This window comes from Musa acuminata, chromosome BXJ2-5 (genome assembly GCF_036884655.1).
Source record: "Musa acuminata AAA Group cultivar baxijiao chromosome BXJ2-5, Cavendish_Baxijiao_AAA, whole genome shotgun sequence".
Classification (NCBI taxonomy): domain Eukaryota; kingdom Viridiplantae; phylum Streptophyta; class Magnoliopsida; order Zingiberales; family Musaceae; genus Musa; species Musa acuminata.
Genome location: NC_088342.1, coordinates 21543593 through 21615681, shown reverse-complemented (window position 1 = coordinate 21615681; position 72089 = coordinate 21543593). Strand labels below are relative to the sequence as shown.

General features: G+C 38.7%; 1 protein-coding gene across 2 annotated transcripts; it reads right to left on the bottom strand.

Moving 5' to 3' along the window:
• Positions 1 to 16196: 16196 nt before the first annotated feature.
• LOC103974899 (uncharacterized) lies at positions 16197 to 35626 on the bottom strand. 2 transcript variants are annotated; one of them, XM_065109042.1, is made up of 11 exons: positions 35141 to 35626; positions 34913 to 35046; positions 34650 to 34832; positions 34408 to 34507; positions 34294 to 34324; positions 33853 to 33895; positions 24337 to 24489; positions 20546 to 22697; positions 18070 to 19450; positions 16855 to 16938; positions 16197 to 16691 (listed from the first exon to the last, which is right to left on the bottom strand). In XM_065109042.1, exons 2-11 carry the CDS (start codon positions 34972 to 34974, stop codon positions 16633 to 16635), a joined length of 4248 nt encoding a protein of 1415 aa, XP_064965114.1. In that variant the 5' UTR covers positions 34975 to 35046; positions 35141 to 35626; the 3' UTR covers positions 16197 to 16632. The 2 variants fall into 2 exon arrangements, with proteins under 2 accessions (XP_064965114.1, XP_064965113.1); XM_065109041.1 differs by having other exon boundaries at positions 35235 to 35626.
• Positions 35627 to 72089: the final 36463 nt, after the last annotated feature.

Here is a 72089-nt window from a genome sequence, read left to right as displayed (position 1 = left end):
ACTTAGGAGTGTCAATAAGGGAAAATATGTAGATTTAAATGAACTAAGAGACTTAGAGACAATCCAATGGTTTGCAAACTTAGATCTACTTCCTATTTTGCAAATTAACGAACCCATCTATCCAAGACTTGTTAGATTGTTTTACAACAACATACAAATAGATGAAGAAGAAAGAATGTCTACTTATCTTTTAGGACAACACATCTCAATTACAGATAAATTCATTTGCGACATGATAGGCATTCCCATGAAAAGTAGAGGACTTTACTTTAGAGGATCATGGGATGATGAAACTGTTGGAACAACATATGTTGAAGCCTTAGGAACAATTTTTGCCAATCCCAACTTAGCATTTGTTCCTAAAAGTTGTGAACATCTACTGTCTCTAAACACTAAGGTACTTCATCATATCCTAACCAGCATCATTCTCCCTAAACAATTCCATCATGATGAAGTAAGCCAATTAGAATTAGGAACTATGTATTTAATCATGAAAGGACATGACATCTGTCTTGGTTATCTTATCCAACAAAACATGTTAGAACTATCTAAGAAAGACATGATGCTCCCATATGGTAGTATAATCACTAGAATAATGAAAGCCTACGATATTCTAATACCACCGGAAGAAGAAGTAATAAAAGTAGATAGATTTAGCATAATAAATAAAAATCTACTTCACCGGTTAAGATGTTTTTATAGAAACGGTAACTGGGTTAGAATACCAAAAAGAACCGATCCCCCTCAACCTGAACCAGAACCGGAAACACCAGTCTTTAGGGGTACCCAATCTCCTCCGATCTGTCCCTTTGAGGAAACACATCCATTTGAGCAAACTCATACATCATCTGTCGAAGATATTGGGATTCGGATGGACCAATTCGAACAAAGACAAGAACGGCTTGAATATCGACAAGATCAAATCCTATTTGAGCTGCAGCAAATTCATCGACAATTTGACTCTTTGTTTAGCCACTTTAATTTTCCACCTCATGAATGAGCTTGTATGAACACAATCATCTGTTGTTATTGTAAACTCCTTATGTTATTCACCATGATGAGCTTTGCCTTGATCCTTGATATGGTTACCTGATATATTTTGAACATATGCAGAGTTGTAAACATCAATCGTTGTTTATCTCGGATTTAACATTGAAACTAAATGTTTTGAAAACCTTGTGCCTTGATTTCCATGATAAATACAGTTTGAAAAAGTGATATACCAATGCAGTTGATAAGTCATTGCCATTAATACTAAACATCAACTAGCTGACATTTTGATTTCATAAGAAGAGAATTAGGAATGTTGATGTGTCCGAATAGATAAATTAGTTAAAACTATTTTTCGGACTTTATTGAATGATCAAATCACTTGATAGCCATTACATAACATGTGTTGAAATGTTTTGTCTTCATGATTGTATTTGAAAATCTATAGCATAGTCTTGTCCGGATGCATGAAAGAGTTCATCTCATTTTCGGATTCGCTTAACAGTTAGAATGCTAAAAATCAAATTTTCTCATACACTCTTATGAAAAATATTTTTTCTGAAATGGATTTGATGAAATGATTCCTGCTTATGAATTCCATCTTGAAATATGGATGATAGTATTTTTACTTGCAAAAAGCTGTTTCAAACACATATCTTGACTCAAAGTGAACTCACAAATAGTTGGAATCACAAATGGCTTTCCTCCTTCATGCACAAAGGATTATAACAAGAGAAAAGGAAGAAGTATTCAAAGCAATCTACGTATCATGCCTTCCTTTATATGCTTGATAACTTGCTTATATTGTTCTCCTGGTATCACATCTATTAAGCTTTTTGTTGATGACAAAGGGGGAGAAATATATGAATTGATGCTATAAACACTGATGCTATGATTATGCCATGCTTGCATCACCAAGTGATATATGAACAGATGCCATGCATTAAATTGCATTTTGCCTTGAGTTGATATCTTACCATGTGAAGAAATGCAACACTTGCTAAAATATTTGAAATGAGTACATCATGTAATGATATCAAAATCTTACTTCACAGCTTTACATGTTGATATCTTACAATATGATGAATTGCTACAATTACCATCATTCAAAATTGTTATGAAAATGAATGTCACGCCTTGACATCATCTTCAGAGAGATACATCATGATGGGAATCATGATGGGAGTATTGATAAGTTCAAATGATTTAACTTAACAATATATCGCTTGAATTCTTAGGTCTTGAATTCAAGAATGACTTATCTCAAGTATGGCATATAGACAGGGGGAGTTAAGGTTAACTCCATTATCAATTGATTGTCATCATCAAAAAGGGGGAGATTGTTGAATCTCGGATTTTGATGATGAAGTCAATTGTCATTTGTTATCTAATCTATATGTTGAGATAAGTGTGCAAGATTAACTACGATGAAAGTGAGAAATACAGCAGGAGTTGCGCCGGAGTCAAGACATTGATCATGTTAGGAGTTCGAGAGTTCGACGGAAGCTCGGACAGTTGTCGGAGGTTCTACAGGAACAAATCCGAGAAGTCCATAAGCTTGCCAAAGAAGTTCGTCGGAACTCGCCAAGTGAATCGTCGCAAGTCCAGGAGTTTGCCGGAAGTCCGTAGGAGCATCACCGAGGGTTCATCGGATGATCGACGGAAGTTCGCCGGAAGCTCGCCGGAAGAAGCGATTGACGCACCGGAGCAAGCTACAGTAAATGTCTTAGGAAAAATTGTAGTTAGCACATTGATTAAGATGGAAATGGGAGGTGATCCCATTAACTTAATCTTGGGGCAATTGGGCCCTTGAAAAACCCAAATCGGGCCGAATGGATCAACCCATTCGGACCCTGATTTCTGCCAAGCGGTTGAACCGCCCAAGGCAGGAGGTTGCACCACCTGGGCTCAGTCTCTGAGTGAGACTGGGAGGTGCAACTGCCCCAGCCAGGTGGTGGCACCGCCTGGGGCTCAGTCTCCGAGCGAGACTGGGCGGTGCAACCTCCCCTGACAGGAGGTGGCATCACTTGAGCTCAGTCTTCGAGCCCTGCTAGGCGGTGCAATCGCCTCAGTCAGGAGGTGCAACCGCCTAAGCTCGGTCTTCGAGCTCTGTCAGGAGGTGCAACCGCCCCTGATAGGAGGTAGCATTGCCCAGAGGCTCAGTCTTCGAGCTCTGCCAGGCGGTGCAACCGCTCCAGTCAGGAGGTGCAACCGCCTGATCCCAGAATTCCGGGAATTGACAGTTTGGAGCTCCAAATTTGAACTGGGTTGGGGCCTATAAATACCCCACCCATTCAGCACTGAAAGGTAGAAACTTAACACCAAAATCTTGATTCTTTTCTGTGATTCTTAGAGCTCAAAATTGTTGTAAAGGCCAAAAGTTCTTCTCCCTATGTTCTTCCAAGTTCTAAGTTGTAAAGAGAGGAGAGAAAATTTCTGTAAGGGTTGTCTCCTAAGACCGTCAAAAGGAGTGAAACTGTAAAAGGGTGGTTGGCCTTCGCCTATTGAAGGAAGGCCTCTAGTTGACGTCGGTGACCTCGTCGGTGGAGGAAGCCAAAAGTGGAGTAGGTCAAGATTGACCGAACCACTCTAAATCTCGGTTTGCATTTACTTTGAGCATATTATCTTTACTGCAAACCTCCTTTGAAGCTTACTACTTTCTGCGCATATACGATCGGGTTTCAAGCCTTTCACTTTCCAAATCAGTGTTTAGACGTAAATCTGCTTTTTCGTACGATCATCATATTTCATATTGCGTTTGCATTTTTAGCTCTACCATAACTGCAAACTGCCTTTATACTCTTACTTAAACTGCATCTTGCCTAATCAAGTGATTTATGAATCAGCATTTAGACGTAAATCAGTTTCTTCGTACGAACGTCGTATTTCAGTTTGCGCCTATATTCTGGTTATCATCATAGCTGCAAACTGCCTTCATAGATTGACTTTAACATCATCTTGCTTAGAATCAGCTTTCACACAGAAATCGTTTTTATCGTTCGAACACAGTTTCATTTTAATCGCAGAAAGTTTTCCGCTACACTAATTCACCCCCCCCTCTTAGTGCTCTTGATCCTAACAGTTTATTTATATCTTTGCTCTATCACTTAATGATTTTTGATACATGGAATTAATTGACAAATGCATCTCTTACGGGTTTATCTCTTATGAATTTTTAATGAGAAATCGATTTGATGTGATCATTCATGAAATTTTTTTATTAGAATTTCTTTTATCCTTCATATGATGATTATTTCACATGAATTCTTTTTTAATGAAGAAAGAATTTTTATGAGTTTTTTAGTATGAGGTGAACACTTACAAGAGTGAGGATTTGATTTCACATGAATATCTTGATCCTTGTGAAAATTAAAGCATGATTTAATGAAACTCTTTTATTATTTTTGACTTGATTTAAATCATTTCACAAAGTTGGTTCTCAATGGATTTTCCTCCTTACTTTCCTTCTTCATGTGAAGTTTTGATGAAAAATAAAAAGGGAGAAGTTGACGGAAGCCATCTCTTTAAATGTGAGAACTTTTGAATGATATCATGTCATGAATGCTTGAAATATGATTGATATACAAATTGAAATGTGGCATGAATTTTTACCACACTTGCATTTTTGAATCGTTCTCCTTTTTGTTGATGACAATGGGGGAGAAATAATACCAAAATATGAAAAATTGATGACAAATGTATGCAATGTATTTCATCATATATACTTGAAATGTTTGCTTGATAAATTTTCTTTATTATGATAAGATATCTAGGGCTTAACTTGCTATTTTATAATTGATATCTTACTATACAATGATGAATTGCTATCTTTGTCATCTTTCATGTTTGAAATATCATACTTGAAAATGGATGTCATGCCTTGACATTATTTTGAGAATGTTAGATTATGATAGTAATCATGATGTGCATGTTGATAAGTTTAAATTAATCTAACTTATCAGTTTGATACTTGAATTCAAAGTCTTTGAATTCAAGAGTGTCTTTTCTCAAGTATGGCATATAGATATAGGGAGTTAAGGTTAACTCCGTTATCAATTGATTGTTATCATCAAAAAGGAGGAGATTGTTAAATCTCGGATTTTGATGATAAAGTCAATTATAATTTGTTTGATCTAATCTATATATTGAGAAAAGTATGTAGGATTAACTACGATAGCAGTAAGACATAAAGCAAGTGTTGTGCCGGAGTCAAGATCAAGATCACGTTGGGAGTTCGAGAGTTCATCGGAAGTTCGTCGGAAGTTCTGCCGGAACCAACCGAGAAGTCCAGGAGCTTGCCAAAGAAGCTCGTAGGAACTTGCTAAGAAGATCATCGTAAAGTCTAGGAGCTTGTCGGGAGTCCGCTGGAGCATTGCCGAGAGTTCATTGGATGTTCGACGGAAGTACACCGGAAGCTCGTCGGAAGAGCGATTGACGCACCGAAATAAAAAGTGCAGTAAACATGTATTAATTATCATAGTTAGAGCATAAATTAAGTTAGAATTAGGAGGTAATCCTAGTAACTTAATTAGGTACCAATTGGGCCCTTAACAAGGCTGAATTGGGCCAAATTGAGCACCCAATTCAGCCCCTGAATTATGAGCCGATGGTGGCACCGCTTGGAAAGCAGTGCCCTAGAAAATATAGGCGGTGGTATCGCTGGCAGTTATTGCTGCCAGCGGTGGTACTGCCAGAGTTCGGTCTCCGAGCTCTGTCAGGCGATGGTACCACCCAGTGTTAGGTGTTAGGTAGTGGTACCGCCCAGTAATGGCGGTGGTATCGCTAGGACCCCGAAAATCGGGGATTAGACACTTTTTTGCTCCATTTTTGAAGTCATTGGGGCCTATAAAAATCTCATCCTTTTTTGCATAAAAGGGCATGAAAGTATTGAGTTAATCTTGAGTTATTAGGGTGTAAAAGTGTTATAAACAAGTGCTAGAGTACTCCTCCTCCCTTTCTATGTTTTGAGATCATTCAAGAGAGGTGTGAGACTTGTAAGGGTTCTCTCCTAAACCCATGAAAAAGAGAAAGTACTATAAAAGAGGTGGTTGGTCTTCACCTATTGAAGGAAGGCCTTTAGTGGACGCCGAAGTCCTCGTCGGAGGAGGAATCCGAAAGTGGATGTAGGTCACGTTGACCGAACCACTCTAAATCCTGGTTTGCTTTTCATTTGAGCAATTTATATTACTAAAAATCTCCTTAATCCTCTCTTGCACTTTTACGAAAGCTTTCAAGTTCATAATTTCTCCAAAACGGATTGAATCGAAACCATTTTCATCCGAATCAATTTTAATCAAAACGAAAGTCTTTCGAATTTGAAAAGTTTTCCACTACACTAATTCACCCCTCCCTCTTAGTGCCACTCTTGATCCTAACAGTTATGAATTCTGAGATAGATTCCATATACTCCGATTAGGTTTGGAACATAGTTGATGCACCCGAGGATATTGTACATATTGATTATAAGTGGATCTTCAAGAAGAAAATCAAAGTAGATGGAAAGGTAGTGACCTATAATGCAAGGCTAATAATGGCTAAGGGGTATCATCAAAGGCAAGGTATTAACTATGACGAAATCTTGTCACCCATAGCCATGCTAAAATCCATTCGAATTTTATTGGCTATTGCAACACACTATGATTATGAGATCTAGCAGATGGACATGAAAACTGCATTCCTCAATGACAACCTTGAGGATGGGGTGTGTATGATATAGCCTAAGGGATTCATATCCAAGGATAGTCCAGATAAGATGTGTAAGTTGCTAGGTCTATTTATAGACTAAAGCAAACTTCCCGAAATTGGAACATAAGATTTGATAAAACACTAAGATCTAATGACTTCATTATGAACAAAGATGAGCCTTATGTACAAGAAGGTAAGTAGAAGCGCTATTACTTTCTTGGTGTTATATATGGATGATATCCTAATCATTGAGAATAATGTAGGAATGCTATCCACAGTAAAGACTTGGTTATCTAGACAATTCTCTATGAAGGACTTAGGGGAAGCATCCTATATCTTGGGGATTCAGATCTATAGAGATGGATTCAAGAGGATACTTAGCTTGTTCTAGTCTAGGTACACAAACACCATTGTCAAAAGGTTTGGCATGAAAAATTTCAAGAGAGGTCTCATACTGATAAGACATGGGATATCGCTTTCTAGGAGTATATTACCAAAGACTCTTGAAGAAAGGACGAACATAGATAGGATACCCTATGCCTCAGCAATAGGGTCTATCATGTATGCTATGCTCTTTACCAGGCCTGATATAGTGCATGCTTTGAGTGTTACAAGCAGGTATCAAGCGGATCCAGGCTTGAAGCACTAAAAAGCAGTAAAGTGTATCCTTTAGTACTTGAGAAGGACTAAGGATCTTTTACTGGTATATGGAGGTAATAGCCTTAGGGTTGAAGGCTACAATGACTCGAGTGCTACTTAGTATACACTTTACTACTTTCCAGTACTTCAAGCATAGATTCGCTTGATACTTGCATTTTCTCAAAATGCAAGAGAATAAAGAGTAGGAAATCTTGATTCATAAAAGATTTCAAGTTATAAATCTTGAGAAATCAAGATCATGATTTAAATAAAACCCATTAAATTCAAACCATCAAAATCAATTTCATGGTTCAGAAAATTCATAACATAAATAGATTCATGATTTTAAATGTAATAATATATTCTCCTTTTTATGTGTTACATTTGAAGTGATTGATTTCATAATCATGTTAACGGTTTTTTTCGTATGAAAACCATACATCATAGTTTAAAATCAAAAGAGCAAATATCATCATGAAAATCATCAAGATCAATAAACCATAAATTACCCAAAACTCATCATTACTTCAAATTATCATGCATAATTTTAAAAAATAAATTTATTAGGCATGATATCATCAAACATGATTTCATAAGGCATTTTTAATCAAAATTATTTTTTTATCATAAACATGCTATTTTCATGATTATTTTCAAAATTACTAGAATGAGAAGCTTGATTCCTAATTTTTTATATTTTTATTATTAAACATGTAATTTTTAAGAAAATTAATTCTAAACTAAATTAAAAATAACTCATGAAAAATATTATATAATTTCGAAATAAATTAAGGGCATTTTGATTACCACATCATCGAAAGCCGTTAAGGCATAGTTTGCCACCTTACCTTTGTTGATTTTCTCCTTATCTTCGAAGGAGCTCAATTTATCCAAAGTCACATTCTTCTTCTTGCGTTCATAGCAAGTAGTTGCGTTCTTTTTGTTCTTTAATTTTTATTTCATGAACTTTTTAAATTTTTTAGTGAGGAGTTCAAGTTTACCATCACTTGACCTTATGCTCGAGTGGTCTTCAATTGTTCTAAGTCCAAAATCTTTCATGTTCTTTGGAAGGTTGTTCTTGAGTTCCCTTTTTATCACATTGTTCATTTCGTAGGTCATTAAAGACCCAATTAGTTCTTCGAGTAGAAGGTTGTTTAGGTTTTTTGCCTCTTGTATGGCCGTTATTTTAGAATCCCAAGTTTTAGAAAGCGATCGTAAAATCTTGTTTACAAGTTCAAAATCCAAAAAACTTCTACCAAGTGCTTTTAAACCATTGACGACATCCGTAAAACGGGTGTATATGTCAACAACGGTTTCACTTGGTTTCATATGAAATAATTCAAAATCATGTATTACAAGATTAATCTTTGAAACTTTTAATCTACTAGTGCCTTCGTGTGTGGTTTCAAGATCACCGGAATATTATTGAGAGATTGTCGAAAGATCACCGGAAGCTCGTCGGAAGAAACTAGACTTATCTTGCTTAGATTATGTCTTAGGAATCATAGTTAGCACATAATTGGAGTTGGGATTGGGAAGCAATCCCATGAACTCTGTTAGGGGCCAACTGGGCCCTAAGTTGGGCTGGTTTGGGCCAGATTCAATGCCCAACCATGGTGCTGAAACCCTAGCGGTGGTACCGCCCCTATTCGGTAGTGGTACCGCCCAGTACCAAATCCTACGACGGTAGTACCACCTAGGAACGGTGATGGTACCGCTAGTACCTAGAAAACCTATGATGAGACATTTTTAGGCTCCAAGTTTGAACCATCTTGAAGCCTATAAATACCCCTCTCATCCCTAGTTAACTTACACAAGCACAAAGTATTTAAAAGTGAGAAAACGCTGTTGCAATCACTAGAGAAACCCCCTCCTATAGTCTAAGTTTAGAATTCTGTTTAGGAGGAGTGTATGCTTGTAAAGGTTGACTCATATACTTGTGAAAATGAGAAGAAGGGTGTAAGAAGGAGGTTGATCTTTGCCTATTAAAAGAAGATCGATAGAGGATGCCGGTGGCCTCGACGGAAGAGGAATCGGTGTAATGGATGTAGGTCACGACGATCGAACCACTCTAAAATCTGGTTTGACTTTATTTTGAGTAATTTATCTTTATTGCAAACCGCTTTAATAGCTTACTACTTTCAATATATTTATGAAATGGTTTTTCGTCGGAAATGGATTTAATCGTAATGAAGTTTAGAACCAACGTATTAAACCGCTGCACTAATTCACTCCCCCCTCTTAATGCTGACTCTTGATCCTAACAATTGGTATCAGAGCCTCGGTTTCTCATTTAGTTTGACACCCAATAAGAAATAACTTTTTTCAGCTTTCAAGAGGGTCACTCTCTCATTCGTCATCTCTTTTTCAATGGGATGGACTACACTTATTAGAAAACTTGAAATAGAGTTTTCTTACTTTTGATGCACCCGAGGGTATTGTACCCATTGGTTGCAAGTGGATCTTCAAGAAGAAAATCGGAGTATATGGAAATGTAGAGACCTATAAAGCAAGGCTAGTGGCTAAGGAATATCGTCAAAGGCAAGGTGTTGACTATGACAAAACCTTCTCACTCGTAGTGATGCTAAAATTCATCCAAATTTTATTGGCTTTTGCAGCACACTATGATTATAAGATCTGCTAGATGGATGTGAAAACTGCGTTCCTCAATGGCAACCTCGACGAGGAGGTGTATATGATACAGCCTGAGGGGTTCGTGCCCAAGGACTGCTCAGATAAGGTATGTAGGTTGCTTAGGTCCATTTATGGACTAAAGCAAGCTTCCCGAAATTTGAATATAAGATTTGATGAGATAATCAGATCTTATGACTTCATTAAGAATGAAAATGAGCCTTGCGTATACAGGAAGGTATTGTTAGGATCGGAGCGGCACTAAGAGGGGGGGTGAATTAGTGCAGCGGATTAAAACTTCGGTTTTAATAAAAAAATCTTTCGTATGTTAAGAACAAAACTTGAGAAATTTAACTTGAAGGCGTGTTCTTAAAGTTGCGCAGCAAGAGTAATAAGGAACTAAAGCAGTAAGAAGATTTGCAGTAATGTAAATGACAATAATAAAAAGCAAACCAGAGATTACGCCGATTTTTAGAGTGGTTCGGTCAAATGACCTACTCCACTTGCGAGGCCCCTCTTCGATGAGGCTCCCACCTTCCACTAGCAAGTCTCTTGAAAGTGAAGGGTGAATACCCCTCTTACAACTTTTACAAGCGGTTCACTCTCTTACAGATTTTCAACAAGAAAGAAGGAGGTGAACACTAGCAAATTGAAAACAAGACAAGCTAACACTTTTCTAAGGCTTTTCTCTCAAACACTTGCTGCTCAAAAAAATTGTTCTCTCAGCTGAGATTTGAGGGGTATTTATAGGCCTCAAGAGGATTCAAATTTGGGCTTCAAAATTTGAATTCTCTTTGGGTTCCCGCTGTTGGAGGTGCCACCGCCCAGCCAAGCGGTGCCACCGCCCAGGGCTCGGGTGCTGGGCGGTGCCACCGCCCAGCCAGGAGGTGTCACCGCCCAGCTCTCGGGTGGTGGGCGGTGCCACCGCCTACAGTGTTTTCAGCCCGACTACAGTGTTTTCAGCCACTAGTTGGGCTTCAATCTTGGCTCTCTAGTTCGCTGGTTTAGCTTAATTTTTAGCCTAAACCAACTCTGACTTTGGGCCCAGTTGGCCCCTAACCAGGATATAGGATTATCTCTTAATCCTAATCCTAATTACAAGTGGACTACATAACCAAAACACATCCTAAGCAAATTTTCAACCGCGAACGTCGAGTCTTGTTCTGGCGAGCTTTCCGACGAACTTTCTGCTGACGGGCTTCTAGCAAGCTCCCGAACTTGTGATGACTTTAATGAGTAGCCGAGCCTTCTCGGTGATCTCCGTGAACCTCCGACGATCTCTTCGGCGAACTTCCGAAAATTCCGACAGGTTCCCGATTTCTTCTCGGTTGGTTCTGGCAGCATCTCCGACGATTCTTCGGACTCTTAAACGTCCATCGAACTTGACTCCGGTATTCTCGCTTTGTGTTTTTTGGTTATCGTAGTTAATCCTGCACACACAAGCAAACACTCTACTCCGATCTAGACAATTATTATAACGCAAATTGACATTCTGTTGCCCGGCACGTCATTGGTTGGCGCTTCATCCGATTCTTCGGTGCATCGTCCTCTCTTGCAGCTTGTTGCCCAATCGGCGGTTGACCTCCGCAACCCCGATATCCTTGGCGCAATTTCGCTCTCCTTGGCCCGATGCCCGACGCCCGAAGCCTTTTGCCATCCAATATCCTGACGTGATCTCCTCCGACGCAACGTCAATTCCTCCTGCGTTAATTGTCTAATCCTGATCGAGTAGACCTGTATCACTCAAAATGTAGTCAAACATTTAAACACAATCAATTAGTTTCATCATCAAAATCCGAGATTCAACAGGTATATGGGAGTGCTATCACTTTCTTAGTGTTATATGTGGATGACATCCTAATCATTATAAATGATATAGGAATGTTATCCATAGTAAAGGCTTAGTTATCTAAACACTTTTCCATAAAGGACTTAGGGGAAGCATCCTATATCTAGGGATTCGGATCTATAGAGATAGATCTAAGAGGATGCTTGGCTTGTCTTAATCCAAGTACATAGACACCATTGTCAAAAGATTTGGCATGGAAAATTCTAAGAGAAGTCTCATACCGACGAGACATGTGATATCGCTTTTTAGGAATATGTCCCAAAAGACTCCTGAAGAAAATGCAAACATAGATAGGATACCCTATGCCTTACTGATAGGGTCTATCAAATATGTCATGCTATATATCAGGCCAGATATAGCGCATGCTTTGAGTGCCACGAGCAGGTATTAAGCAGATCCAGGCTTGGAGTATTAGAAAGCAGTAAAGTGTATCCTTAAGTACTTACGAAGCACTAAGGATCTTTTACTGGTATATGAAAGTAGTAGCCTCAAGGTTGAAGGCTACACGAACTCAAGTTTTTAGTCTGATATCGATGATAGAAAGTCAAATTCGGGGTATGTGTACACCCTGAATGGAGGAGCAGTATGTTAGAAGAGTTCAAAGTAAGATACTATAGCTGACTCGACCATAGAGGTGGAGTACATTGCTATAGTAGAAGCAGCAAAGGAGGGAGTCTTGATGAAGAAGTTCATCATAGATTTTGGGAGTCGTGCCGGACAACAAGGAGTCAATTCCCTTATATTACAACTGCTAGTCATAGGTGCCCAGCAAGCCAATCACGTGAGTGATGGCACGTGTGACTTGATACAGAATCTTTTTGCTTATTATATTTTGGTGTATATCACTTTATAACTATTGTATATGTGCATATATATATTGTGATGTCCTTGGATTTGTGCAATGGGAATCGGATCGTGATGAGATCACGATAATGAGATCGATTCACCTTTAAACACATATCCTAAATAATCCCGGTCATAGGTTACTCGAGAGGGACATCGTGATAACCGGACAGACTGGTGTGTTGTATACCCGTCCATATAATGGATGCAGCTGGTCTCATAGCTGCTCGTGTAGGGACACTAAGGATATAGTACAGGTGCTCATTGGAGAATGAGTTCACTGATTGATCCGCTTACGAAATGCTGGATGGTTGATGATGCCTTATTGTCAGACAGCGATTCGGTAGTCCTAGTGGTATATCTGGTCCTTAGACTTGAGACACCAAGGATGTCCTGTATGAGTGCTCCACTCTTTGATACCAGACTTATAGGTTTGGCTATCCCAGATCTAGTACAGTTGGTCATTGGGAGTGGTAGTCGACCTTACGAGGGCTATTGAGTGTCGATAGAGGATAATCCACTCTCGGCGTCATGAGAGGAATATCCCATGTGTTCTTGCTCAGACAAATCCCTAGCCAGGGTCATTCGGGTTGAGAGAGAAAGAGTTCTCCGGGAGAATCCTATTACAGCGAGACTCGAGTAGAAACCGTATGGGTCTGACAGCACCATGCTCGATATACGATCTCTGGGATATTAGATGGATGAGGGACTATAGGTACATGGTAACTGAGGACAGATAGGTCCAATGGATTGGATTCCCCTGTATCGTCTGGGGACTACGGCGTAGTGGCCTAGTACGTCCGTAGTCGATGAGTCGAGTGAATTATTACAGAGATAATAATTCACTGAGTTAGAAGGAGTTCTAACAGGTATGACTCACGGCCAGCTCGATATTGGGCCTAGAGGGTCACACACATATGGCAGGCATTGCGATGAGTAGAGGTTTGGATATGAGATATCCGACGGAGCCCTTGTCTTATTGGATGCAGATCCAATACCCACTAGGGGAGGACCCATTAGGGTTTGACAGGGGACCTCTATAAACAGGAGGGATTCAGAGCCTCATAGGCTAGAGCCTTTGCTTGCCTTTCCTATTCTCCTCTCCCTCTCCATCTCAGAGCAGGCTTGGAGTTTTGAGGAGCGTCGTCGTAACCTTGCTGTGTGGATCACCGCTAGAGAGGAGGACACTTGACCTCCTTCACCCTCTCCTAAGGATCTGCAAGGAAATAGGGATATACGATCTCCCTAGGTAACACAATCTACTCTATACGCAGTTTTAAGTTTCGCGGATTTTGTGCACCAATCTTCGCACGACGACGAACATCTCTTTAGGAATCGGGGATTTTGTTTTCTTGTTCTTCCGCTGCGTATATGATGTCGCCCCCAAGATTTCCCAACAACAACAACAATGGGGCAATTATTCAAACAAGGGAACTCGGATCTCATCAAAAATGTTCTAAGAAGGTTCTCGCTTATCAGAGAGTTCATGGCTCGAGAAGATGTAGTAGTGGAAAGAGTTCCATCCGAAGATAACACCGCAGATCCACTGACAAAGCGATTATCTCATGTTATCTTTGAGCCTCACAGGAGTCTGATGAGGATCAAACATAGAGGTGATTGGCTTTAGGTCAAGTGAAAGACTATTGGTCATGGGTGCCTTGCAAGCCAATCACATGAGTGATGGCACGTGTAACATAATATGCATTCTTTCTACTTATTATATTTTTTGATATTTTATCACTTTTGCTTATTGCATAAATATATTGTGATGTTCATGGATCTGTGTAATGGGAATCGGATCGTGATGAGATCACGATAATAAGAGTGATTCGCCTTTAAACACAGATCCTAAATAATCTCGATCATTGGTTACTCGAGAGGGATATCGAGATAACCGAACAAATTGGTGTACTATATATATGTACATATAATGGAGGCGACTAATCTCATAGCTACTCGTGTGGGGACATTAGGGCTATAGTGTAGGTGCTCATTGGAGAATGAGTTCGCTGATTGATCCACTCACGGAATGATAGATGGTTAATGATACCTCATTGTCAACTAGTGATTTTGTTATCCCAATGGTATACTTGGTACTTAGATTTAAGACACCAAGGATGTCCTGTATGAGTGCTCCACTCTTTGATACTAGACTTATAGGTTTCGAAGTTTCAAATCTAGCACAATAGGTCATCGGGAGTGGCAGCCAACCTTACATGGACTATTGAGTGTCGATAGAGGATCATCTACTCTTGGTATCATAAGAGGAATATCTCATATGTTCTTGCTCAAACAAACCCCTGACCAGGCTCATTTAGATTGAGAGAGAAAGTTCTCCGAGAGAATCCAATTAGAGTAAGACTCGAATAGAAATTATATGGGTCTGACAGTACCGTGCCCGGTATACAGTTTCTAGGATATTATATGAATAAGAGATTATAAGTATATGGTAACTAAGGACAAACAAGTCTAATGGATTGGATTCTCCTGTATCGTTTGGGGACTACGACAGCTCAATATAGGGCCTAGAGGATCACACACATATGATAGGCATTATGACGGATAGAGGTTCGGATATGAAATATCCGTCGAAGCCCCAATTTTATTGGATATCTAATAAACTCATGAATTATTGGATCCTAGGATGAAATCCAATAAGAGTCAATAAGAGATTGTTGGATTGAGATCCACTATTGAATAGAGCGAAAGAAGAGAGTGCAGAGAGTAACCGTCAAATGAGATATGTCATTTTATTTCTCATGTGAACCCTATTTAAAATAATTAAAATATTTAAGTAATTTCAACTATATTATAAAACTGATCGATTCATGCTGTAGTTACCCCAAAACAAATCAGGTCAATTTATTCATTTTGATTTTTTTAACATAACCACTTTGTTAGACAACTTGGTTAGTCATTTGATTCTCGGTTTTTCTGATCCGATCACCCAGTTGGGTTATGCAAGTATTACGAGGGTCACAGCATACTACAAGAATGTTCAGAAATATGACCTAGCGTGATACCAGAATGGTCGATGGCCTTCGAGCTGCCTATGACCGCCACGGTTCCTATCGCTTTTGACCTCCACCGAAATCCACACCGTGGACCTTCAGAAGTGGGCTGGCAGGTATGATGATTAAAGGTGGCCGTCGGAGCACCACCGAGGTGCTCCTCTCCGGCGTCCTAGAGAGAGGCATTTTGATCAAGCGCATGCACCACAACAAGGATCATTATGAAAACCCATCCTAGAGATGGTGGCATTCTGATCAAGTGCATGCACCACAATAACGACCATTATGAAAGCCCAAGACCAAGACTCATGAGATGAGACTTGTTTCTAGACTTGTTCATGGGCCCTAACGTGGCCCAGACAAATGAAGATAATATTTATTGACGGGCCCAGCATCAGCCATGGGTGCTTGTCCTCCCATCACTTCACAAACACTACACCAAGCAGATTCTCCAAACTAGATTGGCTAAGCGGAAAGATAAAAGAAGTATCACCAAAGCTGGTACTTAGTGCAGTCACGTAAAGAGTTACATAGAAGTTCCCAAAATATGCAGGAAAACAAATATAGATCAGCATCTGAAGAATTAATTTCATGACAAACACAAATGACAGGAAGGAAGAAACAGAAGAATACACAGCACGGATTCTCTTTGTACAAATCAATTGCTTACTACCATACTCTTGCTCGTTTCTGTTCCAACAGATTTAGATATATAAAGACATACCACAAGTTGAAAAGGGCCAACAACTTCTGGCCATACAACATATTCCATGCTAACTGACAATTTATAGCCTAACTGATTCTAGGCAACCAAATCTACAACAAACTAACAGATGACAGCAGTTGAGAACCTGTAGATATGAACGGAGATGGAAGGATGCATATTGTGCGTTAAAGCGGCCGTGTTGTATCTATTGGAAAATTGTAACAGTATGTACCTAAGCCGTAGAGCATCATAACTTTGCACTTCCAGATAAACCACCGTCACCGAGGCTTGGATTCCTTGCTCCGGAACGAAGATAGGGAGAAGAAGGAGCGTGGTGCTGCATATTTTGAGGCAGTGAGTCACAGAGAAGTCAGTTTAAGAACAAAGGCAACATATAAAACTACCCAACAATGATTTTATCATTTAGCATTATTGGAGAAGTCAAATGTGACTGCATGTGAACATTTCACAAACTTCCAGCATCAGGATATTGTTTTTACCTTTCAGGGAGCTTCCAGTTAAAGGATCCTCCCTTAATTTGAAGTTTGCAGAAGGGTTTGAAATAGTGCTGCACAATGATTGAGCTGCATAGAACAAACCATGTTCAGCTACCATGCTTAGCAATAACCAAGAGAAAGTTTCTGAATTCTTAGTATAATATATTCAAACTGTGAATATTATCAAGGGATATTAAAGCCACCAAGCATATGCAGTCACCAGTCAGAAGAAAAAGGAATGGATCAAGCGGTTATCAAAAGATTTATTGCATGAATTGATGACACAAGGACTTCCTGACCGGTATCGACCACCTAAGCAAGGAATAAGCAACAGCTAAGTATATCTTATCTTTGTTTCCTTATATCTACAGCTCTCACTAGTCAGTAACCATAATGAAAAGCAATGCATTAAGGTGAAGTTTTGTTCTTCTCCATAATTGCATCCAAGGCTGGGCATTACATGATTGAAGACTTCCAAACTTTGGTGACTACAAAAGTAAGCATAAAATAGGCAACTGATGATACTTGATAAGCCTACAAGAAGGCAGAGCAATCATCTACAAGCAATCTACCTTATGCAATTCAAGCATGAAATATAAGTCAATGTCTCATGATGATTACTTGAGCAGGTTGTTGAGTTCCCTTTTCAGTAAAACTCCATGCCAGATGGCTGCCACAGTATGTGACAGGTATGGCATAGTACATTGCTGTATCAGATGTTGGTTCACTAACAGAAAGAATAAAAGAAAGATAGCAAAATAGGAAAATTTAGGAGACAATCTACTTTCCATCCGAGCACCAATGTTTTCAACATAGGGCCACATGTTTGACAACTGTTGCAAGTAACTAAAAAAGAAGACCACATTCACAGGTCAAGCCTTCAAAGGCCCATGAAATGAAAGTGTCAAACATAGGTTTTAGTCTGACCAATCCCTCCTTTAGTGACAGGTAACAGACCAGTTAATGGATTCAATCATGTTGAACCAGTTAAAACAACTTTTTCAGCAGTACCCATCAATAGCATTGGTATGTGAATTCCATGTTCAGACTCCATGGTACATACTTATCAATAGCAATGGTAGGTGTGCATTCCACATACATAATTAAAAATAGTGCAGTAACATAGCGTGATAAGAGGAAGTGTCATCAAGAAATGCATAACAGAATGTCATTCATTAAAGATGGTGGAAAGACTATCAAAGAGGAAAAGACTTGTACCTTGTTCAGGAAATATCTCTCCTTCATTGAACCCATCATGAGGAAATAAGCATCCCATTCTCGACTTCCTCAAGTCATCTGCTGGCCGTGTTGCCAAATCATGACCATCTTCTGTGTCATCATCGCCTTCAGAAGCTGTTGAAGCAGATACCCAATCAGTGACAAGAGTCTCCGCACCCCTACTCTTCCTTCCAAATTTCAGTAATCGTTTAAACCCTTTTGTGACGTCCTTGTGTGACTGTTGGGATGCATTAGCAACAATCATAGGCATCGGAGCACTTCCCCATTTCTTCCTCGTTCGAGCAGCATCTGTCTCCATCATTTGGTTAAGAGGGTGTAAATTCCATGATGCTGGACTGCCTACAGATGAATCTACAAAAGCATCAATATTTGATGCCTCATGTACATAAGGAAATGAATTGTGTAGGTGTGGATTCCATAATCGAGGGCTTTCTCCTGCTGACTCTAATGTATTCCCTGCAGAAGTACTAAACTTAGGAGAAGCAGGAGCTGTATCATAATCTGCCTGGGACAGAGACGTTTGAACATCACCATATTCTGACCAAAATTCATCAGAATTTTCATATTCTTGAATGTGTTGTGGCTTTTCACTATCGGAGTCAACAGGAAAATCAGATGCCTCAAGGTCTTGTTCAGCAGAAGGTCTCTCCAACAAATCTTTATCCAGGTCAGGTGAGTCCTCTTGCTGAATTATACCTTCAGAATACTCTCCATTCTTATTCAACTCAGAAACCACAGAGGCTTTGGATTTAATGATATTAGACTCTAAAACAGGACCTGAACCTTTCCCTTTCCTGATCAATTGTTTAAACTCCTCGGTCTTGTGGACTTTATTGATAAAAGCAGCATCCCTTTGTGCCTTGGAAAACCCAGGGCTAACGGAATTGAGAGGAGAAAGGTTCTTCAATTCACCAGGAATAGCTGCACTTTTTCTCATGGACGAAGACCTACGTGGCTTGTCTTCCTTAACAAGGTTAGTCTCTTCAACAATGCTCTTGCTTCGAGAATGGAATTTTGGTTTCTCTCGTGTATTTACCCTGTTAATTGCCGCTGATGGCTTTGCATTTTCCTTTCTGAAGTCAGAGAAGTTGGAAAGTGATTCAGCAAGAGGATTTTCAGTTCGAATCATGTGCTTTACTGACACAGTTCCGGTAGACTTTACAGAAGTCTTTGGAGCTGAAGCTACTGATGGCCGAGGAGTAGAAGAAGACAAAGTTTTTGTAGAGAAAAGCTTCAGGGAGTTGGTACTTTTAGAAGAATTGTCACCAAATGAATCATTGTAGGATGTATGTTGCCCATGACCAACTTGTTTGTACAAATCATCCAGATCTTCCCCCTCTTCGTGAACAGAGTCAACAGCCTGTTACCAGAAAAAGAATCTGTTTAGCCAGAAATGATAGTTGGAAAATTAGATTTAGCAAAAGAAACAAGCAAAAAGAAAGGAGTAACAACTTTATAGAATAAAGAATCGCCCATTAGTTTTTTTTTTTTAAATGTCATGGCATTTTAAGTTATTACTCCAAAAAGCACCACAAACTTGATTAGTGCCAAAAGCTGTCGGTAGAGCACATGGATTTTACCACGTGGTCATGGGTTTGAATCTAATAGTTCTGAGTGCATGGTGATAATTAAAAAACAACATAAGTAAAAAGTTTATATTGTTGAGGTAAAAATGTTTAGGTTGATGTGTGAACATTCATGAATAATTAAATGCAACTTTGATAGCAGATAAAATAAGGAATGATCATTTAATATGATATTTAGAAGATATAAAATAATTATTATTAATAGTATGAGGAAAGATAGAGGGAGATATAAAAAGACTTTCCTTGAAATTATAAATGAAAATTTTAAATCTTAATTTAGATCAGGATATGGTCCTTTACAAGGCTTGATGGTGGCAAAAGATCTTATAGCCAAACCCAGATAGTTGTGACATTATGTTTTGTTGTTGTTGTAAACTTGATTAGCACCAACCAGTGAAAATAGGAGCTAAAGAATTTTAGTACAAATAAATTTGATGTCATTCATTCTCCTTTCTGCTAGATTGCTTCATTTGAACTCTTTCTCTCTAGTCTAATACAGACATAAAAGCAGTTCATAACAAAAGGCTTCAGTCAATGCAGGGTCTAGGGAGGATCATATATCACAACTAAATATGATCTAGAATAGACATAACCGAAGTAAATGTTTTGGTGTAGACTTGCATATCTAATAACATGAACTCTAGTAGTACATGAAATTAACATGTAATTGAAGAAAAAAAGACATGTAAAATGATCATTTGCAAATTCTTGAACTCAATTAGTATTTAACCAGATCATATCCATCTAGATCTAAGGATGTCATTACCATAAACCTGGAAATTAATAAGTAGCAATAGTATGATGACTCTAGAGGAAATAATGCATAAACATAAAAATTAAAGGTTGTTACAAGGTGAATTTTTCACTACCTGATTTTTGCAATTTATGGATGTACTACTAATAGATCTCAACTTTCCTGCATGATGATGAGTGTATTTTGAACCATGTCTATCAGCAGTTCCTGAATATCTGGAATTCATCTCAGCTTGACTACGTTCCAGGCTGTCACGCATTGCCTTCATTTTTGCATCCTTCTGAACCCTTTCTGTTTCCCACTCTTCCAATAGCTTTGCATCTCGTTTCTGCATGTACTGAAAGAAAAATTTTCCTCTAGAATCATCTGATGGACTGACAGCATCGAACTTTTGGTTCATACTGCTACAATGCTCCTTATTGCCTACCATTTTCAGCAGGAAATTGGCATCAAAATCTACAACATTGTTCGGAATATTCCTTGGATATTTCTTCTCAGGCAATTGATCAGGAAGTACCACTGCATGTCTTTTCTCCATAGCCATGGGAACATGATCCTCCTGGACATCTACAGGTCTGCTTCTTTGAGAGGAAGCTGTCTGCTCACTGAGAGTTCCAAGCTTATGTGCAGCAAAAAGTTTTTCCAACTCATTAGCCTTCATTCGTAATTCATCATTTAATTCTTGATTTCGTTTAGATGCCATCCCAGCCGGAAGCTGCTCCATCTGATATGCAGAAGGTGGTTCAATTTCCTTAGTTTTTGTCAAAGGAAAAGCAGGCATGTGATCTGTATCACCCTGTATTATTTCGTCTACACTTCCCTTGGGAACAAATGATTGTTTAGGACAATTTATTTCCTGGTGACTGGCATCTTCTTTTCGTTTAACAGCCTTTCTTGCCACTGCTTCCTCCATTTTTACAGCATTTTTTTTCTTCTGAGATTGAGAAATCTGTAGATCACACTCCAATGACAAACCAGATGAAATTTTGAACCGGGCCTGAGAATCTGATAGGCCATTTGCTTTCACTTCTTTCGCTTCAACATCTGTTCTTCTCTCAAATGTCTGGAGTTGGTTAACCACCTCTGCTTGATCCTTCAGCTCAACACCATCTGATCGAGAAGGATTTTCTCTAGTTTGGGACTGCAGAACTTGCTCTCTCCAGCTATTCTGCTTGGTCACAGCTGATACAGCTTGTGATATTTCCGGCAAAGCTACTTGATTTTTCATTTGCATGTGATCCTCTGTTTTTAAATGGATGTGACAGGCTGCATGATCTTTCAACTCAGCATTGTTGCTGGTTTCTGAAAGGCCCGTTTTTTGAGTCCTAGAAGCATCTTGATTACCCAATCCACAGTACTCCATCCTGCTCACAGAAGCACTTCTGTAATGCTTGTGCTGCCTCTTATCCAGCACTGGCCTGTCCTTGCTCATAGAAAACTTGATATCTTCACCCTCAGTACAATCTTTATCACCAGGAAAATTTTTGCACTGGAACTGCAAAGAAGAAGAGGAAGTGACCATTCTTTCTTTAAGATCCAACCAGCATTGTGATGTTGCAGTATCCTTCAACTCAAAGGCCTCGGTCTCTTCAGATTTACTTAATGATGGACACGGCAAATTGGCAGATGTAGGATTTCCAACAGCATTCCTACTTTCTTTGTGGTCATTAAAAGTGTTACTGTTGCTGATGTTAAGATCAATGCTCATGTCACTAGCACCACTCCATCTTCTCAATACTGACTTCTCTGAAACATCAGAAGGAAGCCTCCTATGCTCCCATTTACCTGCTACTACCCTATTAACAATACCTGCAGTTGTGATATTTCGAGAACTTGAAGATTGTTCCTTTTGCTTGTTCTCAAATAGGTTGATCCTATCCTGCACGCTAAGCCGCCTAAAACTCCCTCCTCCATCCTGCTGAGCTGGCTCATTAGCTGATGAAGCACATGAAATAGGCTCCTCTGACACTGCCCTCCGCCGTTGGATGGGCTTGGCCTGCTCAGATGTGCCTAACTCTGTTGAGTTCAGCTGTGATGGCTGGCTAGTGTTGATATTGTGATGCTGGAGACCAGCACCATCAGGTAGTTTACCAGCACCACCATCCCCCAACTCTGGCTTGTCTATCGACGTGTCTGAGCTTGAGGAGGGGCAAACATTCCCATCAGCAAAACTTTTCAAATTTAGAGACACAGGCTGCGGTTGGTGCTGCTGGCCAATTAGCTCAGAATGCCTCTGGCAAAGCACAATAAATTTGTTGCATGCCTCACTGTTGCCAATACCAGGCAAGTTTCAAAGTGATTAATATCGTCATGCCAGTTTAAAGAACATTATGCATATGAGAAAAAGAAGATATCGAATAGCCAAGACAAACAAAAAATTAATTTCAGAATTTGTCAAACACCAAGAAATATTACATAAAAAGAAAATCCTCTTGGGATCTGAAGACAGAAGAAGGCATCTTAGTATCCTAGCCAATGATTGTTGTACCGCTGAAAATGGTACGAAACAGGCAGCACATACCAATCCAAGCATGGGCCGGTACGTGGATCACCCCATTTCAGGCGATCCGGTCAAAATAATATAAAAATCAGAAAAAGCAGTGGGGCCCATACAGTTTGGCATTAAAAAAGAAAAAAAAAACAAATTAGGGCTCGCAAATTCTCACATGAATTCGTGAGCCCTCTTTTCACATATGACACTACTATCGTCGCAGCTGCTGCTGTTTCATGATGTCGCTGCTGCTGCTTTCCGATGCCACCGCTTCGTGATGTCACAGCTTCATGAATCCTTGGCACACTACTGCCAACGCCATTGCCGCTGTGTTCCTGCTTCTTCCTAGGTACACTCCCAGCTCTTCTCCTTCTCTTCTACCTTCTTCTTCTTCTCTACCACTGCTTCCTCTTCTTCCTTCTTCCTTCATTTTCATTTTTCCTCCTCTGTTCCTCTACCGCCCCTTCCACTTCTCCCTTTTTTCTTCCTCTCCAAAACACTGATATATACTGGTGTAACATGTGTCGGTACACTGGTACTAACTGGTACATACCAGTCTGACAGATCACCAAAACGGGTCCGGTACCCGAAATGGTGATCCTTGATCCTAGCATTAATGGGTTTTATACTTACTTGAGAAGGAAATCAAGCATAAACACAAAATTCAATGATATTTAGGGATGAAAGCTGATCAGGTTTGAGTACCCGAGACTTTCTAACACACTCAAAACAGGTTTGAGTACCCTATAATCAGGTCTGGTATCAGTTCGGATAGAAAAGTAGGTACCATTCTAGCTGACACATCATCCAACAGTAATTCAGGATAACCCTATTATAAGCCACGGGTCTGTTAACAAGGTGTTAAAAAGGACATTAATGTTTAACTCCAGATATCAAGGTTCCCAAACCAGTGGACTGGCTAGGAGCCATAAGAAAGAATCATGGGAACATCCCACCACAATCACTAGAAACTTCATAGGTTGAAACAGTGATAAGAAAAAGGGAAAAAAAAGATGGCTCAGCCATTTTGCCAGCATGGTAGGAAGAACACAGGTGTCTCAGACCCTTGACACCGCCCGCCTAATGGTGGGCATTCCCTCAACAAGTTCCATGCTTCCTATGCATACATCCTACCAACCAGCCACAACAGCATTACCAGAAGGGAGGTTGTGGTAAAAAGTGAAATGGAAAAATTGCACCCATACATCCAGGGAGATTGTCATCAAACATCTTTCACCCAAACCAAAAGGCCTAGTAGATCTTAGTCAGCAGCATAATGAGGGTACAAGGGCACAGAGCTAGACTTAACTACCAATCTATATGTCTCCCCCAATTGCTAAATCTGTCAAAAGATTAGTCTTTTTTCTTATTTAGTTGGAAAAAGAATCTATCAGATTTAGAGTCCCAAAATTTACCTTAGGCGTTTTGCACCAAAATATTCTGCAAAACGAAGAAGTTCAGAAACACTGTCAGTGGTAAATCCAGCAGAACATGCCCGAGCACAAGCTGTGGCCAGGTCTTGCTTGAGAGTCACAAGCCTCAAATCAATGGCTCTTAGAAGCTCCTTCCTGCAAAAGAAACCATATAAAAATTGATATTAGTAGATAATGAAACAAGAAGCAATTTTTATTTGCCAGTCTTTTTATCTTTCAAGTTTCCACTTCAGTTAGTTGTGTCACGTGTGAAGCTTGAAGCTTGAAGCTAGTGCATACTGGAACTTGCAATGCATTCAACGAACCTGTTTGCAGATTATTTTGATATCCATAGGCACAGGATACTCCCATATTCGGAAGCCAAATTAAAGGATGACAACATCTAGTAGATGTTTAAAAGTAATCAAGTTGCAGGTTTAAGGAAAAATAAAAGTAGTTTTTATGGTTCCACATGATACTGAATACTGACATCCTGTAGCCAAGTACAAGATACAAATCTGTAAGATATTCCTTACAACCCACTCTAGACACTGAAAGTGTCAAATTTGCTTCAGTCAAAAGTCAGGTGTACACACTGCTCTCAGGAAACATAAACATGACTTTGGCAGATTAGATCTGATGCATCTTAAAGAAATCTTTTTGGCCCTAGAGTTGAGTAGGTTTGATCTCATCACACAAGCAAAAATGTGATATTTTTCTTGTTAGTTTTAAAATTTACATTGAATTAATTCTTTTATGTTACCACTTTGTTAGATTTTCAGCACCTTGTATCTTTTTTGCATCTTGAAAACCACATAACTATATTGAAAGCAATGTTTTGAATACCGGACCATACTGCCCGGTATGGGCGGTCTGTATCGGTCCGCCAACAAACCGACACGCGAACTGCCCGCTACCGGGCAGTATCAAATATTTGGCCCCGTATTGAGCAATCTGGGGCTGTACCGGGCTGTTACGCACTTAGCAGGTTTTGCCTAAGTCATGTAGCACCCTTGCGTGTCTGTTCGCAAAGATCAACCTCCCCAAAACCTCCTATGGTCCCTTAGGACCTACAAAAGAGAAAACAAGTTATAGAAAGCATTTCACTCGGGATTCACAAGTAACCATTTCAACAAACACTTCATAGCCAATGCAAATTACAAACAAAGACATCATAAGCACTGAACGATCGCACAACAAAAGGTCCAAAATAGTCCACTACAGACCAAAATCCCCATAAGTGCCCACATGATACCACCTTTGTTTGCAAGCCTAAGTCAGTTACTAAAACCAACCAAAATGGGGCTACTAAGCCTACTGTCAACCCTTAATATACTGTGCAAAGTATGAACAAAACCAAAGGATATGAACATACATGAGCATTACATCAAACACCCCGTTTACAATTTTGTCTATGACATTCTACCCCACTTATTCCTTTAATATCCTCGTTGAAGCCTTTGCAGATGCTGCATCTCCTCACCTTTGCTGAGTCTTTAATCTTCTGCTCCAGCTGCAATGCGCCTCTTGACTCCCAATTGCACTCCGCCACTATTGTTGAATAGTAGAACTTTGATTTGTCATGCTGCTTCAACTTGTCAATAACTCTGACTCTGGTGTAGGGTCGGCTGAGCTGTGCTGATCCCTATTGGTTCCAGTGGATCCCTTAAATGAAGAAAAAGACTATCCTTGGTATGCACGAGTCTCTCAAATACCTCATGCCGCTTAAATTTGATGGATGCTTGTTGGAGCTTTAATGAGCATCGTCTCGTAGACTTTGAAGCCTTTGGATCCTTCCTCCGTAAAATTTGCCCGTCAATTCTTCTTCCACTTGGTTGTCATATCCAAGTAGGTTCACATCACTTCCGCCTTCGATTGACATTCTATTGGGAAATGAAGTAGACAATCTACTCTCAGTAGCACCGATCACTATTGGTAAGGATTTGACAACTATTATCTTCCCTTAGATTTCTTCGAAGGGGTCTTTGGACTTGTGCAAAGTTTCCTCTGCTGGATACATAAGACAATTATGGCACTCGGTTTCACCCATTCTCTTAAGAGTTGAGAAGACAAAGGTTACTTGAGTTTGCCCGCCTCCTCGAGGTTGTACTTCATGCATCGAGCTGGTTACAAGCCTTCGCCCGCTCTTTGCTTATACTTCTGAAGCACTCAAAGTGTTTGGACTCCTTGCGTCAGGTTAGCTACTATGATCAAACTTCTCAATGCCATCAAACTTTTGGAATGCAAGAAGTTTTCACTCCAACTTGGAGCAAATCTCTAATAGTTTTGGTCGCCTTTGGAATTGTACCTTCTTCTCCATCATCTCTGTCGCCTACTCCTCTAAGTAGCAAAGGTACAGCACCGCGTACTACCTAATTCGTTCCTTGGTCGAACACTCTTGTAACGATTCGAAGTCCTCCACTTTAGACTATTTTGATGAGAAGCTCATTAACACCGGTCTTACAAAGTTACCTGGCCTCCGCCCTTCAGCCTTGTCTCAGTTCTTGGAGCTTGCCTCTACATTCTTTACCTCCTCGGTCCCTTTCATGACCAAGCACTCTCCCTCCATAAAAGCAAGGGATCTATGACTCCACGAAAGTCCCGCCTCTACGATACCATGGTGCTATCATGCTCATGGCTATACTATCCATCACCTCGCATCTGCATCCCTTTCGCGATCAGTAGATCCACCTTCGTGACCCTGTGGCACTCCTCCGAGTCCACCTTTATTCTAACCGATACTTGATTTTTGATAGCTAAGTCCCTCTGGACTCGTCGTCGCTTCCTCGCCCCTTTCGACTACTTGCTTCAACACCTCTGTGTTCTCCGAGTAGTTCCCCTTGGTCGATAGAAAGACTGTAACTCCCATGCATTGCCTCTGCCATCATGTTACAGGGCTCACGCCGATTCTATTCTCCTTAGCTTCCTTGGTAGCAACGTTCGCTTATTCAACCTTGTCCTCTAACTTGCTGAGCTCCCTTAAGCGAATACGAGCTTTGGAGTAGTCCAACTCTCCAGCCGCTCCGATCATACTTCTATATGATCAAATCCCCCCATGGGACTCACTAGTACTTATATTCGAAATTCTCCCTCAGTGGTATATAACCCCTATATGCTGATGACCAAGGCTTTCATCCGATGCAAAATTCGATGCACGTATGGAAGACCCACCTCTGCAATACCATGGCATTCACTCCTTGAATTCATGGCCCTTCTTGCTGTCGTGATATTCACTGAAGTGGAGTTCTCAATAGCTTCCGATCATACCTTCATATGATCTAGCCTCTAGCGGGATTAGTTTCATGTGTATCATATTGCCACGAATTGTTCCACCGCGATCTACTACACCATATCATCTCCTAGTGACATCTCTATTGTATTATGATCATTGTGGGATAAAATCGAATTGCAATCCCTCTATATATGACTTTTGTCAACACATCGCAATGCCTCTTCCACCTTCGATTGTGTTCATTTTCCTTTGGCAATCGACCTTCCCACCCGCTCTCGGGTCACACCCAGACAAAGCATAGCTCTAGGGCAATCCATCGCCTACCAGCTCCCTAAATCCACCAACTTCACTGAAATTGGTACACACTATTCTCTAAATCCGGGGCTCTGCCCCCACCAGCATAATCTTCACTGCGCACCGCTTCCTTTATGGCAACTTGAACAGCAGTACCGTGGCATATTTTTCAAGAGTACCCGCCTCCGCAAGTTGAGTCACCTTGGTTCCTCCATCAAATGCTTATCTAAGATAAGGTGTATGTGCCTCGAAACTACCTTCATCTTTGACACCAAGCAAGATGAGCCTACTCCATCAGAATGAGGGACCCATAGAATGACATGATCCCGCTCTTGCCTCTGCAAGAGTTCATGTCCTTGACCTATATCCAAGAAAAGTTTCGTGCCTCCGCTCCATGTTCCATCTTCTATGCCGACTCCCTTCATGCGGCTTGGGTACTTCATCAAGTTACACCCAAATTGTTCCGCTCCTCGATTGCATTGAGTTGATGGTGGCCCACACGTCCACCATTCCATGGGTCAGCCCTCCGTTAAGTTCGATCTCCATATCGGCTCCAAGTGTGCCTTATTTTGTGTTGCCTTCGGTCGCTCTCCCACTTGATCTCGCAATGCATCCACTAATGCATTACGTCATGTGAGATTATGCGATGACTCCTCGCCACTCATTCAGTCCGTTGAGCTTTGTGGAGTTATTGTATTGAGGTACTCCTCAACATGTGCGGTCCATTACATATGATTCTCCCTCTAGAGAACTGAGACTTATCCCTCCTGAATATCTGTCTCGTTGGAGCAACTTCTATTTTCGCATCTTTTCCACTAGAAGTTTCGAAGACCACCATCCCCTTGGACTACTCTGTCTTGCTGAATAAACTATGTATTGTTTTGCTCCCGCAAACATACTTTACTAAATTACGACTCCTCGCCAATACAACCCCCGTTGCACCTCTTATGGCCTAGTAACATACTGAACTCATTACACAATTCAACCTTCTACGGACGTATCCTTCCCATGCCTAAGAGAAAATTTTAATGCTCCATGGTGCCGAGTTTCGGTCGCCTTGGGATGGCCACGAACATTAAATCATCCGCATACAAACCCTTCATGAGTACCGAATTATTCGAGTTAGCAATTTTCCTCACCTTTATGAGCTTTGCACAACTCTTTCGGTCGCTGAGAAACCCATCCCACTTTACATGGTCTCATCCTTTACCAAGCGCCCCGCTTGCTTTGAGCACCATCAAGTATGGTTGTCAACGTCGAGTCATAGCTCAAACTCTGTCATCCCAACCTTTGTGTGTTACGCATTCTTGCTAGTTTGCTTGTTCTCGTGATACCTCTCACACGAAGGGTTGGTTATTCCTCTGAATGCCAATCTCAGATGCCCGCTCCTCTGAGCGATTCTTTTCACGACATCTTCATTCCCATTTCCCCCAAACGGTCGCGTGTGCTAACTACCCTCAACGCAACCCCGCTAGGTCCCCCACGTTTACATGCCAAGTGTTTCTATGTGTGCTTGTCCTGCTCTGATACCGTATGTCACACACTTAGCTGGTTTTTCCCAAGTCATGCAACTCCCTTGCATGTCCATTAGCAAAGGTCAACCTTTCCGAAACCTCCTATCGTCCCTTAGAACCTACAAAAGAGAAAATGAGTTAGAAAAAACGTTTCACTCGGGATCCACAAGCAACCATTTCAGCAAACACTTCATAAACATCACAAGCTCTGAACAGTCGCACAATAAAAGGTCCAAAATGGTCCACTACAGACCAAAATCCCCACAAGTGCTCACATGACACCACCTTTGTTTACAAGCCTAAGACGACCACCAAAACAAACCAAAATGGGACTACAAAGCCTACTATCAGCCCTTTACATGATGTGCAAAGCATGAACAAAACCGAAGGATACAAACATACATGAGCATTACATCAAACACCTCGTTTACAATTTTGTCCATGACAGGGCGGTAACAGTCAAAATTTTGACCGTTACCGACCTGTACCGATCGGTACCGATTGATTTCGACCATTACTGAATGGTAACAGTGTTCTAATGATCAAATTGATCGTTGGAGGCCTCCTTAAGGGCTTTTAAACCCTTTCCCCACCCCCTTATTTCAATCCATTTCACTTTCACACTTTCTTAAACCCTCTAAAACTCGTTTTTTCTTATATTCTCTCTCTTATTCTCATATTTTCACTCTCCTAAACTCAACAAAGTAATGAATTGTGGATTGAATCAAATCATGGAACTCGACAAGGTACTGGTCAAGTTTATGCACAGAAGGAGAAGGGAAAGCCAATGAATGATTTTGAGCAGATGCGATAGAGCCTACACGAGGTAGACACAGAATGAAGCTAATCATATTCACAGCCATCGTATTATAGAGAATCTTACAACCAATAGCAATACGGTGATAGTTGGTTATATTTCTCCGAGCAACAGTATGATACGGAGTAGTAAATCAGTAACGAAAGTAGGAATTCTAACATTCACTAATACATGCCTCAAGAGCCACCTCAGACACATGATTAAGGACGATCAACCTACGACCATCATCACATTGATGCACAAATGGTATACGATGTATCAATACACCATGTCATCGGATCAATTTCAGGATTGGGCCCGATAATCATATCATATTGATGTACAAATACATAGGATCGAATACCCTAATCCACCGCCCATGGAGACTCGTTGTTCATTTTGGTGGTAGAATCAAGTATATCTATACATGTGATTAATTTGAATCTTAAAGTTTAAGTTGTATACAAAATAATCTAACAATTCAAATAATTTTTCTATAGATAATTCAATATTAATGGAAGGATGATCCGGAATGGACCGAAATTGCAAACCTTGCACAAGGTTATTCCTTAAAGCCCAAAAAAGACATGTGACACTTTTCTTATCTAATTTATATTAGTTTTGCTAAAACTATACTAAATATATATTTATTTCTAACTTAAAAATCCTATCCTAACTTTTTTTATATTTTTCGGATATTTTTAAAGGGTTTTATGCCTATTTTAGGCGAACTGTTCAGTATATCGTACCGTACCATACCGAGCAAAGCTCGATACACTAGTACGGTACAGTATTTAGAACCTTGATTAAAAGATTAATTCCAACATGTAGAAATCCTTTATTAAATTTGCTAGTCATAGGTGCCCAGCAAGCCAATCACGTGAGTGATGGCACGTGTGACTTGATACAGAATTTTTTTGCTTATTATATTTTGGCGTATATCACTTTATAACTATTGTATATGTGCATATATATATTGTGATGTCCTTTGATTTGTGCAATGGGAATCGGATTGTGATGAGATCACGATAATGAGATCGATTCACCTTTAAACACATATCCTAAATAATCCCGGTCATAGGTTACTCGAGAGGGACATCGTGATAACCGGATAGACTGGTGTGCTGTATACTCGTCCATATGATGGATGCAGCTGGTCTCATAGCTGCTCGTGTAGGGACACTAGGGATCCAGTATAGGTGCTCATTGGAGAATGAGTTCACTGGTTGATCCGCTTACGGAATGCTGGATGGTTGATGATGCCTTATTGTCAGACAACGATTCCGTAGTCCTAGTGGTGTATTTGGTCCTTAGACTTGAGATACCAAGGATGTCCTGTATGAGTGCTCCACTCTTTGATACTAGACTTATAAGTTTGGCTGTCCCAGATCTAGTACAACCGGTCATTGGGAGTGGTAGTCGACCTTACGAGGGCTATTGAGTGTCGATAGACGATCATCCACTCTCGGCGTCATGAGAGGAATATCCCATGTGTTCTTGCTCAGACAAATCCCTAGCCAGGGTCATTCGGGTTGAGAGAGAAAGAGTTCTCCGGGAGAATCCTATTAGAGCGAGACTCGAGTAGAAACCGTATGGGTCTGACAGCACCATGCTCGATATACAGTCTCTAAGATATTAGAGGGATGAGGGACTATAGGTACACGGTAATTGAGGATAGACAGGTCCAATGGATTGGATTCCCCTGTATCGTATGGGGACTACGCCATAGTGGCCTAGTACGTCCGTAGTCGATGAGTCGAGTGAATTATTACAGAGATAATAATTCACTGAGTTAGAAGGAGTTCTGACAGGTATGACTCACAGCCAGCTCGATATTGGGCCTAAAGGGTCACACACATATGATAAGCATTGCGATGAGTAGAGGTTCGGATATGAGATATCCGACGGAGCCCTTGTCTTATTGGATGCAGATCCAATACCCACTACGGGTGGACCCATTAGGGTTTGATAGGGGACCTCTATAAATAGGAGGGATTCAGAGCCTCATAAGCTAGAGTCTTTGCTTGCCTTTCCTATTTTCCTCTCCCTCTCCACCTCAGAGCAGGCCTGGAGTTTTGAGGAGCATCGTCGCAACCCTGCTGTGTGGATCACTGCTAGAGAGGAGGACGCTTGACCTCCTTCACCCTCTCCTAAGGATCTGCAAGGAAACAGGGATATACAATCTCCCTAGGTAACACAATATACTCTATACGCAGTTTTAAGTTTCGCGGATTTTGCGCACCAATCTTCGCACTACAACGAACTTCTCTTTGGCAATCGGGGATTTTGTTTTCTTGTTCTTCCGCTGCGCATGTGATGTCGCCCCCAAGATTTCCCAACAAAATTTCTGAACACAAAAATTCATATACTTACTCATTTAAATTAAACCAGAAAATTGGAACTTGGGAATGCAATAGGCACAAAATGAGGGTATTTCACTTATAAATGAGGGTCAATATCTGGGGTAAGAGGATTAAAGGGAGGTGTTTAAAGCTCCAATAATGGCGACCAAAAATGTTAGACAAAAGCCTAAGAAAAGAGTAACTTCAAAAGCATGAAAACAATATCACACATTGCCAGCAGCTCCTATCCAAGCTAAACTTTTCAGTCAAGAATTTGCAATCTTCTTTATTATTTGGCATTCTAAGTCTGAGACCTTCAGAATGTATTGTGAACTACATAAGTAACGTTAAATGACTCCAATTGTCACAAACACATTCAACCAAGCTTACTTTTTATTAATGAATCCCCTACCTACATTTTGTAGTCCAGCTTAAACCCTGCAACTAAATTTTACCATGCATCTGCACAACGTGAACATTTCTACTCCCAGCTATCCTTACCGATACCAAACTGATTATCAGAAGAAAGCCTTTCCTAACAAAAATGTTCTATAAAACCATGCAAGAAAAACAAGGAGAAAGTTTCTTAATTTTCCCCTCCACCATACATAACTTCTTTTTTCCTTCAATCCTTGTGTCTATCATTTGCTTTGCTCATTGCTATGTGAGGGGACCGATGAAGGACCATACCAACAGATAAACTGAAATCCAGGTCATAAAGATCCATGTCAACAAGTCAGTTGCCAGCTAGGAAATACATGATGGCTATATTTCTTTTGCAATTTTCATTACTAAATTTTTATTTTCACATTAAACGAATTGAAATTATAAAATATTTTTTAAAACAGATAGTCTAGATGTGGATTTCCTTTTCACAACACAATTAAAGATTAGATGGTTTAACACCTCCAGATTTCTAACTCAAATCAAATCCTAATCTTACACAAGCTATTGATTACTCTAATAATGAGGCTGCTAAGATCTAATGTAAGGCCATTGATAGTTAATTAGAACGATTAGCATGATTTCCTCAAAAGAGATCATGAGTTCCTAAAAAAGAGATTTCTACTTTCTCATAGAAGTAACAATCTTGAGGATTCATTTATATATATACATATATGTGTAATGCCATCAAACCAGGGGAGAATCAACAGGTAGGTTATTCTAGAATTGCAATATTGATTTGATTGTTTACTTATTAGTTTATCTCTTCCTTTAAATAACAGAATTCTAGAAAAAAGCAAACGCATACAAAATAAAAATCATATCACCAACTTCACTACAAATAATGGGAAACTTCATACTAGCTTGTTCAAGTAAGCAATAAGAAGAGAAGTTTACTTTGTTATATCTGCAGCTGCTACAGTATTTGTACCATCTTCACCTGAATAAAAATCCAGACAAAATTTTGTATTAACAAAAGATGAAGCTAATACATCAGTTACAAAACAAAAGGCAAAAACAACACATGAATTATTTCTTAAAGAAGAACCATCAAAGGCTTTCTATGTACCAAATAATGTTTGAAATCTTACCGATGATACAAGAAATATGAGAATCAAATGCACAGAATTATGGTAAGACAATGAGTAATGAGTTATAATGTATATAAACATTATCAGGGAAAACATGACACACTAATCAAGGGAAAAGTGTGAACGCAGAGTCATAATTATGAAAAGATGAGGGTGATTGAAACGTATTGGTTACAGAAAGTAATCTCTACTACAGGCTCTCATTTACATCATTTTTATATCCAATGCTGTAGAAAACCAAACATACCTGATGTACCAGGAAGTGTATCTCCTCCACCCTGGATTAGCAAGTTGTGCAAGTTCAGACAATGCTAAATGGAAGTAGCTTCAAATTCCAACTATCTACAATCAAGTGCATTACCTGTGCATATATTCTCCTGGCCCCTTCTAACTGCAACATCTCTGCATAATAGGTATTGGCTGATTCCAGCACCTCAGGTGTACTCACAAACCGAACAAACCTGCAACCAATACTTATTGTTAAAGAAAACAAAAGTCCTTCGAGCCACCAATAGTTCCTGGAGTATACCACATCATAAATCATGAAAAATTGGCTGAAGACCCATTTGATTGGCAGAAGTGGCCGAACTGTCTCAATCGTACCTTTCAAGAGTTCCTTTGTTGAACCATGAGCCAGCATCGTGAGATTTTTCAAGCTCGAGCTTTATCGACTTGTCTACCCGTGCAGCCTGCTCGTCTGCAACCTTCAAATGCGTGATGAACGGCTTCAAGAAACCAGAAGCAATCTTCTCAGTTTTTCCATTTCCCGAGACAAACAATTCGCACCTGCAAAAGGTAATCTTCGTCTTTACAAGATATTGTCAGAAAATAAAACCCCCAAACCCATCTTGAAGGAGCATTCTCACCGTGAGCGTCTAGGCGAGAGCTTGAACACGGCGCAGTCAAGAGAAGTGTCTGAATTCATCATTCGACCAAGCAAAGCAGCTCCTTTATCATCCCCTGGCAACTCCACTCCCCCGCAACCCAAAATCCTCAAACCCTGCAATATTTCAAACCCACCATGCATCGCCCAAATTCCAATAAAGGGAAAAACGAAATCAACTACACCACATCGAAGCGTGACTCAGATCTACCAGATCAAAGCAACCTCCTGTGGATCCACATCAGAACCAAAGCCCTAAACATAAAAGGACAGTCCCGACAAGTATCCACGCAGATTCAACCGACCCGCAACGGATTCCCGCAATGCGAGGGCATCAAACGCCCCGATCGCCCGATCGAGGCCGTCGAGCGGCGGGGAGGGGAGGTAGCGAAGCTAGGGCCGCATCAAGAACGCACTTTGCAGCCGTCGCCGCGGATCACCGGGCTCGATCTGTGATCCAGGTGACGGTGGGCGTTCAAAACCGATCGAGGAGCGGTGGGCGCCAATGGGGGCAATGTAGGAGAGTTCTGGCTCCGACTCACAGCGCAGTGTCGCGTCTGGTGGAAGAAGTGTTTGAGTTGCCGTCCGCTTTGCTCCTCCCTCACCACATCTTTTTCTTCCTTAGGTAGAGGAGAGAAGAAGAGTCTCTGAGAGAGGGGTTCGTGTGTGTTGAGGGAGTGTGTCTTCGTGTGGGGGACTTTGGGAACAGCTTTCTGGTGGCTCGCAAAGGAAACTTGAGTTCCCCATAATACCCCTGAACTTTGCCAAATTTTCATTCGATGGTACTTCTTCTACAATCCACAAAAATTTATATTTTAGTTAATTAAAAATATTCAAATTTTAATTTATATTTTTTAGTAGAAAATCATTTTAGGTTCACTTTATTTTTTTTTCTTGTACTATTAATACTAATTGTCTCATTCCTCTTAAATATATTTTCTCTCATTTTATTACAATGTGGTCATCCATCTTTTCCATGTTTTCTACTATAATTCAGTGAACAAAATCCTATATAATTTTTTATTCAATTTAAATTTTTAAATATTATCTTTAATGTTAACGTTAATCCTTTGCCCATTAGAGTTACCAATGTGATTAACATAATTAATTATCATAATAAAAATGATACAACAAAAACCTATAAACAAAAATAAATCTTTTTTTTTCTTGCTTTTCTTATCTCGAGAGAAGGCTTATTAGGCATATAAACAGTAAGTATTTTCTGAAATAAAAGGATTTTATTTATTAGTTGAAATTGTCATGTCCCTAAAGATTATATCATTACTCTCCAAGTGAGAGATAAGATTAGATTGTTGACTGATATGAATTCAAGCTCAAAGATTAGAGTATATAAGCTAGTATGAAAATATTATTAGAACTAAAGTGTCGACTTGTTGAGGTTAAATATTTGAATCATCTCAAGTGCACCAGATTTGATCGAAAAATTATAATAATTTTACGTCTTCACTTCTTCTAGGCCATCTCATGCATTCATCATCTAAAGGGTTTGAATCAGGGTGAGTATTTTGTCCGATCCATAGAATTCTTGAAATAAAAGCTGGTACCTCTAAGAGAGGAGTTGTTAGTAAATGGACTATCACAAAATAATGATGTCATTGGTAAGGCTATAGAAAGATCGGGTGAGTTTGAGACTACTTAGAAAATCTCAACACATTAGGTTTTAAAAACCTTCAACCTCATGGAGTAGGGTTAGGAGCAATGGTTGTTAATTTTAGAATCATTTGTATTCTTTCATAACAATGGAGGAAACTAAAAAACCAAATAGATATGAGTAAATAATTTCATTATAATTTTTCCAAAAAAATTAATTTTTGAAAGAATATTTAGACACTATAAACTTCCAATTTTATCAATACTCATTTTGTCCTTCCCTTGGTGCCTGTAAATATTTTTAGAAGTGATAAACTCAGAAAGGTATAGGCTCCATACCCATCGATCTCCTTTAACAAATGAATACTTTTATTTTTTTTTAATTTAAATTTATATTAAAAATTATTAAAAATAGGTTTATTCCAGTATCGATTAGAGATAATGTTGATGAGATATTTGAACTAACAAAAGTAATAACAACTTAGAAAGATAGATTATTTATTTAAAGAAATATTGGTAAATCATGGATCTTTCCATAAAAGAAGCTTTGATTAATCCCACCAATTTTTGTTCTAGATTTAATAATAATTTAATAGATATCTTTTCATATAAGGAGGATTTGTTAGGACTTGGGTTCCAAGGGTTAAGGTATGTTAGGATTGAAATCAGCGTTAAAATGGGGTGAATTAGTGCTTCGATAAAAATCTCAATGATTCGAAAACTTTCATTCGTTGAAAAATCATGTCGAAAATATTGAATGTATGCTTAGGAATAAGTGTAATAAGTAATTAAAATAATATTAATGATAATGAAAAGCAAAACAGAAATATAAATCGAGTTTTATAGTGGTTCGATCGTCGTGACCTATGTCCACTCTTGATTCCTCCTCTGTTGAGACCAATGCATCCACTAACGGTCTTCCTTTAATGAGCATAGACCAACTACCCTCAGACAACTCTTTTCTCATTTTCATTGGTTTAGGAGATAATCTTTACAACCCACTCACCCCTCTCTTAAACTAAAATCAACACTTAAGCTATAGGAGAGGAATTCTCATCAGATTACAATAACGTTTTCCTCAATTTTTGTTCTCAATTTATGTTTACCAAGCAAGGACGAGTGGGATTTCTATAGGCCCCAAATGGCTTCAAAAGGTGGAGCCAAAATTTAAATCCCCGAGATTTCGAGGTATTGGTGGTACCACTGTCAGTACTAGGCAGTACCACTGCCTGCCAATCTGACACTAGGCGGTACTACTGCTCAGTCTGGTGGTACTACTACCTGACACACTGTCATTAGGTGATACCACCACCCAATCTAGTGGTACCACCGCCTAACACGGTTTGGGAGACTTTGTGGGCGATACCACTACTTGACACAGTCTTGAAGACTGTGTCTAGGTGGTACCACCATCTAGTCTGGGTGGTACTGTTGAATCTCGTATTTTGATGATGAAACTAATTTATAAGTATTTATGTTTTAATTTGTATTTTGAATGATGCAGGATGCTTCGATCAGGATGAGACAATTAAAGTAGAAAAATCATATTGGGACAGAGGAACATATCAGAAGATTAGACGTTGGGTCGGTGGATCAGTCGACATATCGACAGAAGGCTTTGAGCTGTGGATTCATGCATCGGGCCAAGAAGAGCAGATATTGCGCTAAGGATATCAGAGTTGCGGAGTCAACTGGCCGATTAGGCAATAGACTGCAAGAGAGGACGATGCGCCGAAGAATCGGACGAAGCGTCGAGGGATCAATGACATGTTGGACAACTTGATTAATGCTTAGTATTAATTGTCTAGATCAAAGTGTGTTTTTACATATGCAAGATTAACTAGATAGCAAGGCATAAAGCAAAATGAAGTCCCGGAGTCAAGGACGTGATTACGTTGGGAGTTCGAGAGTTTGTCGGAAGTCCGGACATTCGTCGGAAGTTCTGGAGGAACCACCTGAGAAGTCTCAGAGCTTGCCAGAGAAGCTCGTTGGAACTCGCCAAGAAGATCGTCGTGAAGTCTAGGAGCTTGCTGGGAGTCCATCGAAATATTGCTGAGAGATCGTCGGAAGATCGCTGGAAGATCACAGGAAGCTCGCCGAAAGAATAGACATATGGACTTATTTAGCTTAGCAAATGTCTTAGGATTTCATAGTTAACATGTAATTAGGCTTGGATTTGGGCCAACCTGTAACATCCCCCATTTTTAAAAATTTAGTAAAAGGTTTGTTTGTAAAAAATAAGGATTATTTAATAATTATTTTATATTAAATGATATTATATTAAAGGTTTATGGCTAGGGACCTAAGAGTAAATATTAGAAGTTTGATATAATTTATGAAAGATTCAGTTTTAAGTTAGAAAAATATATATATATATATAGTGGACATGTGTCACTAACTAACATAAGGTTGGTGCCACTTATCTTTGCTCTAAAGATAACACCTAGCCCCTTTCATGCATGCATGACACCTTGCAACTTTTGTATTAGCCAAAACCTAAATAATTAGATGAAAGGTTAAAGAAAACAAACCTGAAGAGTTGCAGCCAACGTGAGTTTGAAAGAAGAAGAAGAAGAAGAAGAAGAAGAAGAAGAAGAAGAAGAAGAAGAAGAAGAAGAGCTTGAGGTTTTTCATCAATTTTCTCACATTTGGGATTCAAATAATTTGAAGGCAAGTATTCTAACCCAATCCTACAGTAACCTTAATCTCTATTTTCATTTTTATTCTGCAAAATTTGAAAGATTTCAACTGGGAACCAGACCTTCTTTCATTTTGATATAAAGTTATGAATCTGTAATTTTTCGGTAATCTGACCTCTATGCAATATTTCGGTCATAACATTTTGTAATAAACTCTGATTTAGACAAAACCTATTCCATTTGAAAGTAGACAAGAAAATCTTTATTTTGACATAAAGATCGAATGATTTGGAGTTTAAATGCCTACTAAGACTTCTGTTTAAATTAACCCTACAGATTCTGCAAAATAGGGACTGAAATTTCTGACCTCTTGTTGCTTAACTACTTATAACTTTCTGTTGTGAACTCAGATTCATACAAAGTATGTTTTATTCAAAGCTAGACTCAAAATAATTTCTGTATATACTGATTTGAAATTTTTGGAGTACAATTGCTAACTGAAACATCTACTTTCATCGACCCTATGGATTCAGTAAAACAGAACTAATATTTTCAGACCTTTCGCTACGAAATTATCTGTAACTCCCTGTTGTAAATTCCAATTTTTGTTAAATTTGATTTGCCTAAAACTAGATTGATAAAGCTTTCTAATGACACCTATTTTGTATAAATTAGAGCATAATTGGTTATCCAAAAAGTTCATACAATGTCCCTATAAAATTTTGCAAGAATCGAGCTTTGGTCGATTTCGGCTTTCCTTGTTTCTTCTCTTTGGAAATCGATTTCGGCAAACACTCTTCAATTAAGCTTTACATTATTACCTTAAATTCCTGTATACTTTTTGTTGAATCTCGGATTTTGATGATATAATCAATTGGTGGGTTAATTGATCTAATCCATATTATTGAGTTAAGTGTGCAGGATTAACTACGATAACCAGAAAACATAAAGCAAGGATACCGGAGTCGAGCTCGATGGACGTTTAAGAGACCGAAGAATCATCGGAGATGCTGCTGGAACCAACCGAGAAGAAATCGGGAACGTGTCGGAAGTTCGCCGAAGAAATCGTCGGAGGCTCGCGGAGATCACCGAGAAGGCTCGGCTACTCGTTAAAGTCATCACAAAGATTGAGAGCTTGCAGGGAGTCCGTCGGAAGAAGTTCGTTGGAAAGCTCGCCGGAACAAGACTCGACGTTCGCGGTTAAAAAACTTGCTTAGGATGTTTTTTTTTGTGTTATGTAGTTCACCTGTAATTAGGATTAGGATTAAGAGAAAATCCTATATCCTGGTTAGGGGCCAACTGGGCCCAAAGTCAGATTTGGTTTGGGCTAAAATTAAGCCAAACAAATGAATTGGAGAGCCAGGTGGTGGCACCGCCTGGCTGGGCGGTGACACCTCCTTGGCTAGGCGGTTGCACCGTCCAGCACCCGAGCGCTGGGCGGTGGCACCTCCAGCACCGGGAACCCTAAGAGAATTCAAATTTTGGAGCCCAAAATTTGAATCCTCTTGAGGCCTATAAATACCCCTCAAATCTCAGCTGAGGTTACAACTTTTGAGAAGCATTTTGATTGAGAGAAAAGTCTTAGAAAGTCTTAGCAAGTCTTGTTTTCAATTTGCTAGAGAGTTCTCCTCCTTCTTTCTTATTGAAAATTTGTAAGAGGTTGAGCTGCTTGTAAAAGGTTGTAAGAGGGGTGTTTACCCTTCCATTTCAAGAGACTTGCTAGTGGAAGGTGGGAGCCTCATCGAAGAGGGGCCTCGCAAGTGGAGTAGGTCATTTGACCGAACCACTCTAAAAATCGACGTAATCTCTGGTTTACATTTTATTATTGTCATTTACATTACTGCAAATCTTCTTACTGCTTTAGTTCCTTATTACCCTTGCTGCGCAACTTTAAGAATACGCCTTCAAGTTAAACTTTTCAAGTTTCGTTCTTATCGTACAAAAGATTTTGTTAAAATCGAAGTTTTAATCCGCTGCACTAATTCACCCCCCCCCTCTTAGTGCCGCTCCGATCCTAACAAGTGGTATCAGAGCAAGGTTATCTCTCATATTTGGTTTAATACCCAAGAGAGATGGCTTACTCCGGCATGCAAGAGGGCCATTCTATTGCACGACCACCTTTGTTTAATGGGTCGGATTACACATATGAGAATCTTCCTTATTTCTATGGACTTTGAGCTTTGGTCTATTGTCGAGAATGGATTTCAAAAATCTTCTCTTCCGATGAGCGAATGGGATGAATTGGAGAAGAAGGTTTTTGCTTTAAATGCAAAGGCTATGAATGCCTTGTTTTGTGCACTAGACAAAAACGAATTTAATCGTGTTTCAATTTGTGATTCGGCTTTTGATATTTGGAGAACTCTTGAGGTCACTCATGAAGGTACTAGCCGAGTGAAAGAGTCCAAAATCAACATCCTTGTGCACTCTTACGAACTTTTCCGAATGAAACCAAGTGAGTCCATCGGAGACATGTACACCCGGTTTACGGATGTCATCAATGGACTCAAAGCTCTTGGTAAAGATTTTACTAACTTTGAACTAGTAACTAAAACCTTAAGATCCCTCCCTAAAAGTTGGGATCCAAAAGTTACGGCCATTGAAGAGGCCAAAGACCTTAAAGCATTCCCTCTTGAAGAACTCATTGGGTCTCTAATGACCTACGAAATGACATGTCAAGCTCATGACGAGCTTGAGAACCCCCTTCTAAAGAACAGGAAGGATATGGCACTCAAATCACAAGAAGACCACTTGAAGAAAGAACAAATTTAAAAATAATACAAAAAATAAATTTGAACAAAAGAAGGACCAAGTGATTTGCTATGAATGCAAAAAACCGAGACACTATAAGAATGATTGTCCTCAAGCCAAAAAGAGAACATCAAAAAAGAAGGCGTTCGAGGCAACGTGGGATGATTCAAGCGCATCCGAAGAAGAGGAGTCCAACACCGAGCAAGTTGCTCATTACGCGCTAATGGCGTTAGGAGAAGAGGTATGTGATTTATTTAATGAAGATTTATCTTTTGAAGAACTATCTATCGCTTTTCATGAATTATTTGATGAATGTAGAACTGTTAGCAAGAAGTTAAGTATCTTAAAGAAAGAGCATGCTTTGCTACAAGATAAGTTTGATAGTCTTCAAACTCCTCCATGCTCTAAGTGTGAGCACTTAGAAGCATTGAAAAATAAAAATTTGCTTCTTAAGGAAACCTTAAACAAGTTTAAGGTTGGTAGCAAAGGATTAGATATGATCCTTGCACACAAGGGTCACATCGCAAATAGAAATGGAATTGGATTTGTAAAAGGATTACATCAAAATCCTACCACTTTCATAAAAGGACCTACATTACATGTTTCCTCTTATATGAAATGCAACTTTTGTTGCAAATCCGGACATATTGCCTACAAATGCCCATTTAGAAAAATTAGTTCACAAAAATTAATATGGGTTCCTAAAGGAACTATAAAGAATTCAATAATAAATAACAAAGTTAGTGGGTCAATTTTTGAGGCACCCAAAATCAAATGGGTACCTAAAAATCATCCTCTTTTGTAGACAAACCCACAAGCTAGGAGCAAGAGATGGTATCTCGATAGTGGATGCTCAAGACATATGACTGGAGATCCATCTCATTTCTCTATGCTCACTAGGAAAGAAGAAGGGTACATTACCTTCGGAGACAACAACAAGGGCAAAATCATTGGCAAGGGAACTATTGGTAACAAATTTAATTTTTCCATTGATGATGTCTTACTAGTTGATGGATTGAAACATAATCTCTTGAGGATTAGTCAACTATGCGATAAAGGTTACATCGTTAGATTTGAATCAAATATGTGCATTATTGAAAAACCAAATCATAACATGACTATGATTGCTTTAAAACAAAATAATGTCTATACCATCAATCTTGATGAACTAAGTAATGAAATGTGTTTCTCCGCCGTAAATGATGATGCTTGGCTTTGGCATAGGAGATTAGGCCATGCAAGCATGAAAACAATATCTAAGATCTCATCTCAAGAATTAGTACGAGGAATTCCAAATATAAAGTTTATTAAGGACAAAGTATGCGATGCATGTCAACTAGGCAAACAAATAAAAACAAGCTTCAAACCAAAAAATCAAATTAGTACCACTAGACCATTACAATTGATCCATTTGGACTTATTTGGACCAATTGATACAACAAGTCTAGGTGGAAGCAAATATGCTTTTGTGATTGTGGATGACTACTCTAGATACACTTGGACCTATTTCTTAGCTCACAAAAGTGATTGCTTCAAGTGTTTCTCTAAATTTTGTAAACTCACTCAAAACGAAAAAGGCTTCATCAATTCGGAGTGATCACGGTGGTGAATTCCAAAACCGTGACTTTCAAAATTTTTGCGAAAGTAATGGGTACAATCACAACTTCTCAACTCCAAGAAATCCTCAACAAAATGGAGTAGTTGAAAGGAAAAATAGAAACCTACAAGAAATGGCAAGAACTATGTTGAATGAACATAGTTTACCTAAGTACTTTTGGGCCGAAGCCGTAAATACGACTTGCTACATCATGAATAGAGTCCTAATAAGACCATCCTTATCCAAAACTCCCTATGAATTATGGAATAAAAAAAAACCAAACATCTCCTATTTTAAAGTTTTTGGTTGTAAATGCTTTATTTTAAATGAAAGGGATGCCTTAGGAAAATTTGATGCTAAATCCGATGAAGGTATCTTTCTTGGCTACTCTTCCGTTTCTAAGGCTTTTCGGATTTTTAATAAAAGAACCTTAGTAATAGAAGAGTCTATTCATGTAGTTTTTAATGAAATTTCCGATTTAAAGAAAAATGATTTTGATGATGATCTTGGTTTTGATAATTTGAATTTAAATGAACCCTCTCCTCAAAATAGCCATTTGAATGCATCTTCTTCCGAAATTTCTTTACCAAAAGAATGGAAGTATGTAGATGCTCATCCAAAAGAGCAAATTATAGGAGATACATCAAAAGGGGTTCAAACTCGTTCTTCTTTCAAAAATTTCTGTGCTAACGCCGCTTTCCTTTCTCAAATTGAACCTAAATGCATTGACGAAGCCTTAAAAGATGATTTTTGGGTCATTGCAATGCAAGAAGAATTGAACCAATTTGAGAGGAATGAGGTATGGAAGCTTGTTCCTAGACCAAGTGACCACTTAGTCATAGGTACTAAGTGGGTCTTTAGAAACAAGCAAGACGAAAATGGTATCGTGGTTAGAAACAAGGCTAGATTAGTGGCCAAAGGTTTCAACCAAGAAGAAGGTATCGATTACGAAGAAACCTTCGCTCCCGTGGCTCGATTAGAAGCCATAAGGATGCTCCTTGCCTATGCTAGTAGTAATAATTTTAAATTATTTCAAATGGATGTTAAAAGTGCTTTCTTGAATGGTTTTATTTCCGAAGAAGTATTTGTCGAACAACCTCCCGGATTTGAAAATTCTCTTCTTCCTAATCATGTATTCAAATTGACCAAGGCCCTCTATGGCTTGAAACAAGCTCCTAGAGCTTGGTACGAAAGGCTTAGTTCCTTTCTTATTTTGAATAATTTTACTAAAGGCAAGGTTGATACTACATTGTTTATTAAACATTTTGAAAATAATTTTCTTATTGTGCAAATTTATATTGATGATATTATTTTTGGCTCTTCGGATGAATCACTATGTGAATCATTTGCCAAATGTATGAGTCTTGAATTTGAAATGAGTTTAATGGGTGAATTAACTTTCTTTTTGGGATTACAAATCAAACAACTTAGTGATGGTATATTTCTTAACCAATCTAAATATACATTAGAATTGTTAAAACGATTTAACATGGATAATTCAAAAGCAATAAACACCCCTATGAGTACTGCGACTAAGTTAGATATGGATGAAAATGGTGAAAGTTTCGATAAAAAACATATAGGGGAATGATAGGTAGTCTACTCCACCTCACCGCGACTAGACCGGATTTTATGTTTAGTGTAGGACTTTGCGCTAGGTTTCAATCTAATCCTAAATTATCTCATCTTAAGAGTGTTAAAAGAATATTTAGGTATCTTAAAGGAACTCTAAATTTAGGATTGTGGTATCCAAAATCTGAAAAATTCGATCTAATAGCTTATGCAGATGCCGATTTTGGCGGATGCAGGATAGATAGAAAAAGCACATCCGGAACATGCCAATTTTTAGGACATGCACTTGTTTCTTGGACTTCCAAGAAACAAAATTCAGTTGCACTATCTACGGCGGAAGCCGAATACATTGCTGCAAGTGCATGTTGTGCACAAGTAATTTGGATGAAAAATATATTAGAAGACTTTGGAATTCACTTTGAAAATATTCCCATAAAATGCGATAATACTAGTGTCATATGCCTTACTAAAAATCCAATTCAGCACTCTAGAACTAAGCACATCGACGTTAGGCATCATTTCATACGCGATCATGTCCTTAACAATGATGTTGTTCTAGAATTCATTGACACAAAGCATCAATTAGCAGATATATTTACAAAAGCTTTGAATGAAGACCAATTTGAATTCATCCGAAGGGAATTAGGCATGCTAAATTGTCCCTAAAATGAACTTCACAAAAAGGACTCGTTCTTTTCCCTTCGTTTATGAATTTGAATTCTTCCTTCCTCTTCAATTCAAAATGATCCATTAAAGTATAACTTATGATCTTGAGGGAAGAAGCTAAACAAAAGGAAGGAAGAAAATTTTTTTTTTCTTTCCTCCGCGTGATGCCAGCGGTGGCACCGCCAGATCCGGCGGTTGCACCGCCTGGCGCTCGGGCGCCAGGCGGTGACACCGACCGACTCACCCTTTTAACCCGAGGGGTTAGGGCCGGCGGTGACACCGCCCCCAACCCGAAGAAAAACCTCTCAAAAACCCTCTCCCATTCCCTCTAACCCTCATTCTAACTCTTAGAAACATTGGAGAAGGATTCTTGGTGGTCCAAGCTTTCCATCTCTCAACATAATCCCCACAAGGTAACACTTGAAATCCCTCTTTTCTTTTCTCTTTCTCTTGCTTATTTTTCACAATTTCATCATCATCTTGTCTAGAAAATGGCTCCTAAGAGATCAAAAGGAATAAGGATTGAAGGAGATTCATATAACCATGACCTTTTTAGATCAAAAGAGGTAGCCCTTAGCTTTCCAAAATTTGAAACACGATGTATCCATAAGGGAAAATACGTTGATTTGGATGAACTAGAGGACTTAGATCCCATTAGGTGGTTTGCACACCTAGAAGCTCTATCTCTACTACAAATAGAGGAACCAATCTATCCACGGTTAGTGAGATTGTTCTATACCAACCTATATGAGGACAATGATAGCCTAAGCACTTACATTCTAGGAACACCCATTAGAATATTTAACAGCACCATTTGTGAGCTAATTGGCATAACTGAAAAAGATAGGGGATGCTATTTTAAAGGTAAATGGGACGTCAAAACCATATGAGCAACCTATACCGAAGCCGTGAAAACAATTTTTGCAAATCCAAACCTTGACTTCCTACCTAAGAGCTGTGAACACTTACTGCCTTTCAACTCTAAAATTCTTCATCACATTATCACAAGCATCATATTCCCCAAACAATTTCATCTTGACGAAATAAGTCAAATAGAGATAGGAACCATGTATTGGATTATGACCGGTCAGCATAATTGTTTTGGGTACTTAATTCACCAACACATGCAGGATATTATGACTAAAGATACTATATTGTCATATGGGAGGTTAATCATTAGAATTCTTCATGCCTATGACATTTGCATTCCACCCGATGAAGAATCTATTCAAAATGATCGATATAACATAATAAATAAAAACCTGCTGAAAAGACTTAGGTGCACTTTTAGCAATGGCATATGGGTTAGGCAGCCTAGAAGGACGGATCCAATTCCTACACCAATAGAACAACCCGAAACACCAATTCTTATGGGAAATGAATCTCCTCCTCCTAGTCCCTTTGGCGCAACACCTGTTTCCTCCTCTGAAGATATCATTATGGCGGAGCTATCTCAGATCAAATCACAGCAATAACAAATTCAGAATCAACAAGTTGAAATTTTGAAGACACTACGACAGATGAATGAAAAAATAGATATCATGTATCAGCACTGTGGACTACCTCCTAAGGATTAAATTGATGTATCTTTTTATTCTGTTCTGTTTGCTTTTAACAACAAGTTCAAGTTTGTCATCGATTGAACGATAACTGATCTTTCCTTTTAGATAACTACTGTCTTAATCTGCATAGATGATGATGTCTTTTGGATAAACTATTTCTGGCAAATTTGAATGATGAACTTTGATAAATGCTAAACCTTTTTCTATGATCATCAATTAGCTGGCTTGTCTCTTTTTGTTGATGACAAAGGGGGAGAAGTGATGACTTACACCAGAACGATAGCATGACTAATATGAATTACAAAAACTTGTGTGATATGAATGTCTTATATGACTTGCAAATCCTTGAAAATATCACAAGATTGATATCATGAAATTTATATTGAAAATATTTATCTTCTGTGTGATATGAATGTCTTATATGACTTGCAAATCCTTGAAAATATAACAAGATTGATATCATGAAATTTATATTGAAAATCTTTATCTTCTGTCATAGCAAAATTTGTCCCGTATCATTTAACTTATGATTTTCATCGAAGTTTCGTACTTACTATTGTTTAATGAGGATAACGATAAGTTCTACGATTAGAACTTATCGGGTTATGCTTGAATCCAATGGGATGGAATTCAAGTGTTTTTTATCTTCTCATAATATGGCATATAGATAGGGGGAGTTATGTTTAACTCCGTCATCAATTGATTGTCATCATCAAAAAGGGGGAGATTGTTGAATCTCGGATTTTGATGATATAATCAATTGGTGGGTTAATTGATCTATTCCATATTATTAAGTTAAGTGTGCAGGATTAACTACGATAACCAGAAAACATAAAGCAAGGATACCGGAGTCAAGCTTGATGGACGTTTAAGAGACCGAAGAATCATCGGAGATGCTGTCGGAACCAACCGAGAAGAAATCGGGAACGTGTCGGAAGTTCGCCGAAGAAATCGTCGGAGGCTCGCGAAGATCACCGAGAAGGCTCGGCTACTCGTTAAAGTCATCACAAAGATTGGGAGCTTGCAGGGAGTCCGTCGGAAGAAGTTCGTCAGAAAGCTCGCCGGAACAAGACTCGACGTTCGCGGTTAAAAAACTTGCTTAGGATGTTTTTTTTTGTGTTATGTAGTTCACCTGTAATTAGGATTAGGATTAAGAGATAATCCTATATCCTGGTTAGGGGCCAACTGGGCCCAAAGTCAGATTTGGTTTGGGCTAAAATTAAGCCAAACAAATGAATTGGAGAGCCAGGCGGTGGCACCGCCTGGTTGGGCGGTGACACCTCCTTGGCTAGGCGGTTGCACCGTCCAGCACCCGAGCGCTGGGCGGTGGCACCGCCTAGCTGGGCGGTGGCACCTCCAGCACCGGGAACCCTAAGAGAATTCAAATTTTGGAGCCCAAAATTTGAATCCTCTTGAGGCCTATAAATACCCCTCAAATCTCAGCTGAGGTTACAACTTTTGAGAAGCATTTTGATTGAGAGAAAAGTCTTAGAAAGTCTTAGCAAGTCTTGTTTTCAATTTGCTAGAGAGTTCTCATCCTTCTTTCTTATTGAAAATTTGTAAGAGGTTGAGCTGCTTGTAAAAGGTTGTAAGAGGGGTGTTTACCCTTCCATTTCAAGAGACTTGCTAGTGGAAGGTGGGAGCCTCATTGAAGAGGGGCCTCGCAAGTGGAGTAGGTCATTTGACCGAACCACTCTAAAAATCGACGTAATCTCTGGTTTGCATTTTATTATTGTCATTTACATTACTGCAAATCTTCTTACTGCTTTAGTTCCTTATTACCCTTGCTGCGCAACTTTAAGAATACGCCTTGAAGTTAAACTTTTCAAGTTTTGTTCTTATCGTACGAAAGATTTTGTTAAAATCGAAGTTTGAATCCACTGCACTAATTCACCCCCTTAGTGCCGCTCCGATCCTAACACTTTTGTCCTTTATTTATTTGTACATCTGTAGCTATCATCTAAAGTTCATGTTTGCATCGTAATGTTCGGCACATGCATCCCATTGTTCTGCATTTGTTTTCGATATGTGTCTCTTCCAGTTTTATTTCCTTGGACATTGAATTCATCTAACTTTCTTATTTCAATTGAGCCATATATGATTTCTTGAAATCCTTGTATACTCTTGCTTTTATTTCCTTTCAAATCTGAATACATTGTGAAAGATTATGTTTGTATCGTATTGACTCGAAAGGCATATGTATATTTCGTTGTTCCGCATGTGCTTCCAATATATGCTAATTTCATTATTCATACTGTCCCTTTGTACTCTGGTGTTTGTGGGATAAATGTGAACCTTTGCCAGAAATGGTAAAGGGAGTTATGCTTAGAGCCCACGATGCTCTGCCGGCCCCTTATGACTTCACTCAGACGTGGGTGGATGGAGCTCCCAGACGTGGGAGACTTATGTTTGTTGGTCATTCAGAAATGGATGGACCATATTATGTTATGATCCCACTTCACCTTCTATGTGTTTGATATGATATCCAAAGCTTTGGCTATGTCTCTATGCATGCTTCGGATAAGAATGAAATGAATGCATCGTCATGTGATATTTGAGCTTCTATTCATGTTTTATTCTTTGATATATTTATGAAATGTTATAAGTCTTTGTTATACCTTGAAAACTACCATATGTCATCGATATGCTCCTTATGCCAATGATATGCTCCAATTACCTTTCCTCGATTGTATGAATAAAATGTGCTTCGAACGATATGATATTGAAATTCTGCATTCAAACAAAACATGCTACTGTTTCATCCTGTATCTCTGCTTTGTATTTTGATACCTCATTTGTTTGAAAACTGTCCTCTTTGCTATGGATATGTTAGTCATTTGCTGAGCTTTATATGCTCACCCCGTTGCTATATAAATTTTTCAGGATAGCTTATCGCTCACTAAAATGTGTAAATTGGGTTGAGGTAGTGGAAGACTAGAAGATTTTGGGGCAAATATTTTGTACTTGATAGGTTGATGTTGTATAAGTTCTTTTTGGGTGTAATGAAATATCAATGACAAATCTAGATTGATGTATCTTGTAAATATTTGATAAGTACCTCTTACGTCAGGATTTTTGGAAATGTTAAGTCTAAACTGTGTACTGATATAAACATATAGTACATGTTGGTTTTGTGATTGCATTAATTACCGCGCTTATGGATTTATGATATAGTCATGGTTTAGTTAATTTGCTTTTGGATTTTAAGAATCATCTAGTGACATGTTGTATGATTATAGACTGCACAGGTTTTGTGAATTGTGGATTGTAGAGGTGAATGACTTGAATGAATGTTTTTCTTAGTGACCTCAAATGTGTGATTGGATCCTGGATTGTTTGTTGAATTAAATAGTATCAATATTGAATTAGGTTCACACCTCCTAAATGAGAATTAAATTGGGGGGGGGGGCGTGACAGAGTGGTATCAGAGCATGGTTTGAGGTTCACTGAAATATTTGATATATTGACGTGCAAAATATATTGAGGTCTAGTGAACTATAGTGATTGGTGAAAATTTTCTTTGATGCATTTTTGGAATTTAGGATGACGAGGACATTTAGTCCTCCTACTTCATTTGCTTTTGATTAATGAAGTACGATAAAAGGGTTGATCGAGGATATTAAATCAGAGTAGCGCAGTAGAAGCGTGGTGAACCTAATACATTGGTAGTAGAAAAATAGATGATGTGATTGGAGAAGATATTTGATGCACGAAATTATTCTGATGATCAAAAGAATTTCTAGAGATCAAGGACAGCAATAGAAAGGACAAGTTTACCAAAAAAAAAAAAAAGATTAGAAATGAATCTGTATGTGATAATAAGAGGGTCAAGACATCATCGATTTGAAAAGGGAAGTTACCACAAAAGATTCAATCATGTGTATGATGCAAGTTAAATTATGAAATAAGTTTGTATTTGTAGGTGATTGGAGCCTATTTTGCTTATAAAAATTTCGATTATAAAATGAAAGACTGCCCTTTGGATAAGAAGAAAGAATCACTGCCGCATAAATCATCAGCCCATGTCAGAGTGTATGTTATCACGGAATATGATTCTAAAGCTTATGAATTAGTGGTCGAAGGTACTATTCATGGTTCTGAAAGAATGCAAATATTTGTTTGACCATGTGTCTCATCTATGATTTGATTTGCAATATTTTGCTTATCACATGGGCATTCAACCTAAATCACTGGATTATATGTTATATGTAAATACGGCTATTGGGGATTGTTTGATAACAAACTCGATCTGGTTATCTTGTTTGATTTCTATTGGAAAACACGAACTTCTTGCTGATTTGGTTCTCCTAGATATTTGGAGTTTTGATATTATACTAAGTATGAATTGACTATCTTCCAATCATACCAGTATAGATTGTTATATAAAATGATCACTTTTTGCATACTAGATCATCCCATCTTTTATTTTGAGAGTATTGGGCATGATTTACCTCCTTGCCTGATGTATTTCCAAATGACTTGCTAGGTTTACCTCCAGATAGAGAGGGTGAATTACTATTGATTTGGTCCCCGGGACAACCCCAATATCTAAGCCTCCTTACAGAATGGCACCACTCGAGCTAGAGGAATTGAAAAAGCAACTACAAGAACTATTAGATAAGGGTTTCATTCGACCCAGTGTTTCACCATGGGGTGCTCCAGTGCTATTAGTTAAGAAGAAGGATGGAACGTTAAGACTTTGTATTGATTATAGACAATTGAATCAGGTGACCATAAAAAACAAGTATCCCCTACCCAGAATTAATGATTTGTTTGATCAATTGCAAGGTGCACAAGTATTCTCCAAGATTGATTTAAGATCAGGTTACTATCAGTTGAAGATCATGAAGGAGGATATTCCAAAAACAGCTTTTAGAACTCGATATGGTCACTATGAATTCTTAGTGATGCCTTTTGGTTTAACTAATGCCCCTACAGCTTTTATGGAACTGATGAATAGGATATTTCAGCCATTCTTGGACGATTGTATGATTGTATTTATTGATGACATATTAGTATATTCAAGGAGTAATCAGGAGCATGAGGAACACTTGAGAAATATATTATCCATACTAAGAGAAAAGAAGTTGTATGCAAAGTTCAGCAAATGTGAATTTTAGTTGAATGAAATTGCTTTCTTAGGCCATGTGATTTCAGGGAAGGGTATATCTGTTGATCCAAAGAAAGTGGAAGCTGTTGTTAAGTGGGAAGTACCAACAAACGTGACAGAAGTTAGAAGCTTCTTGGGCATGGCAGGTTATTATAGAAGATTTGTGGAGGGATTTTCTCGAATCGCTCAACCTCTCACCAAACTCACTCAAAAGAATGTGAAATTTGTATGAGGTGATGATTGTGAGCAAAGTTTTCAAGAGTTAAAAAGGAGATTGACTAGTGCCCCTATTCTCACTATTCCAAGTGGTGATGAGGGATTTATGGTTTACACTGATGCCTCAAGAAAGGGCCTTGGATGTGTTTTGATGCAAGAAGGGAAAGTGATTGCTTATGCTTCTAGACAACTAAAGAGTTATGAATTGAATTATCCAACTCATGATTTGGAATTGGCAGTAATTGTTTTTGCTCTAAAGATTTGGAGGCATTACTTGTATGGACGAACATTTGAAATCTTTACTGATCATAAGAGTTTAAAGTATATTTTTACTCAAAAAGAGTTAAACATGAGACAACGGAGATGGATAGAACTTCTAAAGGATTATGATTGTACCATTCGTTATCACCCGGGTAAAGCTAATGTTGTAGCAGATGCCCTTAGTAGAAAATCTACAAGTTTTATGGCGACTTTGGTTGTGAAGCAATTAAAGTTATTAGAAGAGAATTATGATTCAAATGTTATGAGAAAAGGGCAAGACTCAATGATATTAATGGCCTCCATCCAAGTGCAATTTGATCTCATTCAACAAATTAAAGGAGGACAACTACAAGATCGACGCTTGATCTGCTTAAGGAATGAAGTAAAAAAGGGATTGAAAGTGAATTTTCGAGTTTCAGAAGATGGCCTATTGAGATTTAAGGATAGAATATGTGTTCCAAATGACTCAGATATCAAAGATCAAATCCTGAGGGATGGTCATAATTCAAAGTACACCATGCATCCTAGTAGCACTAAGATGTATAGAGATCTCCAAAGTCATTATTGGTGGGAAGGCATGAAGAAAGATATTGCAATATATGTTTCAAAGTGTTTGACTTGTTAGCAAATCAAAGCAGAACACCAAAGACCTGGAGGTTTGTTGCAACCTTTAGATATTCCTGAATGAAAATGGGAATGTATTACCATGGACTTTATTTCAGGACTACCCCAAACTTCTAGAAAGCATGATGCTATTTGGGTTATCATTGATAGGTTAACAAAATCTGCACATTTTCTACCGATCAATATGACTTATTCTCTTGATAGGCTTGCAGATTTATATATAAATGAAATAGTAAGACTTCATGGTGTTCCAAAGGAGATAATCTCTGACAGAGACTCCAGATTTCTATCTAGATTTTGGAGAAGGTTACAGGAATCTATTGGCACTAAAGTTAAGTTTAGCACTGCTTATCGCCCTCAAACTGATGGTCAATCAGAAAGAACCATTCAAACACTTGAGGATTTGCTTCGAGCCTATGTTATGGATTGGAAAGGTGAATGGGATAAAGATATCTCTCTTATTGAGTTCACTTACAATAATAGTTATCATTCAAGTATTCAGATGGCTCCTTATGAAGCTTTATATGGGCGAAAGTGCAGGACGCCTATATGTTGGGAAGAAATTGGCGATAGAAAGTTATTAGCACCGGAAAAAGTACAAGAGACTACTGAGAAAATTCAACTTATAAGAAAAAGGTTAAAGACTGCTCAGAGTCGTCAAAAGAGTTATGATGATAACAGAAGGCGAAATATTGAGTTTCAAATCGGGGATTTTGTATTCCTGAAGGTCTCCCCTTCTAAAGGCATTGTAAGATTTGGGAAGAAAGGAAAGTTAAGCTCAAGATTTATTGGACCTTTTGAGATTCTAGAGAGGGTTGGTTCTGTCGCTTACAGGATTGCCTTGCCACCATCATTGTGCCATATCCATGATATATTTCATGTTTCAATGATCAGAAAGTATATACCTGATCCCTCTCATATCATTAAGTATGAGCCGATGGTGATTGATAAAGACTTGTCTTATGTGGAAGAGCCCACTCAGATTGTTGATAAAAAAAGAAAAGATCTTGAGGAATCGGGTTATCCCTCTAGTTAAAGTGATTTGGAGATATCATTCTGAAGAGGAAACAACTTGGGAGCTTGAGGAAGAAATGATGAAAGCTTATCCTCATCTTTTCGTCGAATTAGGTATGATAAATTTAGAGGACTAAATATTTTTTTAAGGAGGGGAGAGTGTAACATCCCCCATTTTTAAAAATTTAGTAAAAGGTTTGTTTGTAAAAAATAAGGATTATTTAATAATTATTTTATATTAAATAATATTATATTAAAGGTTTATGGCTAGGGACCTAAGAGTAAATATTAGAAGTTTGATATAATTTATGAAAGATTCAGATTTAAGTTAGAAAAAAAAAAAAATATAGTGGACATGTGTCACTAACTAACATAAGGTTGGTGCCACTTATCTTTGCTCTAAAGATGACACCTAGCCCCTTTCATGCATGTATGACACCTTGCAATTTTTGTATTAGCCAAAACCTAAATAATTAGATGAAAGGTTAAAGAAAACAAACTTGAAGAGTTGCAGCCAACGTGAGTTTGAGAGAAAAAGAAGAAGAAGAAGAAGAAGAAGAGCTTGAGGTTTTTCATCAATTTTCTCACATTTGGGATTCAAATAATTTGAAGGCAAGTGTTCTAACCCAATCCCACAGTAACCTTAATCTCTGTTTTCATTTTTATTCTGCAAAATTTGAAAGATTTCAATTGGGAACCATACCTTCTTTCGTTTTGATATAAAGTTATGAATCTGTAATTTTTTGGTAATCTGACCACTATGCAATGTTTCGGTCATAACATTTTGTAATAAACTCTGATTTAGACAAACCTATTCCATTTGAAAGTAGACAAGAAAATCTTTATTTTGATATAAATATCGAATGATTTGGAGTTTAAATGCCTACTAAGACTTCTATTTAAATTAACCCTATAGATTCTGCAAAACAGGGACTGAAATTTCTGACCTCTAGTTGCTTAACTACTTATAACTTTCTATTGTGAAATCAGATTCATACAAAGTATATTTTATTCGAAGCTAGACTCAAAATGCTTTCTGTATATACCTGATTTGAAATTTTTGGAGTACAATTACTAACTGAAACATCTGCTTTCATCGACCCTATGGATTCAGTAAAAGAGAGCTAATATTTTCAGACCTTTCGCTACGAAATTATCTGTAACTCCCTTTTGTAAATTCCAATTTTTGTTAAATTTGATTTTCCTAAAACTAGATTGATAAAGCTTTCTAATGACACCTATTTTGTATAAATTGGAGCATAATTGGTTATCCAAAAAGTTCATACAATGTCCCTATAAAATTTTGCAAGAATCGAGCTTTGGTCGATTTCTGCTTTCCTTGTTTCTTCTCTTTGGAAATCAATTTCGGCAAACACTCTTCAGTTAAGCTTTACATTATTACCTTAAATTCCTGTATACTTTTGTCCTTTATTTATTTGTACATCTGCAGCTATCATCTAAAGTTCATGTTTGCATCGTAATGATTCGGCACATGCATCCCATTGTTCTGCATTTGTTTTCGATATGTGCCTCTTCCAGTTTTATTTACTTGGACATTGAATTCATCTAACTTTCTTATTTCAATTGAGCCATATGTTATTTCTTGAAATCCTTGTATACTCTTGCTTTTGTTTCCTTTCAAATCTGAATACATTGTTAAAGATTATGTTTGTATCGTATTGACTCGAAAGGCATATGTATATTTCGTTGTTCCACATGTGCTTCCAATATATGCTAATTTCATTATTCATACTGTCCCTTTGTACTCTGGTGTTTGTGGGATAAATGTGAACCTTTGCCAGAAATGGTAAAGGGAGTTATGCTTAGAGCCCGCGATGCTCTGCCGGCCCCCTATGACTTCACTCAGACGTGGGTGGATGGAGCTCCCAGACGTGGGATGCTTATGTTTGTTGGTCATTCAGAAATGGATGGATCATATTATGTTATGATCCCACTTAACCTTCTGTGTGTTTGATATGATATCCAAAGCTTTGGCTATGTCTCTATGCATTCTTCGGATAAGAATGAAATGAATGCATCGTCATGTGACATTTGAGCTTCTATTCATGTTTTGTTCTTTGATATATTTATGAAATGTTATAAGTCTTTGTTATACCTTGAAAACTACCATATGTCATCGATATGCTCCTTATGCCAATGATATGCTCCAATTACCTTTCCTCGATTGTATGAATAAAACGTGCTTCGAACGATATGATATTGAAATTATGCATTCAAACAAAACATGCTACTGTTTCATCCTATATCTCTGCTTTGTATTTTGATACCTCATTTGTTTGAAAACTGTCCTCTTTGCTATGGATATGTTAGTCATTTGCTGAGCTTTATATGCTCACCCCGTTGCTATATAAATTTTTCAGGATAGCTTATCGCTCACTAAAATGTGTAAATTGGGTTGAGGTAGTGGAAGACTAGAAGATTTTGGAGCAAATATTTTGTACTTGATAGGTTGTTTTGAATCTCGGATTTTGATGATGAAATCAATTGATGGGTTAATTGATCTAATCCATATTATTGAGTTAAGTGGGCAAGATTAACTACGATAACCAGAAAACACAAAGCAAGAATACCAGAGTCAAGATTGATGGACGTTTAAGAGTCCGAAGAATCGTCAGAGATGTTGCCGGAACCAACCGAGAAGAAATCGGGAACCTATCGGAATTTTCGGAAGTTCGCCGAAGAGATCGTCGGAGGTTCACGGAGATCACCGAGAAGGCTCGGCTACTCGTTAAAGTCATCACAAGATCGGGAGCTTGATGGGAGTCCGTCGGAAAGCTCGCCGAAACAAGACTCGACGTTCGCGATTGAAAGCTTGCTTAGGATGTGTTTTTGTTATGTAGTTCACTTGTAATTAGGATTAAGATTAAGAGATAATCCTATATCCTGGTTAGGGGCCAACTGGGCCCAAAGTCGGATATGGTTTGGGCTAAAATTAAGCCAAACCAGTGAAATCGGAGAGCCAGGCGGTAGCACTGCCTGGCTGGGCGGTAGCACCGCCCAGCACCCGAGAGCTGGGCGGTGACACCTCCTGGGCTGGGCGGTTGCACCTCCCAGCACCCGAACGCTGGACGGTGGCACCGCCAGCATCGAGAACCCAAAGAGAATTCAAATTTTGGAGCCCAAAATTTGAATCCTCTTGAGGCCTATAAATACCCCTCAAATCTCAGCTGAGATAACAACTTTTGAGAAGCATTTGATTGAGAGAAAAGTCTTAGAAAGTCTTAGCAAGTCTTGTTTTCAATTTGCTAGAGAGTTCTCCTCCTTCTTTCTTATTGAAATCTTGTAAGAGGTTGAACTGCTTGTAAAAGGTTATAAGAGGGGTACTTACCCTTCCATTTCAAGAGATTTGCTAGTGGAAGGTGGGAGCCTCATCGAAGAGGGGCGTCGCAAGTGGATGTAGGTCATTTGACCGAACCACTCTAAAATCAGGCGTAATCTCTGGTTTGCATTTCATTATCGCCATTTGCATTACTGCAAACCTTCTTACATGCATTAGTTCCTTATTACCTTTGCTGCGCAACTCTCAGAATACGTTTTCAAGTTAAGCTTTTCAAGTTCCGTTCTTATCGTATGAAAGATTTTTCTAAAACCGAAGTTTTAATCCGCTACACTAATTCCCCCCCCCCCTCTTAGTGCCGCTCCGATCCTAAGAAGTGGTATCAGAGCGAGGTTATCTTTCATATTTGGTTTAATACCCAAGAAAGATGGCTTACTCCGGCATGCAAGAGGGCCATTCTATTGCACGACCACCTTTGTTTAATGGGTCGGATTACACATATTGGAAGACTCGCATGAGGATCTTCCTCATTTCTATGGACTTTGAGCTTTGGTCTATTGTCGAGAATGGATTTCAAAAATCTTCTCTTCCGATGAGCGAATGGAATGAATCGGAGAAGAAGGTTTTTGCTTTAAATGCAAAGGCTATGAATGCCTTGTTTTGTGCACTAGACAAAAACAAATTTAATCGTGTTTCAATTTGTGATTCGGCTTTTGATATTTGGAGAACTCTTGAGGTCACTCATGAAGGCACTAGCCGAGTTAAAGAGTCCAAAATCAACATCCTTGTGCACTCTTACGAACTTTTCCGAATGAAACCAAGTGAGTCCATCGTAGACATGTACACCCGGTTTACGGATGTCATCCATGGACTCAAAGCTCTTGGTAAAGATTTTACGAACTTTGAACTAGTAACTAAAATCTTAAGATCCCTCCCTAAAAGTTGGGATCCAAAAGTTACGGCCATTCAAGAGGCCAAAGACCTTAAAGCATTCCCTCTTGAAGAACTCATTGGGTCTCTAATGACCTACGAAATGACATGTCAAGCTCATGACGAGCTCGAGAACCCCCTTCCAAAGAACAGGAAGGATATGGCACTCAAATCACAAGAAGACCACTTAAAAGGAACATCAAGTGATGAGGACAGTGACAATGACATTGCACTTTTGACTCAAAAATTTAAAAAATATTTAAGAAAGAATAAATTTAAAAATAATACAAAAAATAAATTTGAACAAAAGAAGGACCAAGTGATTTGCTATGAATGCAAAAAACCGAGACACTATAAGAATGATTGTCCTCAAGCCAAAAAGAGAACATCAAAAAAGAAGGCGTTCGAGGCAACGTGGGATGATTCAAGCGCATCCGAAGAAGAGGAGTCCAACACCGAGCAAGTTGCTCATTACGCGCTAATGGCGTTAGGAGAAGAGGTATGTGATTTATTTAATGAAGATTTATCTTTTGAAGAACTATCTATCGCTTTTCATGAATTATTTGATGAATGTAGAACTGTTAGCAAGAAGTTAAGTATCTTAAAGAAAGAGCATGCTTTGCTACAAGATAAGTTTGATAGTCTTCAAACTCCTCCATGCTCTAAGTGTGAGCACTTAGAAGCATTGAAAAATAAAAATTTGCTTCTTAAGGAAACCTTAAACAAGTTTAAGGTTGGTAGCAAAGGATTAGATATGATCCTTGCACACAAGGGTCACATCGCAAATAGAAATGGAATTGGATTTGTAAAAGGATTACATCAAAATCCTACCACTTTCATAAAAGGACCTACATTACATGTTTCCTCTTATATGAAATGCAACTTTTGTTGCAAATCCGGACATATTGCCTACAAATGCCCATTTAGAAAAATTAGTTCACAAAAATTAATATGGGTTCCTAAAGGAACTATAAAGAATTCAATAATAAATAACAAAGTTAGTGGGTCAATTTTTGAGGCACCCAAAATCAAATGGGTACCTAAAAATCATCCTCTTTTGTAGACAAACCCACAAGCTAGGAGCAAGAGATGGTATCTCGATAGTGGATGCTCAAGACATATGACTGGAGATCCATCTCATTTCTCTATGAATTATGGAATAACAAAAAACCAAATATTTCTTATTTTAAAGTTTTTGGTTGTAAATGCTTCATTTTAAATGAAAAGGATGCCCTAGGTAAATTTGATGCTAAATCCGATGAAGGCATTTTTCATGGTTACTCCTCCGTTTCTAAGGCCTTTCATGTCTTTAACAAAAGGACCTTAGTAATAGAAGAGTCTATTCATGTAGTTTTTAATGAAATTTCTGATTTAAAGAAAAATGATTTTGATGATGATCTTGGTTTTGATAATTTGAATTTAAACGAACCCCCTCCTCAAAATAGCCATTTGAATGCATCTTCTTCCGAAATTTCTTTACCCAAACAATGGAAGTATGTAGATGCTCATCCAAAGGAGCTAATTATAGGAGATACAACAAAAGGGGTTCAAACTCGTTCTTCTAACAAGAATTTTTGTGCTAACGCCGCTTTCCTTTCTCAAATTGAACCTAAATGCATTGACGAAGTCTTAAAAGATGATTTTTGGGTCATTGCAATGCAAGAAGAATTGAACCAATTTGAGAGGAATGAGGTATGGAAGCTTGTTCCTAGACCAAGTGACCACTTAGTCATAGGTACTAAGTGGGTCTTTAGAAACAAGCAAGACGAAAATGGTATCGTGGTTAGAAACAAGGCTAGATTAGTGGGTAAAGGTTTCAACCAAGAAGAAGGTATCGATTACGAAGAAACCTTCGCTCCCGTGGCTCGATTAGAAGCCATAAGGATGCTCCTTGCCTATGCTAGTAGTAATAATTTTAAACTATTTCAAATGGATGTCAAAAGTGCTTTCTTGAATGGTTTTATTTTCGAAGAAGTATATGTCGAACAACCTCCCGGATTTGAAAATTCTCTTCTTCCTAATCATGTATTCAAATTGACTAAAGCTCTCTATGGCTTGAAACAAGCTCCTAGAGCTTGGTATGAAAGGCTTAGTTCCTTTCTTATTTTAAATAATTTTACCAAAGGCAAGGTTGATACTACATTGTTTATCAAATATTTTAAAAATAATTTTCTTATTGTGCAAATTTATGTTGACGATATTATTTTTGGCTCTTCGGATGAATCACTATGTGAATCATTTGCCAAATGTATGAGTCATGAATTTGAAATGAGTTTAATGGGTGAATTAACTTTCTTTTTAGGATTACAAATCAAACAACTTAGTGATGGTATATTTCTTAACCAATCCAAATATACATTAGAATTGTTAAAACGATTTAACATGGATAATTCAAAAGCAATAAACACCCCTATGAGTACTGCGACTAAGTTAGATATGGATGAAAATAGTGAAAATTTCGATCAAAAAACATATAGGGGAATGATAGGTAGTCTACTCTACCTCACCGCGACTAGACCAGATATTATGTTTAGTGTAGGACTTTGCGCTAGGTTTCAATCTAATCCTAAATTATCTCATCTGAAGAGTGTTAAAAGAATATTTAGGTATCTTAAAGGAACTCCAAATTTAGGATTGTGGTATCCAAAATCTGAAAAATTCGATCTAATAGCTTATGCAGATGCCGATTTTGGCAGATGCAGGATAGATAGAAAAAGCACATCCGGAACATGCCAATTTTTAGGACATGCACTTGTTTCTTGGACTTCCAAGAAACAAAATTCAGTTGCACTATCTACGGCGGAAGCCGAATACATTGCTGCAAGTGCATGTTGTGCACAAGTCATTTGGATGAAAAATACATTAGAAGACTATGGAATTCACTTTAAAAACATTCCCATAAAATGTGATAATACTAGTGCCATATGTCTTACTAAAAATCCAATTCTGCACTCTAGAACTAAGCACATTGACGTTAGGCATCATTTCATACGCGATCATGTCCTTAACAATGATGTTGTTCTAGAATTCATTAACACAAAGCATCAATTAGCAGATATATTTACAAAAGCTTTGAACGAAGATCAATTTGAATTCATTAGAAGGGAATTAGGCATGTTAAATTGTCCCTAAAATGAGCTTCATGAAAAATGACTCGTCCTTTTCCTTTCTTTTGTGGATTTGATTTCTTTCTTCTTCTTCAATTCAAAATGATCCATTAAAGTATAACTTATGATCTTGAGGGAAGAAGCTAAACAAAAGGGAGGAAGAAATTTTTTTTTTTTTTTTTTCCTCCGCGGGATGCCAGCGGTGGCACCGCCTGGCGCTCGGGCGCTAGGCGGTGACACCGCTCGGTTTGGCAGTGGCACCGACCGAGCGACCCTTAATAACCCGAGGGGTTAGGGCCGGCGGTGACACCGCCCCCAACCCGAAAAAAAACTCTCAAAACCCTCTCCCATTCCCTCTAAACCTCATTCTAACTCTTAGAAGCATTGAAGAAGGATTCTTGGTGGTCCAAGCTTTCCATCTCTCAACATAATCTCCATAAGGTAACACTTGAAATCCCTCTTTTTGGTATCCCATTCCCTCTTTTCTTTCCTCTTTCCCTTGCTTATTTTTCACAATTTCATTATCATCTTGTCTAGATAATGGCTCCTAAGAGATCAAAAGGAAAAAGGATTAAAGGAGATTCATTTGACCATGATCTTTTTAGATCAAAAGAGGTAGCCCTTAGCTTTCCAAAATTTGAAACACGATGTATCCATAAGGGAAAATACATTGATCTGGATGAACTAGAGGACTTAGAACCCATTAGGTGGTTTGCACACCTAGAAGCTCTACCTCTACTACAAATAGATGAACCAATCTATCCGCGATTAGTTAGATTGTTCTATGCCAACGTATATGAGGACAACGATAGCCTAAGCACTTACCTTCTAGGAACACCCATTAGAATATTTGACAGCACTATTTGTGAGCTAATTGGCATAACTGAAAAAGATAGGGGATGCTATTTTAAAGGTAAATGGGACGTCAACACAATAGGAGCAACCTATACCGAAGCCATAGAAACAATTTTTGCAAATCCAAACCTTGACTTCCTACCCAAGAGCTGTGAACACCTACTGCCTTTCAACTCTAAAATTCTTCATCACATTATCACAAGCATCATATTCCCCAAACAATTTCATCTTGACGAAATAAGTCAAATAGAGATAGGAACCATGTATTGGATTATGACCGGTCAGCATAATTGTTTTGGGTACTTAATTCGCCAACACATGCAGGATATTATGGCTAAAGATACTATATTGCCATATGGGAGGTTAATCACTAGATTTCTTCATGCCTATAACATTTGCATTCCACCCGATGAAGAATCTATTCAAAATGATCGATATAACATAATAAATAAAAACCTACTGAAAAGACTTAGGTGCACTTTTAGCAATGGCATATGGGTTAGGCAGCCTAGAAGGACGGATCCAATTCCTCAACCAATAGAACACCACGAAACACCAATTCTTATGGGAAATGAATCTCCTCCTCCTAGTCCCTTTGGCACAGCACCTTCAGCTCCTGTTCCCTCCTCTGAAGATCTCATTATGGCGGAACTGTCTCAGATCAAATCTCAGCAAGTACAAATTCAGAATCAACAAGTTGAAATTTTGAAGACACTATGACAAATGAATGAAAAAATAGATATCCTATATCAGCACTGTGGATTATCTCCTAAGGATTAAACTGATGTATCCTTTTATTCTCTTCTGTTTGCTTTTAACAACAAGTTCAAAGTTTGTCATCGAATGAACGATAACTGATCCTTCCTTTTAGATAACTACTGTTTTGATCTGCATAAATGATGATGTCTTTTGGATAAACTATTTCTGGCAAATTTGAATGATGAACTTTGGTTCCTATTAAATGCTAAACCTTTTTTCTATGATCATAAATTAGCTGGCTTGTCTCTTTTTGTTAATGACAAAGGGGGAGAAATGATGACTAAGTGATGACTTACACCATAACAATAGCATGACTTATATGAATTACAAAAACTTGTATGATATGAATGTCTTATATGCCTTGCAAAATCCTTGAAAATATCGCAAGATTGATTGATCATATTGAAGGCATGCCTTACATTTACATCATGAAATTCATGTTGAAAATCTTTATCTTCTATCGTAGTAAAAATTGTCTCTTATCATGATTTTCATCGAAGTTTTGTATTTACTATTGCTTAATGAGAATGACGATAAGTTCTACAGTTAGAACTTATCGGTTTATGCTTGAATTCTATGGATGGAATTCAAGTGTTTTCATCTTCTCATAATATGGCATATAGATAGGGGGAGTTATGTTTAACTCCGTCATCAATTGATTGTCATCATCAAAAAGGGGGAGATTGTTGAATCTCGGATTTTGATGATGAAATCAATTGATGGGTTAATTGATCTAATCCATATTATTGAGTTAAGTGTGCAGGATTAACTACGATAACCAGAAAACACAAAGCAAGAATACCGGAGTCAAGATTGATGGACGTTTAAGAGTCCGAAGAATCGTCGGAGATGCTGCCGGAACCAATCGAGAAGAAATCGGGAACCTATCGGAATTTTCGGAAGTTCGCCGAAGAGATCGTCGGAGGTTCACGGAGATCACCGAGAAGGCTCGGCTACTCGTTAAAGTCATCACAAGATCGGGAGCTTGATGGGAGTCCGTCGGAAGAAGTTCGTCGGAAAGCTCGCCGAAACAAGACTCGACGTTCGCGGTTGAAAGCTTGCTTAGGATGTGTTTTTGTTATGTAGTTCACTTGTAATTAGGATTAGGATTAAGAGATAATCCCATATCCTGGTTAGGGGCCAACTGGGCCCAAAGTCAGATATGGTTTGGGCTAAAATTAAGCCAAACTAGTGAAATCGGAGAGCCAAGTGGTGGCACCGCCTGGCTGGGCGGTAGCACCGCCTAGCATACGAGAGCTGAGCGGTGACACCTCCTGGGCTGGGCGGTTGCACCTCCCAGCACCCGAACGCTGGACGGTGGCACCGCTTGGCTGGGTGGTGGCACCGCCAGCATCGGGAACTCAAAGAGAATTCAAATTTTGGAGCCCAAACTTTGAATCCTCTTGAGGCCTATAAATACCCCTCAAATTTCAGCTGAGATTACAACTTTTGAGAAGCATTTGATTGAGAGAAAAGTCTTAGAAAGTCTTAGCAAGTCTTGTTTTCAATTTGCTAGAGAGTTCTCCTCCTTCTTTCTTATTGAAATCTTATAAGAGGTTGAACTGCTTGTAAAAGGTTGTAAGAGGGGTACTTACCCTTCCATTTCAAGAGATTTGCTAGTGGAAGGTGGGAGCCTCATCGAAGAGGGGCCTCGCAAATGGATGTAGGCCATTTGACCGAACCACTCTAAAATCAGGCGTAATCTCTGGTTTGCATTTCATTATCATTATTTACATTACTGCAAACCTTCTTACATGCATTAGTTCCTTATTACCTTTGCTGCGCAACTCTAAGAATACGTTTTCAAGTTCCGTTCTTATCGTACGAAAGATTTTTCTAAAACCAAAGTTTTAATCCGCTGCATTAATTCACCCCCCCTCTTAGTGCCGCTCCGATCCTAACAGGTTGATGTTGTATAAGTTCTTTTTGGGTGTAATGAAATATCAATGACAAATCTAGATTGATGTATCTTGTAAATATTTGATAAGTACCTCTTACATCAGGATTTTTGGAAATATTAAGTCTAAACTGTGTACTGATATAAACATGTAGTACATGTTGGTTTTGTGATTGCATTAATTACCACGCTTATGGATTTATGATATAGTCATGGTTTAGTTAAGTTGCTTTTGGATTTTAAGAATCATCTAGTGATATGATGTATGATTATAGACTGCACAGGTTTTGTGAATTGTGGATTGTAGAGGTGAATGACTTGAATGAATGTTTTTCTTAGTGACCTCAAATGTGTGATTGGATCCTGGATTGTTTGTTGAATTAAATATTATCAATCTTGAATTAGGTTCACACCTCCTAAATGAGAATTAAATTCGGGGGGGGGGGGGGGGGGGGCGTGACACAACCCAATTAGGGGCCAGCTAGGCCCATGTAAGAACTGTGTTAGCCCAATAAGAAGCCCAAATAGTGCCCCAAGAAGTCTCACAATCGTGGCATAATCTTCGAGACTGTGTCAAGCGGTGGTACTGCCAGTCTGGGCGATGGTACTGCCCAGCGCAGGCGGTGGTACCGCCCATGCCCGAGGAACCCGGGGTGAAAAAGTTTTAGGCTCCAAGTTTGAATCAACTTGAAGCCTATAAATACTCCTCTCATCCCTGGATAAAGCACACAAGCACGGAGAGTTCAAAAGTAGAAAAACGTTGTAGAAATCCTTTATGAGAATTCTCCTCTAGTCTAAGTGTTAGAATTCTATAAGAGGAGAGTGTGTGCTTGTAAGGATTATCTCCTAAACCCGGTAAAAGGAGAAGAGGGGTGTAAAAGGTGATTGACCTTCGCCTATTGAAGGAAGGCCTCTAGTGGATGCCGGTGACCTCGTCGGAGGAGGAAGTCGAAAGTGGATGTAGGTCACGTTGACCGAACCACTCTAAAATCTGGTTTACATTTCCTTTATGCTATTTATCTTAACTGTAAACTACCTTTTTTACTTTACATCAAATACATTTCTGTACGCTTTTAAAGTTAAGATCTTTACGAAAAGGTTTTTATTGAAGATGGTTTTTATCGAATGAAGTTTTAATACAGACATAATCTTTCCGCTGTACTAATTCACCCCCCCCTCTTAGTACCGACCCCCATCCTAACAATTGGTATCAGCGCCACGGTTTTCTACTTTGATTTAACACTCAAATAGAAATGGCTCATTTCGGCTTTCAAGAGGGTCACTCTCTCATTCGTCCTCCCTTTTTCAATGGGATGGACTACACTTATTGGAAAACTCGAATGAGAGTTTTCTTGCTTTCGTTAGATTTAAATTTATGGAATATTATCTAGAACGGTTTTCGAATATCTTCTCTTCCAATGAACCATTGGAATGATTTAGATAGCAAGGGATGAAGCAAAATGAAGTCTCAGAGTCAAGGACGCGATTATGTTGGGAGTTCGTCGGAAGTCCGGACATTCATCGGAAGTTCTGGGGGAACCAGTTAAAAAGTCTCGGAGCTTGCTAGAGAAGCTCATCGGAACTCACCAAAAAGATCATCGTGAAGTTCAAGAGCTTGCCGGAGTCCGCCGGAACATTGGTAAGAGATTGTCGAAAGATCACCGAAAGATCACCAGAAGTTCGCTGGAAGAATAGACATTGGGACTTGTTTAGCTTAGCAAATGTCTTAGGATTTCGTAGTTAGCACATAATTAGGCTTGGATTTGGGCCAACCCAATTAGGAGCCGACTAGGCCTATGTAAGAATTGTGTTGGGCCCAATAAGAAGCCCAAACAGTGCCCCAAGGAGTCTCACCGTCGTGGCATAGTCTTCGAGACTGTGTCAAGCGGTGGTACCGCCAGTCTGGGTGGTGGTACTACCCAGCGCAGGCGGTGGTACTGCCCATGCCCAGGGAACCCAGGATATGAAAGTTTTAGGCTCCAAGTTTGAATCAACTTGAAGTTTATAAATACCCCTCTCATCCCTGGTTAAAGCACACAAGCACAGAGAGTTCAAAAGTAGAAAAATATTGTAGAAATCCTTTATGAGAATCTTCCTATAGTCTAAGTGTTAGAATTCTATAAGAGAAGAGTGAGTGCTTGTAAGGGTTATCTCCTAAACCCGGTAAAAGGAGAAGAGGGGTGTAAAAGGTGATTGGCCTTCGCCTAGTGAAGGAAGGCCTCTAGCGGACGCCGGTGACCTCATCAGAGGAGGAAGCCGAAAGTGGATGTAGGTCAAGTTGTCCGAACCACTCTAAAATCTGGTTTGCATTTCCTTTATGATATTTATCTTAACTGCAAACTATCTTCCTTACTTTACATCAAATATGTTTCCGTATGCTTTCAAAGTTAAGATCTTTACAAAAAGGTTTTTATCGAACGAAGTTTTAATAGAGACGTAATCTTTCCACTACACTAATTCACCCCCCCCCCCTCTTAGTGCCAACCCCGATCCTAACAGGTACCACCGTCCAACCCTACTATAGGATACTGAATGGGCCAAACAATCGACTCATTTAAGCCTTGATTCAGGCCCAATTAGCTATTAACTGAGTTGAGATTATTTCACCTCAATACCGACTCAATTAGACCTAAACTAACTTGATCTAGACAAATTATTATAAAACACAAATCATATGTTGTCCGATATGTCATTAGTTCTTCCGATGCATCGTCCGATCCTTCGACGCATCATCTTCTCTTTCGGCATATTGCTCAATCGACATGTTGACTCTTGCAACTTCTGATCTCCTTGGCACAATATCCAATCTTTCGGCCCAATGTCGAACTCACTGCACAAAGTCATTCTATCGCCACGTCGACCGATCCTTTGGCCCGACGTCTAATCTCTTGACATGTTTAACTTCGGCCCAACATCTAATTCCTCCTACTTCAATCAATTTGCCTCTCCTCGATTAAAGGTAGTCTTACATCACTCAAAACGTAAATTAGATCGCAAACTCATAAATTGATTTTATCATCAAAATCCGTGAGTCAACAATCTCCCTCTTTATGATGATAACAATCAATTGATGGTAGAGTTTAAACTAAACACCTATATCAATATGTCATATTAATAGAAACTTTGAATTCAGAAAATCATGACTATTTCATCATTGCATGCATCATAAATATTGAAAGAACTAATTAATCACATCATTGCATGCATCTTAAAATCATGAGTATTCCACGTATAATCAAAATACACCATGCATGATCATCATCATAATTTCTCTCCCTTTGTCATTAACAAAAAAGAAAAGTGCAACTAGCAAGTTTTCAAGCTAGCAATTTAGCAAGATTTACATCACTTTAAAATATGCAAGCTAACAAGTTGACAGGTGTTACTTCTCTTTGAAATATGAAGGCTAGCAAGTTTTGCTTCTCATGGGATGAGTAAGCTAACACTTGTCTCTTGAGATGTGCAAATCTAAAAAGATAGACAAGATAGTACTTTTTGCTTCTCTTTTGAGATATACAAGCTAGTAAGTTTTGACTTTCCTTGAAACATATAAGTTAGCAATTCTTGCTTCCTTTTGCAATGTACAATTTTATAAGTTTTGCTTCTTGAGATGGGTAAGATAGCAATTTTGCTTGAGATTGCAAACTAACAATTTATCTTCCTTTTATAATATGCAAATTAGCAATCTTTCTCCTTCTTTGTCATTGTCCAAAGAAAAGAAATAATATAATATTATAAATATTTTTTCCTTTACATCAATTTTCAAACATAACATAAGATATATAACCAATTGCAAACATATTGAAAGATATCAATATCAAAGTTCATGAATGATCTGTTGAATCTCGGATTTTGATGATGAAACTAATTGATTGTGTTTAAATGTTTGACTACATTTTGAGTGATACAGGTCTACTCGATCAGGATTAGACAATTAACGCAGGAGGAATTGACGTTGCGTCGGAGGAGATCACGTCAGGATATTGGATGGCAGAAGGCTTCGGGCGTCGGGCATCGGGCCAAGAGCGGAATTGCGCCAAGGATATCGGCATTGTGGAGTTCAACCGCCGATTGGGCAACAAGCCGCAAGAGAGGACGATGCGCCGAAGAATCGGACGAAGCGCCAACCAATGACGTGCCGAGCAACAGAATGTCAATTCGCTTTATAATAATTGTCTAGATCGGAGTAGAGTTTTGGTTTGTGTGTGCAGGATTAACTACGATAACCAAAAAAACACAAAGCGAGAATACCGGAGTCAAGCTCGATGGACGTTTAAGAGACCGAAGAATCATCGGAGATGCTGCCGGAACCATCCGAGAAGAAATCGGGAACGTGTTGGAAGTTCGCCGAAGAAATCGTCGGAGGCTCGCGGAGATCACCAAGAAGGCTCGGCTACTCGTTAAAGTCATCATAAAGATTGGGAGCTTGCAGGGAGTCCGTCGGAAGAGTTCGTCGGAAAAGCTCGCCGGAACAAGACTCGACGTTCGCGGTTAAAAAACTTGCTTAGGATGTTTTTTATGTAGTTCACCTGTAATTAGGATTAGGATTAAGAGATAATCCTATATCCTGGTTAGGGGCCAACTGGGGCCAAAATCAGATTTGGTTTGGGCGAAAAATAAGCCAAACCAATGAATCGGAAAGTCAGGCGGTGGAACCGCCTGGCTGGGCGGTGGCACCGCCCAGCACCCGAGTGCTGGGCGGTGACACCTCCTTGGCTGGGCGGTGGCACCGCCCAGCACCCGAACGCTGGGCGGTGGCACCGCCTGGCTGGGCGGTGGAACCGCCAGCACCGGGAACCCTAAGAGAATTCAAATTTTGGAGCCCAAAATTTGAATCCTCTTGAGGCCTATAAATACCCCTCAAATCTCAGCTGAGGTTACAACTTTTGAGAAGCATTTTGATTGAGAGAAAAGTCTTAGAAAGTCTTAGCAAGCCTTGTTTTCAATTTGCTAGAGAGTTCTCCTCCTTCTTTCTTATTGAAAATTTGTAAGAGGTTGAGCTGCTTGTAAAAGGTTGTAAGAGGGGTGTTTACCCTTCCATTTCAAGAGACTTGCTAGTGGAAGGTGGGAGCCTCATCGAAGAGGGGCCTCGCAAGTGGAGTAGGTCATTTGACCGAACCACTCTAAAAATCGGCGTAATCTCTGGTTTGCTTTTTATTATTGTCATTTACATTACTGCAAATCTTCTTACTGCTTTAGTTCCTTATTACTCTTGCTGCGCAACTTTAAGAATACGCCTTCAAGTTAAATTTCTCAAGTTTCATTCTTAACGTACGAAAGATTTTGTTAAAATCGAAGTTTTAATCCGCTGCACTAATTCACCCCCCCCTCTTAGTGCCGCTCCGATCCTAACAAGTGGTATCAGAGCCACGTTTTTCTACCTTGGTTTAACACCCAAATAGAAATGGCTCTTTACGGCTTTCAAGAGGGTCACTCTCTCATTTGTCCTCCCTTTTTCAATGGGACGGACTACACTTGTTGGAAAACTCGAATGAGAGTTTTCTTACTTTCTTTGGATTTGAATTTATGGGACATAGTCGAAAATGGATTTGAAATGTCTTTTCTCCCAATGAACCATTGGAATGATTTGGAGAAGAAGATGTTTTCTTTAAATGCAAAGGCTATGAATGCCTTATATTGTGCACTTGACAAAAGTGAATTTAATCGCGTTTCGATGTGTGACTCGGCTTTTGATATTTGGAGAACTCTAGAGGTCACTCATGAAGGCACTAGCCGAGTGAAAGAGTCCAAAATCAATATTCTTGTGCATTCTTACGAACTTTTCCGGATGAAACCAAGTGAGTCCATCGGAGACATGTACACCCGGTTCACGGATGTCATCAATGGACTCAAAGCTCTTGGTAAAAGTTTTTCTAATTTTGAACTAGTCACTAAAATCTTAAGATCCCTTCCAAAAAGTTGGGATCCAAAAGTTACGGCCATTCAAGAGGCCAAGGACCTTAAAACATTCCCTCTCGAAGAACTTATTGGGTCTCTAATGACCTACGAAATGAACAATGTGACAAAAAAGAAACTCGAGAACAACCTTCCAAATGATAGGAAGGATTTGGGACATAGAACACATGAATACCACTCGAGCATAAGCTCAAGTGATGATGAACTTAAACTACAAATGAAACAAAAATTAAAAAGCAAAAAGAATGGAACTACTTGCTTTGAACGCAAGAAGAACAAAAGTTGGGATGAATTGAGCTCTTCCGAAGACGAGGAGAAAATCAAGAAAGGCGAGGTGGCAAACTATGCCTCACCCTCTTACAACAATGAGGTAATCAAAATCCCACTAATTTATTTTGATATTACATAATACTTTCTTGAGTTATTTTTAATTTTGTTTAGGATTAATTTTCTTGAAAATTGCATGTGTTATGTTAATGCAGTAAAATGTTAGATATAAATCTAATTCTTATACACCTAGTAAGATTAATCTTATATATGTGCTTGAGAAGCAAGAATTTGTACTTTGACGATTTCCATATTGATTTTCAATGACGATGCATGACTTTTGAATGGAAGGTTTTATGATTTTTTTTATGAACCTTATCTTTGGTTTTCAAACATGATGTATAGTTTTGACATATGAACAAAATTTGAGCATGCTAAGATAAAGTTAATCATATAAATTAAAACTAAAGAAGTTTTAGTTATCTATAAGAATCATTCAAAATTATGTTCA

What these genes read in the sequence shown, in the direction of transcription:
- LOC103974899 (XM_065109041.1), bottom strand. Translation starts at nt 35,264, where the DNA reads ATGCCCTCGCATTGCGGGAATCCGTTGCGG. An exon ending in TTTGGTGCAAAACGCCTAAG is followed by an intron (nt 22,698 to 24,336) that starts GTAAATTTTGGG and finishes TATTGGCAACAG; the next exon opens with TGAGGCATGCAACAAATTTA. An exon ending in AACTGGAAGCTCCCTGAAAG is followed by an intron (nt 16,692 to 16,854) that starts GTAAAAACAATA and finishes CAAAATATGCAG; the next exon opens with CACCACGCTCCTTCTTCTCC.